Genomic DNA, 60948 nt, shown 5'->3' on the forward strand with positions numbered 1-60948 from the left:
GGGGCACGAACCCGAGTCCCCTGCATCGGCAGGCGGACTCTCAACCACTGCGCCACCAGGGAGGCCCTAGATGAGCTTCTAAAGTCTCTTTCAGCTATAACAAGTGTATCATTCTTAACCTTAGGACCTGGTTTCTGGCTTATGTGTGTGCCTGTCTGATGTGTGGTACACAGGTGGCCCCGTAAATGCCACAGCCTGACTCTGAGAGCCCTTTGCAGGGTCCCCAGGTGTAGCTGAAGCCCTTCCTCACTGGGCTCCCACCGACAGTGGGTGAGGGATCCCGTGGCTCTACATCCTTCCCAACACTTGCTGTTCTGTTCAGTTCAACCGAGAGGCTGAAGTCAGGGCTGGGAACATACCAGGTGCTCAGTTAATACCCACTGAATTGCATTTTTGCCAAATGGATTGGGAGGGATGTATATTTTCCCTGAGCATTGATTTTAAGAACAAGACATGAAAGTATCAGAATCATGTATGAGCTAGCTAACTAGAGCACTGGGGCTGGGGACAGTGATGGGATTTATGTCTGTCTTGGGCTTCTTGATCATTTGAAGGCTCCAGGTGAGGTGAACCAAAGTTAGTAGTCTCCACTGACCAATTGTTCAGAGTCTGGCCTTGAACTTTGACCCTCTGACTTGTCTGGTTGGAGAGCAGGGGGCATCTGGAAGATGGGGTGAAGAGAACAGAAGAGGTGCCAAATAGGCTGGGCAGAAGTAACTTTCTGCCTCTGGCAGAAGTCCGGAAATTCAGAGCCTTTTGGAGCGAAGACTTCTGCCCCGAAGGTGTTTTCCAGCATCATCCTGGCCAGCCTGGAACTGTCCCATTCCCCCTCCACTGGCACCACCTGATGCCACAGGAGAAGGTGAACGCCCACAGAGAATCCCTTCCCCTTCCAAGAGTTGAACACTCTGCCCGGGGGTGGAGGGTACCGGTTTGAAAGGTGTTAGATACACTCAGTGTCCTGGCAGCCAAATAAACAGCCAGCTGCCCACCCACTCAGCCACCCACGGGACAAAAGAATGTGGCTGGTTGGGCAGTAGCATGGTCCACCCCAGCCCACAATCCCGTAATTACCCATCTAGTCTGTGCCTGTCAGCTCCACAGTCAGGCGAGCACCTCTGCCCTGGGCCTTATCTTGGTCACCAGGCCCATGCTGGGCTCAGGGGCAGGGCCTCACCTATCCTTCAGCCACTTCTACCCCCAACTCTGCCCCAGTGTCTCTCTCTCTGTACCAACCTTTGACCCTTTTGAAGCTCGCATATCATATAATAGCTGATAATCATAATAAACCAAAAGGTTACTATAACTTAATGTGCTCCAGGCACTGGGTTAAAAGTTTTTTGTGCATCTTCTCATATATGCCTCTCAATAATCCTATGAGGTAGGTCATATTGTTATCCCCACTTTACAGAAGAGGAAACTGAGTTTGAACAAGTTAAGAGGCTAAATTTCTTGCCCAAAGCCATCGAGCTCCCAAGTCAGAACCAGAACTTAAATTCAGGTCTTTCTAAGACCCGACGTGGGGTCCTTCTTCACCTGCCACTGCCTGCCCTGCCCTGCGTCCCAGTCCTTCAGCTCCCCACCCCTTCCTGTCTGAAGAGGGCTGGAAAAAGAGGCATCAGGTGGTGCCAGTGGAGGGGGAATAGGACAGTTCCAGGCTGGCCAGGATGATGCTGGAAAACACCTTCAGGGCAGAGTTCTTTGTTCCAAAAGTCTCTGAATTTCTGGACTTGTGCCAGAGGCGGGAAGTTACTTCTGCCCAGCCAATTTGGCAAGCTTGCCAACTTCTTGGGTGCCATGATGTTGAGAATTGGGGGATGGGCTGCCTCAGGTAAAATTCCATTATAATGAACTCCATCTAAGATCTGAATGGCTTGGTTAAAATGGAATTATTTTAACCTGGGTGCAGTGGAAGAACACAAATATGCAGCCTGAGAAACTAGAAATGAAATGGAGTTGATTCGCCCTTGGGTGTCTCTTAGGGAGGCTCTGGGAGGGTTTGGAGCCTAGGAGAAGGGTCAGATGCACCCCAGTTTCTCCTTGAATGCCAGGCTCCCCAGTGGCTGGGCAGGACTTGGAGGAAGCAAGGCTGTGACTGTCCAGTTGTCCATTTCCCCCACTGTGCTGTGAGCCCCTGAGAACAGCTCTGAACCCATCTCTGAGGTGTCACCACTCCACACAATACCTAACTCATCATGGGTATGCTCAGTAGATGTTTATTGGGTTGTTTTTTAGGTAGACCGGGTCCCCTAAGCTAGAAAGGAGAGTTGGAGGGCAATCGCTTCGTGTGACTAAAACATCCTTAACAATCTGGACTGCAGCTCAGATGAATTGAACCAACCGTGCATAATAACAAGTGCTGACACTGAGCAAGTGCCACGCATCAGGCCCTGTGCTGAGCACTTTACATACATTATCTCATTTAATCCTCACAGATGAATGAGGTAGGTATTGTTATTTTTCTCATTTGACAGGTGAGGGAACAGAAGCGTAGAGAGCTCAGGTCATTGGTTCTGGTCACACCTCTGGCAGGGAGGGAAGGCAGGGTTGGTACCCTGGCAGGCTGCCTCCAGAGCCTCTTCTCTCAAGTGTCTCCCTCATCACAGAGCTCGGCTGAAGCTGGGGGCTTGTTCCGGGAACTAGGGCCAGGTAGGTAACAGTGAGTGCAAACCCTGGTGGGATGGCACAAGCCTGATTTAGAGGGACAGCCCCGCCTCAGGCCAGCAGGGTGGCCACTGACACTGCAGCACAGTGTGGCCAGATTATACAAGAGTTTTAATAGGAAGCGGGGCATCCAGGTTTTTTCCAAAAGTCAAATCTCTCTATTTTTTGGAAACATTGACAGCCAATTAAAAAAGGTATAATCACTGGTGGTGATGGGTAGCGGGGTGACAAACAGAACTCATTCATGGTCAGGTTTAGCCTGCAGGCCTCCTGTGTGTCCTCTGGTAGTCTCTTTCGTTTAAGAGATGACTGTTGGGCTTCCCTGGTGGCGCAGTGGTTGAGAGTCTGCCTGCCGATGCAGGGGACACGGGTTTGTTCCCCGGTCCGGGAAGATCCCACATGCCGTGGAGCAGCTGGGCCCGTGAGCCATGGCCGCTGAGCCTGCACGTCCGGAGCCTGTGCTCCGCAACCGGAGAGGCCACAGCAGTGAGAGGCCCGTGTACTGCAAAAAAAAGAAAAAAAAAAAAGGGATGAGTGTTACCTGGAGGGGGACCAGGAAAGCCCTAGTGTATATAGAATTCCTTACTAAAGGCATGAGTGATTCCTTTCCATGGGTACCCATTCCATCGTGTGATAATACTTTACAATGCAGAGTGTTTCTTTCTGGAGAGTTATAATGAAATCTTTCAGTCTGCTGATAAAAAATAAATCCTCCCCTTTCCTCCTTATCTTTCTCTCTCCCTCCCTCCTTCCTTCCTTCCTCCTTCCTCCTCTACTGTGTCTTCCTAGTCAGATATTTCCCTATAGATATTAGAAGGAAGGTTCGATGTAGAAAAATCAAAAGGAAACTAACAGTCAAAGAAAGGGTCTCTAGCCCCCGCCCCCCACCAAAAAAAAGTGGCATTTTTGGATTGGGCTCGGTAAGCAATGAATGACGCTTATCAGGCCGGGTCTGAAACCCTCACTACACTGTGGGCTCTCCCGGGCTGTGAGGACCTCATGCTGTCAGAGAGAGGATCACGCTCCACGTTATACTTCAAAATGTTTTCTCACAGCTTTCCCCTTTATGCCTGAGGATAGGCCTCCTCCCCCTCTTAAATACCTGGGAAAATAATTGTAAACTAATAACTAACATTGGTATGCAGTATAACAATTTTATAACACACTTGTTTTTAAATCTCAGCTGATACAACATTCCTGTGAGATAGGCAAATGGGTATAGAATCCCCTTTTGGAGGCTTGGTAAAGTAGCAGTGTTTAATTCTTTTCCTTCCATTCCATAAGAGAGCCATAGCCAGGGAGGATTGAAACCTGGTGTGCGGGGAGCCCCTGGCTCCCCCAGGCCTTCCCATACCTGCCGCCCTCACTCCTCACCTGGCATCCACAGGTGGGAGGGTAGGGGGGACAGCTGGTAGTCCGGAGCCTCTGACTGAGGTCTCCACCTCCCTGAAATTCCCACTCCAGGGTGAGTGTGGTGTGGGGCACGGGGAAGGCCCAAAACCAAAGGGTGGCCCGTGGCCAGCCTCCTCTCCACGCCCAACCGGACTGCCTGTCACCCTGAGCCATTATTCCCCAAGCTGGGCAGAAAATAGCTCACTCAAGAGAATTATTTTTGTCTGTTAAACGTCAATCCTGGATTACTGAAAAGCCTGACTGCAGAAGTGTGTTTCAGGACAGGAGGAGTACTGGGAAAAGTGGTGAGTCGGGGAGCAAAGGGGAAGCGGTGGGTGGAGGGGTACCACCTCTTCCCCCAGGGGCTGCGATGGCCACAAGCACTGGCCTTCTTGCCTAGAAAGCTGCTCATCAGGCTGCCTGACCAGCGGCCACTCCAGCTGACAGTGTGCAGCCTGCCCAGCCAGCTGGAGTGCAGTTCACTCACAGCTCCTTTGATTGAGTGCAGGCCCTGAGCTGGTCCATCAGATTCCTTCCCCAGGGATGTTTGCCTCTGCCCGAAGGAGTATTGAGTGAAGGGGGTGGAAATTCTGTTACCTGGTGTGGAGGTCCAGGTGGGCAGCTGGGGGGCTGCAGACAGCCAAGGAGGGAAAGAAGTTGTTGCTCTGGAGTATAGGCCTCCTCCCCCTCTTAAGTACCTGGGAAAATGATTGTAAACTAATAACTAACATTGGTACAGAGTATAGCAATTTTATAACGTGCTTTTTTTTTTTTTTTTTTTTTTTTTTGTGGTACGCGGGCCTCTCACTGTTGTGGCCTCTCCCATTGCGGAGCACAGGCTCCGGATGTGCAGGCTCAGTGGCCATGGCTCACGGGCCCAGCCGCTCCGCGGCATGTGGGATCTTCCCGGACCAGGGCACGAACCCGCGTCCCCTGCATCGGCAGGCAGAATCTCAATCACTGCGCCACCAGGGAAGCCCTAACACGCTTTTTTTTTTTAATCTCAGGGGATACAACAATCCTGTGAGAGGATTGTTGGAGACCTGGGCTCAGCTTCTCCTGTACCCTGAGGCAGCATTGAATGCCACTCTGTGTAGCGAATCTGTTCCATCTTTGCCCCTGGGTACCAGAGAAAAACAAGGAAAAGGAAGATAGCCAATGGGTAGGCTTGGGGGAGGGGGGTTTAGTTTGGAGAGGGTTCATGGGTTAGGACAAAGGCCACTATTTCCTACCACTTTGTGGCCCCAGGGAAGAATCCTCCAGCGGTTTGGCCTGAAACATTGAAACAAGAGGGTTATCTTCAATGATAGCTCTAAGGGGAAGGCTATGCTTGTGTCATGTCATCGGCCAGCAGTGAACGTGGACATCTGGACCCAGGGTAGGGGCTGGCGTGTGCCCACACATGCAGCGGACTTCCCACACACGTCCATGGCTCAAGTTGTTTGTGACCATAGTGTGTGTGTGGTTGGTGCCCTTAGAGGGATTCCTGGCAACAGGGAAGTGACCTTGTTGACTGGGAGAGAGGAGTAAGCGGAGCGCACTGGTGGATGCAAATGTGGGGACTGGTGTGTTCCGTGGTAAGGCAGCTCTCCCTGCACCCGGCAACTGCATCTGGCCACCCTGGACAGATTGATGCATCAAATAAGGAGTGACTGGTGATGTGCCACTGAATTGTTCACAACTTCCATCTGCCCTTGTTGAATCTTTTGTTCTTTCTTTGGGTTTTCTCTCACAAAAAGTATGTTTTCCTATTTAGCTGGGCAGGATTTTCCAGAATTCTCTCCTCTACCTCTCCCTTCCAGCTCAATTACTGATGGAATAATCCCAGGGTAAAGCATCCTCCCCCGCAAAGGAGAACAAGGGGTGTGCACCAGGACGGTAGAAGAGGCCCACTGCCTTCCTGACCTGGGGGGCCCTTTCTCCTTGAGCAGTTGGGAAGGAGGCCCATTTTTACTTCCTTCACAAAGCTCAAGGTCAATTCCAGTTGGAATGGGAAGCTGAATGGAGTCTGAAAGTTTTTGGTTGCAAAATATCATTGCAGTAATTTAAAATTCCTGGTATTCAAGACTCAGTGTGTTTACGAGAAGAAGTACACTCGGTAGAGGAAAGAATGGAATTTACTTCCGACTGAAATGAGTGTGGTCAGTTGGTTTATTTCTTTCTTGTGTTCCCTCTCTCTCTCCAGCCATATGGAGCTAGTTTCTCCACCTCCAAAATGCTCTTTCCCTTTTGCCTCATAGCATTTGCTCACATGGTATCACCTGCCCGGACCCCTCTTTACCCTTCTCACCACTGCCATGTTAAACTATGGTCCTTTCTGTCTCAGTTGAGGGGCAGAGAAGTGACCTCCTCTAAAGAACCTCTCTCTCTCTCCAAGACCAGGCCAGGTGCTCTCCCACGTGCTCCCATCACACCTGTGCCTACCTGTATTGCAGTGCAGATCTGAGTTGGAGATTCCTGTTTGTCTCCCTCAGTAGAGTGTAAGCTTCATGAGGGCCAGGTCTCTGGGCGGCTCACTGTGGTGCCTCTGAGTCCTAGTATACAGCATGCCACATAGTCAGTGCTTAAAACCAGGCCGGAGTCATCATCATAGATAAGGCATCAGAGGCCAGAACCAATACCCAGCACAGTGTGAGGCCAAGAAGAAATGCTGTGGCCTCCTTGGCCCTCCAATATGGGCCCCAAGAAGAAATCTACACGGCACAGCAGGATGGCTGGAATTCTGACCAAACAGAAGCCCTGGAAAAGCTCTATTGGGGAAATCATTCTACACAGGAACTGAGTAGCAGCTTGGGGGTGTCTGCTGCTACCCTCTAAAGTAAATGGAAGCCTCCCCACTTGGCCTCTTCCTGAGAAGCCTCATGAATATGTGAGAAGTGTTCACCTCTTCACTAATAATGCAGAACAGAGACAGGATGCCTTTGGGTAAATCAGCCCCTTATGGGACTGGAGCTGTCTGATAGAGAGTTACCCAGCCCCACCCATCTCAGAGGACCCTGGGATCCCTCATGGATTCTGACACAGGCCTCAGAATCTATCCTAGGATAAGTGAATGGCTTTCCAGGGCTGCCAAGAGCTGGTGGCAGCCCACTGAGCCAGAGCCAGCCCAGTGCTTAGGTCAGGGGCCACGACAGGGCCACGCTGCTGCCAGGGGGGCTGCAGCCCTTACTGCCCCGCCCCCGGCTCCGGCCCCCTGGCCTCTGCCAGCCTTTCCCATCACTCTGCCTTCCAATGCCTGCTGTGGTGGCCGTGAATGGGGCGAGGAAGTGCCGCTGCCCTGATAACCGACAGGGGGCGCCCCCGGGCTGCTGAGCAAGGTCCCACTAAGGGGAGAACAGATGCCCTATAAGCCCTGGATGCCGGAGGTAGGAAAGAGACTCATGGGGTGAGAGAGGGAAAGGACGCGCTATGAGCAGAAGCGGTGAGCAACCGGTGGCACCTTGGGAGTCACGGCCTCATCTTCCTTGTGGAGGAAAAGTCCAGAAGTGTAGCTCAGCTTCTCTGCTTGTCAGGGAGAGATTAGAACAATCCATTCTCCCTACCCCGAGCAGCCAGATTTTTAGGAGTCACAGCCAATGGGTGGGGTAGTCCGTTTATTCCCAGTTCAGCAGATATGTGGCTCTCTGGGCAATGTTTGTTTGGGGTGGAGCCTCTGGGATGGAGAACAGGCGTCCTGGCCTCAACGGCACCTCTCTGGGCCCTGAACTCTCCGCAACTGTACTAACAACAGGAACCGCTCTAATAATGAGAGCAAACATATAAAGCTCCAGTGTGCCGGGCCCTGTGCTGAGTGCTGCGCAGAGATCTTGGTCCCCGTGACCGCCTGTGACCTGGGCACTATCATGTCCCTATTTGTAGATGAGGGCACAGGGACGGGTTCTGGGGGAAGCTGGACAGTAGTCAGGTAGCCAAGGGTGTCAGGCTGGCCGAGGTGATTGTGGAGGTGAGCAAGGGATCTGATGCCAAGGATCGCGAGTATCTCCCTTGGAGCTGGCAGGACCGGGGACTTGGGTACTACCTTTCCCACAGTGCAGGAAGAGTCTGAGGGATTCAGAGATTGCATTGATCCCAGCAGGCGTAAACTTGGGCCTACATGAACTTGGGCTGGGGACCAGCAGTCAGAAAGATGCTTAAGCTGGGTAGAGGGTCATGGGGCACTAAAAACTGGCCTTGGAAATCGCTTGGGAGAAAGAAGCAGCTCTCTCCTGTTGTCCTGGGGCCATTTTTTTTTTTTTAGAAAATCAAGGAAAATCCCATTTGGCCATCAGTTGCATCAGCAATCCCAGGGGTTCAGGTGTCCCCAGAGGAGGGTTAGATCTGCTCTCCCTGTATTCTTGGTCCTCTCTTTGGGCTGCCTCAGTTTCTACTCCTTGGTCTCCAAGTCACTGGACAAAGAGCCTCCTTGTCCCATCAACTTCCACCTGTGGCAGATGCCCCAGGGAAGTACTCCCACCCTAGTATCCCAGGAAAGCCACCCAGAGGAGTGAGATACACCCAGGCCAGGTGTATCCTGCCTCCCTCTAAAATAGTCCCTCACTGTCTTGAGTCCTCATCCATTTTTTCAGGCCAGAGAAGCCGGATGTGGGAGCAGAGTTGGTCAGGCAGGAGCGAGTGGGTACCCTCACCCACCACTTTGTTTTTCTGTATTGCTTGTAAGGATGGAGTCAGTGCTGGGTGGTCTCACTGCAGTCTGCCTCAGGGCCTCCTCGTGGCCTCTCCACAACTCCCCTCCTCTGAAGAATGAAATTCATGCCCCCTTCCGTGGCCTGTTTCTCTCCCACCTCACTCTGTTCCCCTGGGAAGCTGCTCGGGCTGGTGATGAGAGGTCTTGGGACCTGGCCAGGGTGGGGTTGGAGAAGCATCCTCCCTCCTTGTGTGGCCTTTGACAACTCGCTTTCCCTCTGGTGGCTTCAGTTTCTTCTGCTGTAAAACCAGAGAGATTGGGCTGCAGCTACGAATGGGCCGGTTCCCTCTGCTTCACCGGCCACTGTCGCTGCCCACGCTTTCCGGAAGGGACAGGGCATGGCCTGCCTGTTACCTGGAGAACAGTAATCAACCCAGAAATCTTGTTGACAAAGCTGAGGGCTGAGTTTCCACTGGAAAAAAGCAGCTTGCAGGAATAATTGTTGTTGATAAGAAGTGGAAATATATCTAAGTAAGCTACGTATCTCCTGTCCCACTGCCTAGAGCTTTGTGGGTTCCTGCCTTTGGGTTTTGCTCAGCTCCAAGAAGCTACCAGTGCTCCCAAGAGTGACAGGACCATCTGCTAAGAAAGAGCCTTGGTGAATGCCCAGTAGAGTGGGAGTCTGTAGCATGGCTTCTCTGGGGTGACCTGCTAACCCATGACACCGTATGGGGCGTCAGTTCATGACCTTTACCAGGTTCTCAAAGGTGACGTATGTTCCCCAAGAAGTTAATTAAGAAGCGCCTTCAGGGGTAAAGTTATTCCTGAAACTGCTGGATCATCAGCCACTTAATTTCCCATCCTTCAGTCAGTCATTAAACAGTTTGGTCCACCTCAAGCATGTTCTTAGAGCTGCAGTGCTGGGGGCCAGCCTCCCCTGGAAAATAAGACAGAGGTGGCAGGCTGCCTTGGCAGAATTTATGCAGCTACTCACACTCTTCCACAGGGCCCTTTTCTTGGGCTGGAAACTTCTCTCCAGGTGAAGCCAAGGAGGCAGATGCTGTCTGCACTCACCACCTTATTCACTGCCCTTGTGGGAATCATGATCGTACCTGGGACGTTTATGAGGTCTAAATCAAAATTAAATGTAGCCAGGCTAGCTTCCTGTGCTTCTCCCCGAAACCTCACTTGCATCATAAACTTTGTAATCTTTTTTTTATCTTTTCATGACAATTTCCCAGCAGATGAGGAGTGTGCTTCTTTTTCTAATGTGTGTGGTAGTATCACATGGTGGCCCTACCAACCCCTCCTCCAGAGACACTGTGGGAATGGCCTAGTAGATTCCTCTGAGATGGCTGCGGAGAGCTGGTCTAGGACCAGTGGTTGAAAACTGTAGGGGCTATTTCATCTGTGCATAATGAAGAACTTTCTAAGCATAGAGCCATCCAAAGAGTATGGATTACCGTGGGAGATAGTTCTCCAACAGAAAAGATATTTAAGTCCAGGCTAGAAAACTGGCTAGAATATTATAGAAGCGATGTAAGATGGTTGGAGTAGGTGGTGTTGAGTTTCCTTCCAATCTTGAGATATTCTGAGATGACTGGCATCCACTGGGTTTTACTTTGGAAATTGTAGTCTTCAGAAAATAATTTCTGAATGTTCTCAGCCACGTTTAAGATGTGTGTGTGTGTGTGTGTGTGTGTAGGAACTGGGGAGACAGTGGGGGAAGAAAGAAATGGGCCAAGTTCTAACTCTACAGTACACTTTCCTCTTTCCTTGCCCTCATTTCCACTCTAACCCCCTCAGCTTCTTCTGGGAAGTAATGCTGAGACTTTTCTGGAGAAAGAATGTGGGCTTATGTTGGGGATGGTAAAGAAGGAAGAAAAGGCATCACCTCAACTGGCCATGATACTGCTGTGCCTAAGTTATGCTAGAATAAAGAGACAGCAAGTAAGAAGTTGGGTAGGTCATACAGCGTTCAGCACTCTATGGACAGAGTTGCAAGGATGATGAAATGAAAACAACAAGAAAAGTGCGTGCACGCATAAGCACATGTGCACGTGTGGCTGGTGTGCTCACAGGCCCATCCGCTCCAGAGAGAGCCCAGCATGTGGTTGATTCCGTTTGGGCCGATTTTAGGAAGAAGAGGAATTTTCTCCCCCTCTGCTGGGAAATCACTTAGCTTTGCATTTCTTCCTAGAAGGAGAGGGAACTTTGAGCTAATGTCAACAATTAGAAAGCCTGTTTTGATCAGTCCAGTCCCAACCCTGCTGAGGGAGGCCCCTCTCCTGGGCTCCCAGTCCCCACAGGACCCAAAGGGGCCACATCACTCCCGCCCTTCCTGCCCCTTAGCATCTGAGGGTGAGGGGGCCTCCCCTGTTACTGGGAGGGTTGGGGAGAGCGCTCAGTGTAGGAATTTCACTTCCTCAATGGTCTTAAGGCCTCATCATGATGGGAATTCAGCCTTGGAGTTGCATACTTTCAGAGCTAGAAAAGACCTTAGAAGTCAGACCTCTGTCTGCCGCTTGGTCCTCCTAGAGTCACAGCTTTACTGCCCTCAGGACTCCGAAGAGGGTCTAGTGAATGCAGCACAGTTAAACTGAGCCCTGTAGCACACTTCGATCCTTGTCTTGCCAGGGCTCTCCCCAGGACACCCTGCAGTCCCCACCCTATAAGGCTGTCCTAGGTGAGACTCTGCCTGGGGATGCCCATTCAGCAGAAGTCACTGGAAGATGGGGTGTCTGTTGTGTGAGCTGACGGGCAGATGTGTGGGAGAGGCAGTGGTTGTGGCTTCGATGACTGGAAGGAAACACATTATCTCCTCATTTCTTGCTAAATCAAGGTCAGGCCTGGGGTCAGGCTCAGGCAGGGGTTTTGATGTGGGATGCTGACCCCGGAGGAATGGAAGCCAGGGGCTTTCTGCAGAGCTGAGCTGCTACCCCTCTGCTTCTCCGAGGCTCAATACTAGGGGTTTGGGTATTTCTAAAGCAGGGCAGGAGGGGTTGGCTCTGGGGACAGCCCCAGCAAAGGCAGTGGGATGCTCTTATACTCAGAACATGAATTGGGGGTGGGAGGTGTATGACGTGGCAAAGCGGGTGGTATTAAGCTGGGGGTTTTTCCACTTGTTTTTTTTTTCCGCCCTGTGTCTTTACCCCACTTTCCATGCACTTGGACCTACAGGCTAAATCTAGGACAATCTTTCCTAAAAGGACAGCCCAGTAGTGCAAAGTTGCATGGGGAGGAGAGGCCCATCTTTTGAATGGGGTTTTCCCAGGTAAGAGGGGTTGGCTGGCAGAAGAGAGATCCTGGCTGATTTGGGAGCCTTGGAAGAAAAAGTGCCACGACATTCTTGCGTCGTGACCTGGGGGTTGCCCTGTCTGCTCCTCCCTGACTTAGTGGCAGTGAAGGGAGTCCAGGGCACAGGGTGAGGAAATGACTGAGTTATCTCCCTTAGGAAAAGTAGAGCAGAGACTCGGGGCTCAGCTGCCTCGGTTCAGATCTGGGCTCCAAAGGCAATCATCTCTGTGCCTCAGTTTCCCCATGCCTAAAATAGGGGTAGTAACAGTACCCGCCCGCGAGGTTGTTGTGAGGATTTAATGAGTGAGGGTACAGGAGGAACTTGAAGCAGGGCCCGGCGTGAGTATTAGCGCCTGTGCTGGTGATTATCACTGGGATGTGTTGAGTTGGCAGGAGGCAAGGGCAGCCCTTGGCCATTGCGGGCAGCCAGCCTGTCCTCGTTTGGTCCCTGGCACCACCACTGGCCTGGCCGTGGGACCCTGGGCAAGTCTCTCAAAGTGCCCTACCTGGAGTTTGGTTTTGCCATCTGTAAAATGGGACTGCCCCTCATCTCACAGGACTGTTCGGAGGTTACATGAGATCCCGGGTGGCACATAGTAGATACTCAAACACTTTCTCTTTAAGCTCAGGGCTGGCAGGCTACCTGGATCTCAGGTCTGACTTCTAAATATCTTAGGGGCTGAGAGCAGGAAAGCAGTGGTCCTTTCTGTACCCATTTGGTCCTTACCTCAGCCTTCCCGAGGAGCAAGCAGGGAGTCTGGGAAATTGCTAAGGCCATGGGGTAGAATCCAGAAGAGCCCGGTTGGCTGGGGGGCCTTGGGCAGTACAAGCAGCAAGAGCAGAGGAGAGCCTGGCTTGGAGGAAGTGGCCACATGTCTGTGCCCTGCAGGTACCCCTCCTCCACCCACGGTCCTTGGGAGTGGGCCAGCCATGTTCACGTTATCTCAGTAGGGTCCACTGACACTTTCCTCAGTTGTTCCTTGGGGGTGGGCAGTGCCTGAGGGGGTGGTAGATGGGTCCGTGGGCTGGCAGTCTTAGGACTGGGCCCGGGTCTTGGATGCCCCTTGGGCTCTCCCCTTCTCTGCCTAGTCGGGCCACGAGGAGGCAGTGAAACAAAAGCTGGGGGTCTGAACCTTCCCCACATGGGGTTTGCCTGAAAGGCCTTTGCCAGGGTTCGGGGTCAGGTACCTGCGTATCTATTATCTCCCCAGCCACTTCCTACTGGCGTCAGGGAAGGGAGGAAGTGTGTGTGTATTTGTCTGTCTGGGTGGGCAAGTAGCACTGAGTGTGGGTGGAAGTGGGAAGGGTGAAATTCCACCAGCCCCACCTTGGTGACCCATCACGCCACTGAGACCCAGAGTCTGGACACTAGAGTCAGCCCACCTTCAGCCTTGGCCGAGGCCGGAGGTGTTGAGCATGTCTGGGGAAGAGCTAAAAGTGGCAGAAAACATCCTGTTTGAGAGCGGTGCGTTGCTGTATTTAACCCCTGCAGCACCTGCCCCGCCTACACCCAGTCTCCACAGACAGCAGATCCCAGACACCTGTCTTTGAAGCTATCCCAAGAGGCCAGGGCTAACCTGCACCATTCCCAGTTCCCGAGTGGCCTCTGCCATCGCCCGGGCACCGGTCTCCTTCCCGCCCTCAGCAGCCTGCCAGGCCCCCCTCTGGCTCTGCTTCTCCGAGCATCCCTAAAACCCGGGCGTGGGGCCGTGGGAGCAGTCGCGCTCCCTTGGAAGAAGCCCACCCTCCCCTCCTAGCACTCTCTGGTGCGCTTTCCATTTGCCCCTGTGCTGGATGCCACTCCAACTCCTTCCCGCTGCTCTTGCTGCCCCCGGCCTCAACGGAAGGCTGTTCCTGGCTGCCAGCTGGGCTCCCGCCCCTTCAGTCCTCCCAATGATGACACCGCATGTCTGCCCCCAACAGATCACTTCCGTCAAGTTTTCAGTCCCTGATCTGGGGACTAAAGCCCCTGGAAGGAGCCTCTCATCCTGCTTGATGAGCTCTCCAGCGGTGAGGTCAGCGCTGAGCTGTAAAGTGCTTCCCCCGTTTCATTTCAGGGTCCTTCTGGTTGGAAGCGTCTGCGAGCCCTCACAGAAGGGCGCCTCTGCGCGCGACTTCCCTTCCCTCCTTTGCTCCTTCAGGTGGGTGTTTCCTCCTCAGCCACAGCCTCCTGGCTTTCTGTTATGGGGGGGGGGGGGGCGAGGGGAGGTGGGCATGGGAAGGCGGCGGGCAGGGGGAAGAGGAGATATTCCCTTGCCCTTGGCAAACGTGGGTCGGTCCAGTCCTGTGTTAGCAGAGTCCTCAGCAGCCCGCGGCGGAGACCTGGAGCCAGGCTGATCGGGGTGAGGCCTCAGAGGGAGGGGCTTGCAGATGCCCAGGCCAAGACCCCAGGGGGCCATCCAGCATGGTGAGGTTTCCTATCCAGCTCCCAACTCCTTTCTCTTTCCTGCCCTCCACGGTCTCTGCCTGTCACTCCTGGCACTGCCAGATCTCAGGCCATATGTGCCTGGGACTCTTCTCCACCTCTGGACTCTTGGTCCTGGGCCCTGGCTTCTTGGTAGCAGCGCATAACCCCAAGCAGGGCTGAGCTGTCTCTCAGCTCACCTGAAATTGTCCTGTTCACTCTGGGCCTCTGGCTGCCGGGTCCAGCCTTCTGTCAGGCCTAACCCAGTGCCTGGGGTCCCACCCCCGGGCCAGGAGCCTTCCTGCCATCACTCTCTTGCAGGAAGGCGCAGTTGCCCGGCTGTGGTGTCGTGTTGTTTCAATTCTCTTGCATCAACACATCTCCAGTGAGCCCAGATGATGCTGAATACTTGTTGTACTGATCTGACTGATTTCCTTCCACCCTCACATTTAATTTCTCTTTTTTCCACCAAATCCACCGGATGTTTGGTCGCTGGATGACACAGACTCTGTAGCAACATCACGATGACTGGGAATTGCATCATCTCAGCTGACCTGGGGTCAAGCCACAAGCATCCTAGACAGTTTCTCTTCTTGCCCCACAATGGTATTGGGTCTCTGGGATCCCTGCCCACGTCTGGGATGTGGGTGACACTCCAGGAGCCTGGAGTCAGCCTGGACTTAATATGGGCTATAGGGACAGTGTTGACAAACCCAAAGGCACTCTCTTTTATTTTTAGTTGTTTTACAGTTATGCAATGTTTTATGTAGCATATCAAACAGAAAATAGAGTTTTAGTAGTAGTAATAAGAATAATAAGACACTGTATACCTACCACTCAGAGAGATGGAATATGGCTGCTGCATAATGCCTCTGCATGCCCTCCCCAATCTTACTCCCTCAAAAATTTCTGTGAATCATTCCTTTGTTCTTTTTTTTTTAAAGTGTTTCTCTCTCTGTCTCTGCATGTGTATATATATAAACATTATTGTTTAACAAGTATCAACCTAGCTGTGATAGGGATGGGCAACAGGGTCACTATTATTACTTTAAAGTTCCCAGGAAAAGAAGAGCTGAAAGAGAAAGTTAGGGGATCCAATACATCTGTCTGTGATCAGGGCCCCTCTGCCCCTACAGGACTGACAATACCTGTCCTTATCTGTCCAGCTTCCTTTGTTTGGCTTGAAGCTCTTGGTGAGATTTTTCTTTTTGTAAAATTAAGTATTCGTTTTGTGCACTTTGTAATTATAGGTGCTAGAAAACCTCAATGTTTGGGCTTCTCTGGGCCTCATTTGTAAAAACAAGTGATAATAATAGTACTTGCCTCATTGGGGTGAGATGAAGATGGACTGAAATAAGACCTTACCAGGCATTGTTGTGTCAAACCTCAGCTCAGATTGAGAGCCTAGTCATTGGAAAGAAGCTTGGAGCTTCCCAAGGGCCCCCGGAAGCTACCTCTCTCCCTTCAGTGGGAGCACGTGGCACCAGGGTAGGAGTGGGCAGGGTGCTTGTCCCCTCACCACTGGCTTTCTCTCTTGTTTCTCTTCTGTCCTGAGGGACCCTCCTGCCCTGGAGCCAAGGCACTTAAACCTGTGACAACCCATGTGAGCACTCAGATAAAAGTGGGAGGAAGCAGGGTCTGAAACCATTTCAGGGAGGCAGGAGGGACCCCAGAAGCAGCTCTGAGCTGCCAGCAGTGGGGATCAGGGGCAGCGGGTGAAGCCAAGGCCCCAGTTTGCTCAAGGGAAGACCTGTCAGCAGCTTCCTGAGAAGGATCCCCCAAAGCTATATATTTTGTTCCCTCTATCTCTTTCCCCGCTTTCTTCAAGTGTGAAATCCATCTCTAGATAATGCCTATTTGTAAAAGCCATCTCTGAAAACAAAATTAGTTCACTGTATATGACTCACATTACTGAAAAAAAAAGAGAGAGAAAAAGACTGATGAATTTGGTACCAGGACCGCAGGGGCACAAGTCCTGTCCATCCTGAGCTGCAGGGCGGCGAGGACCTGGCACGACAGGGTCTGATTTGGGCACATAGTCTATCCTCTTCCCCTCGCCCTGAAGGAAAGAGGGGCTGAGGGTTTCCCTCTGCGTTGGAGGCTGTCGGAGGGCCCTCGTCCCTCCTGGAGGGGACACTAGGCGAGAGAGTCCTCTGACCTGCGGCAGGTCCCCCTCTGAGGTGGAGCTGAGACCAGTGGCGTGTGTATGTTCATTCGCATAATCCTTCCTCTCACCCGGTGAAGAAAAACGCATTCTTCAGATGAGGACAGTGGGGTGCAGAGAGGCTGAACATCTCGCCCAAAGTAGCCCAGCCTGTAGGCAGCAGGCACAGCCTCTGCTCCCTGGCACCTTGGTTCCAGGCCACGCTGTGAGCATCACTGCAGTGCCCCTCCACAGTTTTGCTCCGAACTGGGTTAGGAGTCCGCCTTCTGCTCGAGGCCAGCGGAGTGTCAGGAGGGTGAGCTGGGGACCGAGAGCCACGCAGGGAGGGCACCAAAGAATCCTGCTCCGGCCTGGGCGCCGGGGAGCTGCCCAGCTTTGCTGAGCTCCTGGCGGAAGGGCCGCCAGCCGGCCCTGGCACTGTCTCACCCCTGCCTGCTGTCCTTGCAGGGATGGAGGCGATGGCAGCCGGCACTTCCTTACCTGACCCCGGCGACTTCGACCGGCACGTGCCCCGGATCTGCGGTGTGTGCGGAGACCGAGCCACCGGCTTCCATTTCAACGCGATGACCTGCGAAGGCTGCAAAGGCTTCTTCAGGTAAGTCCTCCCCAAGGGCGACGGGAAGGAGAGGAACAGGGTTTCCCAGGGTACCCTGCATTTTCCGTGTCTCCTTCCCTACCAGGCCCGGGAACACGCCAGCTCTCACAGCCCCCAGGGGCGATAGGGTCTCGAGGCTGTCTTCTTCCTCCTCTGCCCTCAGCTCCAGCTCGTCCTCTGACCCCCTCAGAAACTGCTTTCCTGAGGTGCCATGTAGGTCCCCATCCTTCCATTACCCCTTGACCCGCAGCCCTCTGCACCGACCCACGTGTCTGTCCGCCCGGAGCAAACCTCCTATCAGCTGATGATCACAGCTTCCTAATCCAAGAGACCGGCATGGCCTCGGGGAGGCCCAAGAACTTGGCCTCAGAGCTTGCCCTCTCCCCACCCCCCATCCAAATCAAACCATTCCCTGGAACAAGGGAAACTGCATCCCTGATTGGACCTCCATAGTTGATCTGTTGCCCAGATCTGCATCCACGGCTTCCTTGTCCCAGGTTGGAAAACCAACCTCAGAATGCTCAGGAAGCGCAGGCGTTCCTGTTTGGTCAGGGCCAGTTTCTCTATGAGCAGCCTCCTCTCTTCTCATGTGAGCCCAGCATTACCAGTGTAAACAGTATGGGAAAGTACTAGAAAGGCTAGACAAAGGCTGTTCCCATCCAGAACCAGGGAGGGAGGATAGAGAAGTGATGCATTACAGGATGGGATTGTGAACCATGAGAAATTAGCATTTGGCATATTTTGGAGAGAGAGAAAGAGAGAGAGGGAGAGAGAAGCCTGCAAGAAGGTGACCAAAAAAGAGCTTCTGTATAATAGTCTTGTTGGAGGTGAGTAAAACTAAGGGCAAGGCTTTAGCCATCAAAGAGCGGGAAGAGTCAATCAAGTCCAGAACAAGGACTCCCATTTCCCTGAACGGGCATCGAGGGCAGGGTGAATCAGAGGCCTCGGGATGTCTGTGGTGCTCCCCTCCAGGTCGGGGACCCCTGGGCTCGGGGACTCACCTGCCCTCTGTCTCGGGAGCTGGCAGGCCCGGAGTTTCACTGCCTTGAGCAACCACTGGGCCGCGGGCAGGGTTTCTGTCGGTGCTAACTGCCTGTGTGGCCTGTCACTGGTTGCCTACTCAGCTCGGGAACCAGACCGGCAGCGTCGCTGGTTCCAGGTCCTGTTGCCACGTCTCTTGTTCCTCTGGCCTGAAGCCCGTGCTTTCTGGAGGGTGGGCCTTCCCAAGCCCAGGCCTTGTGTCCCAGGTGCCACCTGGACCCTTTGCTGCCAGGGCCTGGGGATGGGGGAGCTGCCTTCAGAGTGAAAATGGAGAAGGAGTCTGCGTGCTCGCATCAGGGCCTGCTTCCCATCTTAAAACCAGGCAGAAATGTGTGAGCTATAGTGCTACCGTGCCGTTAATTAATTGTCTGTCTTTGCTCAAATCTCTCGACTTCTCTATGTTTCAGTTACCCCAACTAACCACATGGGTGTATAAATACCCGACCCCTCTAGTATATAGAATAAAATGAGGATTAATGAAATAACGTATACAAAGGTGTTTTGAGAAACAAAGCACAATAGAAATATCTACATATTTGAGCCTGATGGTTCAATACTGACGTCCTTTGTGGAACCTTGCCCTAATAAACAAAAGTCTCTCCAGCCATCCACCCTCCTTCCGTTTTCTCTTTCACACACTGCCTCCCGGATTTTAATGAGCATCTGTGATCCGAGCATTGGACTAGGAGCTAGGGACGTGGAGACCCAGACAAAGGTCATAGCTCGTCAATCTGTAACCCAAACGTCTCCAACTGCTCTCAGGGCTGTTTGGTTGATTCATGGACCCCACCCCAAACCCCCTCTCTTTCCAGGTCACCACCCACTGGGATTCTGCTCTGAGAGATGGGACTCTTAGGTGGCTGCTTATTGGATTATGACATGTGGGAGTTCCTCACTAGAGAAGCTCCGACCCCTGTGCACCTGGGCTTGCTGCCCTCAGACACACCACTAGGCGGTGAATCCTTGGGACAGACCCATTAGGCATCCGGGTGGAGGCAGGACAGTCTCCCTCATGTCCAGAGCCAGGTGTGGGAGATACCAACAGGACAGGGATGGCAGGTTTGCACATTCAGGGCACCACGGACCAACAGTGTGGCTTGCTGCACATGGGCATATTATGCTACTGTAACCCAGCCTTAGCCCCTATCTCTGAGATGCCTCAGAGTTCTGCTGCTGGCTGATGGCCACAATCCCTGCCTGCAAGGCCTGACATTACCAGCAGCAGGCTGCTTTTATCTTGTTACCCTGACCTCGGTCTACCTTATATCTTTACTATCTCTGCCTTGATGACTGAGCCAGGCTGCACTATCTGAAGAGCCAACATCTCTGTTGTTTGGCTTGAATTTTGTTTTATAAATACACACACAAACGCACACATGCATGCACGCACCGTTGATCTTCACTGTTTGTGGAGTCCGTATCTGCAAATTTGACTACCTGCTAAAATTTACTTGTAATCCCCAAATCAATACTTGAAGCACTTTTGTGCTCATTTGTGGACACGTGCAGAGTGGAGAAAAATTCGAGTCTCCCAATGCACACATTCCCAGCTGAGGCCACGCAAGACATCCTGCCTCTGCTTCAGCTCTCACGCTGTAAACAAGTGTCTTTTTCTTGGTCTATTTAGTGCCACCCTTTTTGCATTTTTGTACGTGATGGTGATTTCACTGTTCAAGATGGCACCCAAGCCTGGTGCTGAAATTCTGTCAGGTGCTCCTAAGCACAGGAAAGCTACAAGTTGCCTTACAGAAAAAAGACGTGTTAGACAAGCTTTGTTCAGACGTGAGCTATAGTGCTGTTGGCTGTGAGTTCAATGTTAATGAATCAACAATATGTGCTAAATGAGGTGCCTTTAAACAGATAACACACATGAAACAAAGTTATGTACTGATGGATTGACGAAAATGTTGTGACCAGAGGCTCTCAGGAACCTAACCCGTATTCTCTTAGGAGCGATGGTTCAATATTTGCTGATGGTTCAATATTTGCTTGATAGAACATAACTACCTCGAATAACAAGAATAGACTGTCTATATGTAATTTCTTCTCTTCTTTCCCCCCCTTCCCCTACTTCTCCTCCTTTGCTTCGTACAAATTCTGTTTGATATTCTTCCACTTTAGTCTATTTCAAATAGTTGTTCGAGAATTCCATTGTCACTTATATCTGTTTGTGAAATCTTGATGCTGGGAAGGAAGGCCTCTGTCAGTGGGAGGTACTTCTCTGTGTCGGGTACCACATCCTTGAGAACACAAGTCCTTGCTGTCAAGGAGCTCACTCAACCCCACAGTAGCAGTTCTCAAGGCAAGAGCATTACTTCGGTGTTGAGTCATTGGCTATTTTCTAAGCCCTGGGGTATAAGCCCACTTGACCATTTAGTGTTTGATTGACTTCTAAGTCAAGCTAAACCACTCTAGAAGCTAGAGCTCTGGTCATCCCAGCAGGTCCAAGACTCATAATCAAACCGAAGTGTGATTATGGGGGTTGGTCAGTTCTATTGATCCATGGTCAGAAATTAGAGACTATTGCCGGCCAATTCCTCCTGCAAGTTATTTCATGTTGTTTCTGCTTCTTGCTCCTCTGGAATACATGTACTTACTCAGAGAAAGATTTCTAGTGTGAATAAAAGATTGGCATGGGCAGGCTTCTAGATGGTTATATGTCTTGGTAATAGGTTAACAACCAGAGCATAAGCAAGAGACATAGGAGGAAAATATGTAAGCCCACTACAAAGCATGTATATATACACACACACACACACATATATATAGTGATGATCTGTGGATGTGGATGAATCTCTGGTCATGAATGGCTTTGTCCAGAGTTTGATATAGGGGAAAGGTGTAAAGGACAGAAAAGAAAAATCAGAAAGACCCTTTTGATGAAGAGAATGAAGAATACTGGTGACGTTTAAGAGGTGGACTTGGAAGGCAAGGTTGAGAAACAGATCACTGCTTGCCTCTGTATGTCGCCTCCCTCCTCTTCATCAGGACACCGTGAAGCTGACGTGCAGCAAGCACCAAGCCAACAAAGACGGTGTGGAGAAATGCCTTCTTGTTCGTGATCCCCAAGGTTCTCAGGGACCTTGTCAATGACGGGCCTTGGGGAGCACAGGCTGGTGAGGATCCAGGAACATGAGGAGTGTTCTGGCTTTCAGGAAGTTCATCCTGACAATCTTTGCGGGAGCTGTGCTGTGAAGGGCGCAGAGCAACGGGGCAGGTGTCCAGCGACTCAAAGTGCTTAAAGGCAGTAGAGTAAATAGAGAGGGGAGGGGTGGTCGCTTAGGTCATTCTGTGGGCACAAGTGAATGAGTCACCAAGAGGCTGGTGTTGCCGGAGAGAACTTTGCCCAGGTCAGCTTGGCATCTGGCCTCTCTCTGTAGCTGCTCAAAGATGTGAACGGAAGAGAATGAGGGGGTCAGCTACGGATCAGCCAAGAGTGATGTTTAGAAGCTTGGGGGGAGGAGGCCAGAATCGTTGGAGAGGGAACGCCACTGCAGGTGTCAAGAAAGGCAGCTACGGGGCTTCCCTGGTGGCGCAGTGGTTGAGAGTCCGCCTGCCAATGCAGGGGACACGGGTTCGTGCCCCGGTCCGGGAAGATCCCACATGCCACAACGGTGAGAGGCCCACGTACCGCCAAAAAAAAAAAAAAAAAGGAAAAGCAGCTACGTGGACATGAGGAAGAGGGTACATTTCTTTCTGGTCAGTGTTTTATTTCCTTAGGAAGCCAGCACTCTCCTCAGGGCTCACTGGTGTGAATTCCCTCTCGACACACGCTGGGAATCCTCTCCGTGCGATGGCAGTAGAGGTGCCAGTGGAGAGGATGGCCATATGTTATCCCCTACTTCCAACCCGCCCATCTCAGATCCTGCCTCTATCCCAGTGGCTTCTCTGTCCTACAGAAGTCCTTCAGACAGCCCCTTCTTCCTGCTCATGGACTTGGAAGGGCATACTTTTTTTTTAATATAAATTTATTTATTTTTGGCCATGTTGGGTCTTCATTTCTGTGTGAGGGCTTTCTCTAGTTGTGGCAAGCGGGGGCCACTCTTCATCGCGGTGCGCGGGCCTCTCACTGTCGTGGCCTCTCTTGTTGCGGAGCACAGGCTCCAGATGCTCAGGCTCAGTAGTTGTGGCTCACGGGCCTAGTTGCCCCATGGCACGTGGGATCTTCCCAGACCAGGGCTCGAACCTGTGTCCCCTTCATTGGCAGGCAGACTCTCAACCACTGCGCCACCAGGGAAGCCCAGAGGGCATACTTTTGACGGCTGCTCTGGCTTGGACTGAGATATGGTGGATTCATGATAAGGAGCACATAATGTAAGAATACCAGAGGCTTTGGAATCAAACAGATCTTGATTCTAATCTCAGCTTTTACACTTTTTAGCTGTATGACATGAAGCAAATTATTTAACTTTCCATTGCCTTTTTGTACCACCTGTAAAATAGGGATAATACCTATCCTAATAGGTTGTTGAGAGCATTGAAGAGAATATGTAAAGTACTGGCAGAGAAGGCTCTCAGTAAGTGGTACCTATTATCACTGTCCCTTTGTAGTGTCTGAATTTCTGAGAACAGACAGTCCTTTCCTCTCCTCTATCATGGAACCTGGAACATGTGTGACTTTATGTGTCAGCAAGGGTCTCTGATTAAAGGTCCCCGAACAGGAGTTAAATATCAGGTATGAGAAAGAAAGGGCTGGTCCGGGGGCTCTAGAGACCTTCACGTCAATCAAGGACTCTGTGAGACCTGGTTGGTGCTCAGAGAAACTGGACATTGCTCGCTGTAACTCACACAAGGACTGTGGGTCTAGACATCAGGAGCAACAATACATGAAGCAACGGTACATTTCGAGTTTCTCTGCCTGCAGAGTCCCACACCAGGCACTCCAGGCGTTGGTGTGAGATGTGCTCTTTGCTTCCAGGGTCTTGGATTCTCACTGCTTTCTTCAGCCACCCTTCAGCACTCCCTCCCACTGCCCCTCCCTGCCAGCTTCTCTCCCTTCCCTTTATTTAGTGCTTACTTTGTACCAGGTCCTGCTTCCTTTATTTAATCCTTACAGCAACCCCCTCTGTAAGGTTGTTTCCATTTTACAGATGTGAAAACTGAGGCATGGGCATGGGGAGATTAAGTAACTTACCCAAGGTTGTGCATTAGAGTTTAAACCCAAACAGATCCATCTAACCAAAGTCTGTGTTTCATTAAAATTTTTTAAATAGCTATAAAGGGTGGGGTTTTTGTTTTTGTTTTTTGTCTTTTGTCTGGTTAAGTAGTGCCTGTGAATGGTTTTTTTAAAAAGACGTAGACAGTTCAAAAGGGAACATAAGTGAAAAATGTCTCCTTCTCAACCCAATTCTCAAGCCCCTACCCAAAGGATGAATTCCTGGAAGTGCTTTACTGTGTGAAAGGCTCTGTGCACTTTATATATTGGTAGATACAGGCATACCTCATTTTATTGTGCTTTGTTTTATTGCACTTTGCAGATACTGTGTTTTTTACAAATTGAAGGTTTGTGGCAACCCCGCATTGTCAGATGATAATTAATGGTTTTTAATGATACAGTATTTTTTAATTAAAGTGTATTCATGGTTTTTGTAGATGTAATGCTACTACACACTTAATAGATCACAATATAGTGTAAACATCACTTTTATATGCACTGGGAAACCAAAAATTTGCGTGACACGCTTTATTGCGATATTGGCTTTATTGCGGTGGTCTGGAACCAAACCTGCGATGTCTCAATGTATGGCTGTATTGCCAAATTGCCCTCCAAAAAAGAGGCCTGCGGTCTTTACCACTGCTAACCTACCTTCCCTTAAAGTTGGTTTTTCTTTTTTAACCCACCTGCTGAGAACCCCTTGATGTCACCACACACAAATGTGCCCAGTGGGTCTCATTATCAGACCACACAGGCAGGCCTTTCATATCAGGAGCTCTGTAAGACATCTGCATCCAGACTGGGCTCTGGGATTTCTGTGACACTAGAGCTGCAGTGGAGACAAAACTCAGAGCTAGTATTAGGCCCCAGTTTTGAGTTTTACAAGATGTGTCTCTGCTGTCAGGGGTTACCTACTGAAAAAGGACCCTCCGGTCCCAGGCCCAAGACCCTGGCCCCAGGCGCTTGATGCTTTTGTGAGCTGCTTGTCTCATGTTTTGATGAATTGGTCTCTGTTGCAAGAATCTGTCAATGTCCTTTCTCACCCTAGCTTTCTAGAAACTGCATCTATATTTAGCCTGGTTGCACCACCCCTACCACCACCACCCCCTTCCTGAGCTGGGGTATAATTGCCAACCATCCAGAAAATGACAGGGTCCAGGCTAAGAGCGCTGCTGAGGAAATGGGCTCCCTTGGAAAGCCAAGGCTCTTGTTTCTCAAAACCAAACCAGCTCCCAGGCAATTAGTGTTAGGAGGAAGGCAGGGCAGGGCGTGGATCTTCAGGACAAAGCACAGAGCCAGGGCTGGCCAGTCTGGCTGCCCTAAGTTCTCGTGGGCAGAGGCTAGCTGACAGCCACATGTGTGCAAGTGCCCTTAGAAGGCGGGAGAACACGGAAGAACTGGGCCTCAGAGACCAGGGAAACTGTGTCCTGCCAAACAGCCATACTGGGCCAGACAAGCCAGAAAGGCTGGCTCCAGAAACCAGGCTCCGGGAAGGGCCTGGGTCTGCCTGCTGGAGTTGGTGAGAGAGATTTCCGGGCCCCAAAGGCTGACCCCACAACCCAGAGCATGATGACGTTGTTTGTGACGTGCAGCCTCCGTCTTCCCAGCCACTATCCAGCGCCTTGCCTCTGATTCTGTCTGTAGAGGAGCCACGAAGAGCTGGTTACTGTATGCTTTCACAATAATAACTTCAGAGCTCCAGTTGTTTATAGGCAGCTTTCTGCTTTGCTCAAATAACGTGCAGACACAGTACAAGGTTGGTGGGCTTCAGGACAAGGTGTGGCAACGGATGAAAATTACAGGCTGCATTCTTACCCCCTGTCTGAGACCTGCTGTGAGCCTGGCCAGTAGAATTTTTAACATCTTTCTTCCTCCCTCCCTCCCTCCCTCCCTTTCTCCTTTCCTTCCTTCCTTCCTTCCCTCTCTGTCTCTGTCCCTTTCTCTATCCCCCTCTCTCTCCCTCCCTCCCTCCTTCCCTCCTTTCTTCTCTCCCCCTTCCACCACCTCCTTTCTCTCCATCTCTCCCTCCTTGTCATGGTCTTGGTCCTCCTCCTCCACCTCTTTCAATCTCAATCCTGTTGGGCTTCATACTCCTAATATAAGGTTGAAAGCAAGGACACGGGTCCCCCTCCCCCAGTATTTTCATTTAACCCAGCTCTGCATCCTCTGGATTCCTACCCCAGCCTCTTGGAGTCCACTGCTGCTGTCAGGCAAAGTTGGGCTGAGCAGCTATCTTCCACTCTCCTGTATGTGAAAGCCAGGGTTAGGCTTCAGATTTACAACATGAGAAAGATAAAAGAAAGAGAGTGAAGTTTCAAAATCTTTTTTCCAAGCAAATTTGCAGTTGGGGGAGGTGCCCACTGGTGAGGGACAGGGGCAGGCCCCGTAGAGCCTGAGGAAGGAGAGACGAGCCTCGAAAGGACGCTGGGGCCCCCTCCCTCCTGGGGCCTCGGGAAGCTCTCAGCCCCCAGCGCAGGGATGTGAGAGGCTTTGGCTCATGGGTCTAGAGGTGCCGTGATGTGTGTTCTTCTTGGAGCCCGCGGCCCTAGAGAATGAACAGGGTGACCTCTGAGCCAGACCAGACAGTGGGTAGGAGGACAGAGCAGCCCCTCAGCTCAGCCCCCAGGCAAAATGTGTGGTTGTTAAAAAAAAAAAAAAAAAAAAAAAAGAAGGAAATGAGAGTTTGCTCTAATTAGAAACTTCTGGTCCTTGAGTAGGGTTAGAGAATTATGGGCATTCTGGGGCCCGAGCATTTGTGGTAACAGGTGGCGCCTCAAGTGGGAAGGAGACAAGGGAGTAAAAGGGGAGCCAATCTCATGTCCGGGAACATATCGATGTGCCCTGTGGTGATGACAGTATCTCATTTCAGATTAACCAAGGTGCTTCCATGTTCTTCTGTTCCCCTGGGAAGCTGTGGTAAACGTATGGAAGCACAAGGAAAAAGGCTTTCTGTTTCCATAGGCAAGAGCCTGGGATACAGTCTCTCCCTGGGGAGTCACTGCAGGGGCAGGACATGGCCTTCAGTGGGCTGGACTGGGGGCTAAACCACCCGAATAGCTAGCACTCCTCCACCTCCCCGTATTGCCCAGTCTGCTGGTGACCCCTTGGGTATGAGGGTTGTGATGGGGGGTTACCAGGGCCGAGGTCCAAAGCCAACAGCACCTGCTTCCCAGACCACTGGGTGGCCTTTGCCTTGAGCTGTGCTCAAGGGCCAGCTGCCTGAAGCCATTCGCCTGTGGGCTCAGCTTCATCGAGCTCCTTGAGTTTCTGGGTATGAAACAGTATGTCCAATCCAGGAAGCTAAAAGCTGAGCCCCACATTCCTAAGGTGCCAACTTGGGAGGCTCAACTCTTTGCTAAATCGCCTCAAGTAAGTCTCTCCACCTCAGGGGTCCTATCCATAAAATGAGGACTGCCCTAAGGGTCGTAAGACTACCTATGACTACCTGTTCCTCTAGTCTCTTCTCCCTTCTCCCAGGGGTCAAGTTGGTTTGGTCCCCATATGTCCATGTCGACTGATGAACGTGTTTGTCCTAAATCCGTATGTGTTCTAGTGAATGTGAACAATAAGTCATTTTTCATCAAAAACATAACTAGTATATGACAACAGGAGAAGACGATATCGGTAGCTCATCTCCAGGAGAGGGAAAGGGTTGAGCCTGGACCTTGGCTTCTAAGGCTTGGGTATCTCCACAGCTCCTTGGAAGATGCTGTTGCTCACAGAGAAAGTGATTCTGCCACCATCTTTCCCCAGCTAAATCTTGGCACCTGTCCTGGGGCAGAAAAAGTGGGGCCTCCCCTTGCTGGGGCTGGGGAGAGTAAGAGGAACCTCTAGGGTACAGATGCTGAGAAGCCTCTGGGGAGCTGTTCTTTATGCAGTCTCATAAACGTCCCATGTGCTGTGGCTGGGAGCAGGGGAGAAAGCCAGAATTAGGAAAATGAGCTTTTGGGCTTGCACGCATGCCTGTGCGTGCACACACATGCACACGTGTGCACACACACACACGTGTGCACACACACACAAATTTACATAGGCTGCGAGGTGGAGCGGGGGGTGCCAGCTAAGAGCTAAGAGCTCTTCGGTAGTTTTCTGTTCTTACAGAACTCTTAACTTCCTCTACCTTTTGGAAAGGCAAGGCCAAACCTCAAGGCACCCACCTGCTCATGTGGCTGCTTCTCTTTCTGGGCAGGTTGTCTGGATGTCTGAAGCTATGGTTTGGGCCCTTTCTCCCTTCTCTTTGCACCTGTGCACATGTCTGTCCCTGAACCGGGGATGCTCTAGTCACAGATCTCTGACTCTAGAAGACTTAAAGCTGAGATCAGCTTCATCGCCTCTCATGATGGCACTAAAGGCAATGAGGGCAACTCTGCAGATTTCAGTATTAAAATTTTTTTTGCTAGCTAATTCACTCATATTTCCTGTGTAATAAAAAGAAAGGGAGGAGGAGAGTACTGTAAAGGTAAGTAAAACCAATGATGGGGGCAGAATAGGAAATGACTGGGCTGGGCCGCCATCCTCCTTGGGAGACACAGAGCCCCGGGGGTGGGGGTGGGGGGCATTGGCAGGTCTCCTGATCACAGCCCTCTCAGGCCACTCTCCCACAGGCAGGGCCGAGGGGCTGGGAAGTAGGTGACCCAGCTGAGGGTCTGTGCTCTCTCCGCAGACGGAGCATGAAGCGGAAGGCACTGTTCACCTGTCCCTTCAGTGGAGACTGCCGCATCACCAAGGACAACCGCCGCCACTGCCAGGCCTGCCGGCTCAAGCGCTGTGTGGACATCGGCATGATGAAGGAGTGTGAGTTTCAGGGGCGGGGCCTGGGCAGGGCGAGGGCGGGGTCAGGGGGCAGATGGCTGCTGTTTACCCAGGTTTGGCCAGCAATGTCCTTTTGCCCTTCCCCTGTAGCTGCCGGCATTTGGGGCCTGAGTCGGGAGTCCTGGCATGAGTGGGACCAGCAGCATCAGGCAGGGAGGCTGGAACTCCAAGGTCAAAGGCCCAAGGAGTCCTGCCAGCCTTTTTAGGATCCGTGTGTGTGTGTGTGTCCCGAGGCCCAGGAAGGGCCCGTCCTGTGCGAGGCCTGTGAGGAGGGACAGGCAGGGCACTGCCTTCATGAGCCCCCCCAGGTTTGTCTTCCTCTAAGACGTCATCGCCATTCTTACAGCAGCCTCTTTCCAGGACCTTCGGGGAAAGGATGAGGCTCAAGGACCCTGGGGTTCTTTGGACTTTGGGAGAGAGGGCTGCTGTGAGTGGGGAGGGGCAGGAGTGATGGAGAGGAGAAATATTCAGAGCCTGGCTGTCATGGGGGTTCTGCCGCACCCTAGCCTTCCAGCCACTCTGGCCCAGTGAGCAGATCAGAGGGCTGGTGTCCAGGACTAGGTGGAAAGATCCTGTAAGGGGAAGCCCTAGACTCTAGGAGGACCCTCTAGATCCAGATTGAAAAAGAGGAGCGATCCTCTAGGACTTCCTGTCCAGCACTGGCATTGCAGAAGAGGACCAACGTGGCAGGTTAACATGTTCTGACCCACTGTTAAAAACAGCCCTTGGGGGGGCTTCCCTGGTGGCGCAGTGGTTGAGAGTCCGCCTGCCGATGCAGGGGACACAGGTTCGTGCCCCGGTCCGGGAAGATCCCACATGCCGCGGAGCGGCTGGGCCCGTGAGCCATGGCCGCTGAGCCTGCGCGTCCGGAGCCTGTGCTCCGCAACGGGAGAGGCCACAACAGTGAGAGGCCCGCATACTGCAAAACAAACAAACAAGCAAGCAAAAAACCCCTTGGGTACTTCTCTGGCGGTCCAGTGGTTAAGACTCCGTGCTTCCAACTCAGGGGGCGCGGTTTGGATCCTTGGTGGGGAGCTAAGATCCCACATGATGTGTGGCGTGGCCAAAACAAAACAAAACTAAGCTAAACTAAAAATAACCCCTGGACTTTGCATCTGAGCTCTAGTGCCAGTTACTTGGTAAGCAGAGTAACCATTGAATTCAGTAGACCCTGGGCAGGGCTGGCCAGGCCCTCCCTGGGCTGGAAGCAAGGGCACTGGGCTGGCCTGGTCATGGGTGCCCTCTGCACACTATTCCCTGCTCTGTGCCTTTTGCTCACCCCCGTCTGTGAACTGTACCCTGATCCCTTCCAGGGCCTAGGATGGGGGCCATGCCCTGCTAAGCTATGTGCCTGAGGAGACTCAGGAGGGACATTCAGATACAGCCACCCCTGGAGGCCCTCCTGGCCATGGAGCCAATTCTGGCGTCAGGGGGTGGGCGTTGGAGAGGTTAGGTACAGGGGAGACGTGTCTGGAACAAGGAAAAAGCCACAGGACAGGACTGAGGGGACGGGAAGTTTCTTCCTTGATGGGAAAAAATGCTGGGTTTTTGGGAAACAGAGGCGAAGTGGCGGCCCCTCGGGCCCTGACAGGCTCCCTTCTGGTGGGCCACGGCCCCTCACTCCCGATACCAGCTCCCCAGCCAACACCAGCAGCCCTAGAAGAAGCTTCCAGGCCATTGTTCCTCCTTGCCCCCATGGGAGCATGCAGGCCTGGGCACGCTGATCACTCCTAGCCCAGGTCCCCTGCCCCGCCCAACTCCTGTTTATCCTGGAGTCATGGAGGCTCAAGGCCTGGGTGCCTCATGGAGCTTCTCACACGCTGGCTTAGTGCAGCCTGCTCTGTTCAAGGTGCTAGGCTGGACGTAAACAGGAGGCAGCGTGCACCGCCCCCTGCCCCTGCCCGCTCCGAGCACACAGCCTCCACAGGGCAGGGGACCATGGTTCTAAGGCTCTAGCCAACCAAGAATGGCCCAGAGTTACACCTGGAACTCAGTAAGGCTCTGCCACAGGAGTTCTGGTCAGGGCCAGCCTCACTGATGTCCCAGAAGTGCCTCTCCTATGTCTCAGGAGAAAAGAGATGTTCCATCCGCTTAGAACAGGAAGCACACTTAGAAATCATCTGAGACCCAGAAAGGCAAAAATATTAATACCAGGATTGGAATCGGAAAGCGTGTTGGGTCTAGAATCCAACTCTTTGTCCCTCCTAGATCACTCCTGGTCCCCGGGGAGAGCACTGAATCCACCGTGCTGAGCAGGCCTTGAGTGTTTCGGGGTGCTCCCACCCCAGGAACACCACGTGGTGGGGGGCCAGCAATCCAGAAGCGGATGCCCACCCCCAGCCCCTGGTCAGCTTTGTGCCTCAGCCACGCTAATCTCAGCCTCAGTCCCTCGGACGGAGCCCCGTGCCCCCCTCCTGCTCTATGCCCAGGGCAACCCTGTGCCCACCACTCTCACCATGCTAGTGCAGGGAGCTGTGCTGAGTTAGGGATGGGCTGGCAGAGCTGTGCTTTTGGGGTCTGGGCCCCAGAGCTCCGTTTGTAATAGAAATGTTGGGCCAACGCGAGGCTTATTCCTTCCACTGCCCCAAAGGGAAGGTCCTCCAGGAAGAGCTCTATTTCCTGCCTCAGGTTAGCCAAGCTTTGGGGGGCCTGGAACTCCCCAGCTCAGGACCCTAGGAGAGCTGCTTATGTATCACCCAGGCTAGCTGTCATCCCCAAGGCCTAGCCTCCTAGAGACAACTGAGTGTCAACATTAGTAAAACCCCAGGGCACCCCAGGGCTCCCTTTGAAGGGAGCTGCAAACCCAGGCTCCTTTCTGGTGGGGACAGGGAGGTGGCCGTTTCCTAGAGGAGGCATAAGAAGCAGAGGAGATGCCTGTGGGAACTAATGTTTATTGACCACTTACTGTACCAGTGTCAGGCACTAGTACTTTATTGTTAAAGTCTGACAACAATCCCTAAATATGTAAATACTTCTGTTTTTATTTTTTGTGATAGATGAGCAAATTCAGAGAAATTAAAACAGCATGCCTCCGGGGCTTCCCTGGTGGCGCAGTGGTTGAGAGTCCGCCTGCCGATGCAGGGGATGTGGGTTTGTGCCCTGGTCCGGGAGGATCCCACATGCCGCGGAGCAGCTGGGCCCATGAGCCATGGCCGCTGGGCCTGTGCGTCCGGGGCCTGTGCTACGCGGCGGGAGAGGCCACGACAGTGAGAGGCCCGTGTACCGAAAAAAAAAAAATATATATATATATATATATATATATATATATATCATGCCTCCAAAGCTAATCATCTAGGCCTGTTTCCAAAGGTCAAGCCTGTGGGCTCCACCCCAGCACAGCCTCTCGACCCCCCTCCCCTTTTCCCCCCACTCCCCTCAGTGGGCCAGAGCTCCTCCACTGTGCATTTCCAGGCACTGTCTGGGGCCCTAAGAGACGGGCGGGCGGAAGAGAGTTTGTTCCCGCTAAAGACTCTCTCTCTCTTCAAGTCAAGGTTGACTTGATGTCCTTGGAGCCCAAGACATTTCACAGTTGGGTTCTGGCCTCTTGTAGACCCGGCCTGCACATGTGAACTTGTTTAATGTTTTCACACATGTACATCTTTTCTGCCCAGCATGAGCACAGCCCCTGGCACATAGTAGGTACTCAGTAAATATGTGTTGAATGATTGAATATTAGCTCCCCATTATGCTTCTTTGTTTCTCTGCATCTCCCACTGATTTATATATCAGGAAGATCTCCCAAATCTGATGCTGTCAATGTCATTCATTTGGGAAAATTTTATGTCTGTTCCCCTAATGTTGTCCTTAGGCCACCTGTGGCAAACTGAAATGTTTTTAAGTTGTTCGTGTTTTCAGATCTTGACCCCCTAACTCTATTCTAGACTTTATGGAACAGGGAATATCTTGCACGGGATTAACTTGAGCAAAGCCATTTGCACACTCAGCAAGGACCTGGGAAGCGACTAAGCAGCCATATGGATTTCACAAAACCCCTGTACACAGCTCATGTCCTTTATTCACTGGAGAGCCCATCAATGGGCTTTTAACTTGAGTGGCTTTTAACTTCAAAATGTGCCTCCTAGGGAGAAATAAATTTCTATTGTTTAGCCAAAAAAACACAAAAAATAAAACAAACCAGCAAAAAAAGTGCCCTCCTACATAATAATAATGGTATTTTAGTAGCAATTCATTGAGAAAATGATTCTTTAAATCCTATGAAATTAACAGCCCCTTTAAACAAATGACTTATTTCATAAGTCACAACAACATCTGCATATGTGAGAGAATTATGACTTATTAGTCCCCAGAAAATGTTGCCTGGAGGGAGGCCCATGGATTGGCAGCCTTCATGTGAAACCAGCGGATCTTAGCATTTCTTCCTCTAGTACCGCACGTGGGCTGGTGGTCACTATTCGCTAGGAGTGAGGGAGAAGATGAGTGTCATATGGTTAACCTCAAATCTCTTAACGTTTTCCTTTTAAGGTAAATCACTTACAAGCTTTGCGACTTTATTTACTTTTTCATACTCTTCAGATGGATTGGAACACCTTGTGTGTCAGAGCTCCATGGCTGAGGACCAGGGTCCTGCTGAGCATTCATAGCCGATTATAGTCACAGGCAGTATGGGGTAGTGGTTAGGACCTTGGACTGTACAGCCAGACTGCCCAGGCCCAAATACCAGCTCCACCACTTGTTTGCTGTGTGACTCTGAACAAGTTTTATAGCCTCTCTGGGCCTCACTTCCCTCATCTGCAAAGTGAGGATAATAGTACCTGCCTTAGGGGTTATTATAAGGACTAAGTAATGTGAGTTAATATATAGAAGCACTTAGAATAGTGGCTGGTACATTCAAATAAACCTCTATTTTTATTAACAGTATTTTTTATTACATACAGCTTGATCACCAGGATTTCCAGCTCCCAACAGATTAGAAGTAACTCTTAAGGGGGATAAAGGCACGCTTCTAGAGACACACAAATAAGAAGAGACAACACATAGCTGAAGAGAGCGGGCTAGACTGGTATGAAAAGTAGTACAGGAACTCAGAATCACAGCTGGCTGAGTCATATAGTGCAGGAAAACAACTCCATGCAATTCTGAGGTCATAACCTTGTCCCTGTGAAGCCTAAGAATTATTCAGAATGATGCCTCTGAATCATCAAACAAAGGTTACGTGATGTTACGGGTGTTCTGTTACAAGGTATTCTGTCTTGAAAATACTTCAGTCACAATTATTTAAATTAACCATGTAAGCGTTGCTCAGTGAACTGGTGGACTAGCATACGGCGTGTGCCATTCCGACATGGTAGGGAACGTGCAGCATTGCTATACTTCTCACCATTCTTTCCTGAGCCAGGATGACGACCAGCACATAGTAGGTACAGCCAGTGTTGATGTGTTGGGTGTCCAGTGCATCAGACTATTTAGGAAGCCCCACTGGGCTAGCCTTGGTGGGGAAGACTCAGGCATTGTAGGATGTGGCCCCCACCCTTAGGTAGCTTGCAGTTCCAGTGAAGGAGACCTTGAACTTCTTTTTTTTTTTTTTTTAATCTCTGCAGTCCTATCTATTTGCCAAACAATTTCTTTTTTTTCAATATTATTTTATTTTTTATTTTTTATTTTTTTTGCTTTATAACAAATTTAATCAGTTATACATATACATATGTTCCCATATCCCCTCCCTTTTGCGTCTCCCTCCCACCCTCCCTATCCCACCCCTCCAGGCGGTCACAAAGCACCGAGCTGATCTCCCTGTGCTATGCGGCTGCTTCCCACTAGCTATCTACCTTATGTTTGGTAGTGTATATATGTCCATGCCGCTCTTTCACTTTGTCACAGCTTACCCTTCCCCCTCCCCATATCCTCAAGTCCATTCTCTAAGAGACCTTGAACTTCTTAGGTTCTCTCTATAAAGACATTTACTGGGACCTGTACTAACTGTAAATGTAACAGAGTGAAAAACGATCGGGTGCCAGTGTGTGTGGGAAAAACGGCTCACTGCAGATCAAGGCAATAAGAAAGCCTCTCGTCGTATGAGAGGGCTGTGTACTGGTTGCTGGAGAACCAAAAGAGCTTGCATGGCTACTGGGGAGAGAAGACCCAGCTGGACAGGCATCCAGCACAAGGAGAAATGCAGTGGCAAGAGTGAGCAGATCATGTTCACAGGTCAGCAATCCCAACGTGACTAGAACAGAAGCTGTGTCCAGTGGCACTGGGAAATGAGGTTGGAAAGTTAGGAAGAAGGGAAATCACGGAGAATCTTGACTTTAGTTGGGGCATGGTAAGCAGGAAGGATCCAGAAAAAGTTTCTGAGCAGGAGAGTGACATCATAGAATCACAGGAGGTTATCAGAGCCCTGTCGGGGCTGAGAAGCATGCCTGTGGGCACACAGAGCCAGCCCCCCGGCTCCAGCCTCATCACCTCCTCTGCCTGCCCCTCAGGTGAGCAGGAAAGACCCGACACCTAATCTTGGCTTCCCCAGGCTAGGGCCTCGCACCCTGCCTTGAATGGGATGCTCCCTCCCCCACCCTGCTCGATCTCTTGGGGTCTGAGCGGACACCCTCTGTGGGAGGAGGGCTGGCAGCTCTTTGGGCAGGTGAGTCAGTAACCTGGGCATTGTGTCCACCCCAGTCTTCCTCTAGGTATAGTTTGTTTCAGCTCTGGAAGAAACAGGCCGTCTTTCGCAGCAGGCTTCCCTTTCCTGCTGTGCCCACTCCCACCCCCGACAGGCTCTCCCTCCCCGCCCCCGCCAACTTCTCTCGTCCTTCCCCCACCCAACGGGCCTAGGTCAATAGGCCTTTCTCGAAGCCGGGCACCCACCCACTCTGGGGGTCTGGTTCCTTTCCCTGCTCTTGTGAAACTCTCAGTTCTGCGGGCAGATGCCCTGGTAAGACCAGCACAGAGCAAGCAGCTGCAGGCGGAGGGCCCCAGCGCCCACTCCTGCTGTCAGCACTCTGCAAGCCCCAGCCTGGAGGTCTGTGTGCCCGGCTGCTGTGCTAAGCACCCCTGTTCCCAGCCCCGCCCTCCCGGCAGCTGCCCCAGCACGGGGAGGCCCGGAGCCCCTGCACAGCCTGCAGGGGTCAGGGGATCCCTGAGGTGAGATACACTGGCCAGTTGCTGGAGAGAGCTTCCCAGATTAGAGCTGTGAGCTGCTATGCTTGGGGACTTGCAGAGGACTCGAAAACTTCCTTGGGCATCATTTCAAGACTGGATTGGCTGAGGCAGGGGTTGTTTTGGCCCAACCAAAGAGGCAAAGTCTTTCTGCGTTGGTCATAGTAGATCACAAGCCTGGAAACTTGGATGTGGGGAAGGCCGTGTGAGGTCTTCTCAGCACCTCCTAGCCTCTATCGCCATGACTGTGCACCCTCCCTCCCCCCAGTGTCTCCCTCAGGATCAGGGAGTACAGGGAGGGGGTAGAAGTGACAAGAACAAACGTTTCGTGAGCATCTGCTCTGTGGTCTCAGAGCAGTCGGTCCTTTGAGGTAGGATCCCCACATACGCATGCTTTACAGAGGAAGGAACAAAACAGGGACTTAGAAGTGATCATCTGGTCCAAACTTCTCATTTTAGAAACAAGAAAACAAAAGCCTGGAGAGCTCAGTCTGTGCAGAGTCAGACACCTTGTTACTGAGATCCCAGGCTCCCTAACAATGCCCAAGCATCCCATCTCCCACATCCTCTATCTCCTCCTCTCTCATGCCCCTGCCTTTTCAACATAGACTGCGCGATCCTCCATTTGTATTGTGGGCCTGGGGTCCCCGCGGCCGGACGGCCCGGTGAGCTCCAAGTGTGAGGCACAGCCCCTTCCATCTCGTGCCTTTACCTGGAGGAAGGTTCCTTGGAGGGGCTGCAGGGGAGCCCCCCTGACTCCCCCTTCCCGCCCCACAGTCATCCTGACTGATGAAGAGGTGCAGCGGAAGCGAGAGATGATCCTCAAGAGGAAGGAAGAGGAGGCCTTGAAGGACAGCCTGCGGCCGAAGCTGTCCGAGGAGCAGCAACACATCATCGCCATCCTGCTGGACGCCCACCACAAGACCTATGACCCCACCTACGCCGACTTCAGCCAGTTCCGGGTACTGCATGAACCACCAGCAGAGCCCGGGCTCGGAGGGGGACGGAGGGCAAAGGGGGATCTGGGCACACAACCTGGGAAGGGACGGAGGCTGCTCTGGGCTTCCGACACTGGGGAGGACTCCCCCTCCTGTCAGAGGTCAGGGCTGGGGTAGGAAGGTGACCTCCAAGTGTGGGCCTCTGACCCTCCCCCTTTCCCTCCAGCCTCCGGTTCGAGAGGGTGAGAATGAAGGGAACCATCCCTCAGGGCCTTGGTTGATACACACGCCCAGCTTCTCTGGAAACTCATCCTCTGCCTGCTCAGATCGCTACACCTCCTCTCCAGGTAAGTGGGACTGCACGCCCCCTCCCCGAGAGCCCAGAGCTTCCCCAGCCCACCTGTCCTTGGCTGCAGCTGGAAGGACAGCACTTACATACTGTGAGCCAGGCAACGTCCTCAGAGAAAAACCTTTTTTAGAGAAGGGGCGGGGCTTTCCTGAGGGCCCACGTGGAGGACGCTGAGGAAGGGGCCAGACAGGGGTCCGGTGGGCAGGGTCTGCCTGCAGAGCCTCTGTTCTTTCCTCTAAGCCAGGCTTCGGCCCCTGGCTCCCTCCCTGGGAGTGACCGGATTCCTTTAAATGGTACTTTGAGCCCGGGCCCTTGGGGTTTTTTTGTTTGTTTCATTTGGGGTTTTGTTTTTTCCGGTTTTATTGAGATATAATTGACATATAGCATTGTATTAGTTTAAGGTGTATAACATAATGATGTGATATATGTATATATTGCAAAATGATTACCACAGTAAGTTTAGTTAACCTCACATAGTTACAAAGATGTTTTCCCCCGTGATAACTTTTAAGACGTACTCTCTTAGCAACTTTCAAATATAACAAACAGTGTTGTTAAGTACAGTCACCAGAGCCTGAGTCTTTGGAAGGTGAATTCAGCATGGAAGGAGAAGATGTGGGTCCCACTACAGCCCGCCTTCCCCTCAAGCCCTGGGGGGCCCCTAAGGCCCTGGAGGACCTGTCCCTTCCAGCTCATCCTTGCTTTCCTCTTAGAGTCCTTTCCTACCTTCCTCTTCATCTTCCCGCCTCATCTTCCCCCTGCCCTTGCCTTCATCCTTCTACCTCTCACCCAACCCAGCTGCCCTCTGGTTGGCGCCTGTAGAAAGGCAGGGATGGAAAAGGCCCCTCCCCTCTGGGCAACTAGAATCCTCAGATATGGTACTTCCAGACTCATTGATGGATCTGTGCCCAGATCCAGAGTAGGTGGGAGGGCTCCCTGTGTCAACTAGACAGAGATAACAGTGGAGTTGGCCGTGTGTCTACTCACCTGCATGGACCACTGCACAGATAACTGATCCTCTGAGCCCCTCACCTTGTAGTTAAGCTTGTAGTAACCCCTCCCCTGTGGTAATTTTCTCTACCCACTTTCCTGCTCTTTTTACTTTATGGTATATTCATTTTTATCAATGAGGGTCAATCTGGGGACTTCCCTGGTGGTCCAGTGGTTAGGACTCCGCACTTTCACTCCCGAGGGCACGGGTTCAATCCCCGGTCGGAAAGCAAAGATCCCACAAGCCTTGCGGCACAGCCGGGAGAAAAAAAAAGAAGAGGGCCAATCTGCATGCTATACATTGGTCTGTACTTCAACTTTTCATAATAATTTTATATTATTTAGAAGTTTTGATTTCTTCTCATAGGTTAATTTGAGGTGTTTACCACCCACCCCCCATGGTATGTTCAGTATAGCATATATTTATTGAAAAATTCAAACTAGTTAACATTTTTAACTTTTAAAAAATTATTATATAAAAGTAATATGTGTTCATTGTAGACATTCAGAAAATATAAACTAAATTATGTATATTATATATATTATATATAATCTTTAATCCTACTGCCCAAAGATAATCATGGTTAACACTGTGATGTATCTTTTCCCAATTTTTTTTTAACACATATATATGTTCAGAAATGGAATTGTGCTATACGCAGTCTGGTAACTTGCTGGGATAGTATATTGTCATATCTTCATACCATTCAGTACACATCTAGAATATAATTTTTAAAGGCTGCATAGTATTCTGGGGTGTAATGTACAATAACATATCTAAACCCCTATCACTGGATATCTAGATTTTTTTCCCCAGCTCTTCATTAAGATAACAGTATGCTTATAGCTAAATATTTGCACTTATTCTGAGTTTTTCCTTATGTTGAATTCATGGAAGTAGGATTACTGGTCATAGAGTGTACATAATTGTAGGCTTTTGGCCCTCACGGTCAAATAGCTTTCTAGATTAGTTGCACAAATGTATGCCTCCTTTATACCCCAGAGCTGCACAAGGATTGCCTAATTCCCTGCATCTTTACAAACACTGGTGTCAACATATAAACGTACTTGCTTCTAGTTTAGAGGTGAAAAGTAAATGTTCTTCTTGGCCATTCTTTGATCACTAGTGAGGTTGAACATTGTTTTCCACAAGTTTATTGGTTCCAAATGCATCTTTGATTTGAGATCATTAGGAACAACATGTAACATCACATCTTAAAGAAGTCTCTTATCTCAGAGTGTCTCTGATATTTGATTTTTCTGCCCCACTCTGCTGAAGGAAGACACAGGGAACCCTAGGGGGAAGCCTGGGCTGAAGTGACCTTGGAGAGAGGTGGTGACTGTGGGATTCCCAGCTGGCCCTGCTGCCAGGGTGTAGGAGGGCCTCGTGGGGCCTTGCAGAAGGAAGCCTGGTTCAAGTAGTTCCTTCTCTTCCCTCATCCTTCCCCAGATACGATGGAGCCAACCAGCTTCTCCAACCTGGATCTGAGTGAAGAAGACTCTGATGACCCTTCTGTGACCCTGGACCTGTCCCAGCTCTCCATGCTGCCCCACCTGGCTGACCTGGTCAGTTACAGTATCCAAAAGGTCATTGGCTTTGCCAAGATGATCCCAGGTTTCAGGTAAGGAGCTTCTGGGACATCCAGGGAACAGAGTCAGAATCCTAGACTGAGCCCGAAGAAGGCTCAGAAATTACCAATCTAATGCTTCCCAAAATACAGCCTCAGGCCCTACCCCAGACCTCCTAAATCAGAATCTCTGTGCAAGGCCCAGGAATCTGTATTTAAGAAGTGCAGCCCATCCAGCGTTACTCGGCAAGTCAGCACTGGAGAGCCATCCATCCCTTACACTTTCTATGTGATGGAACAGGAGCCCAGTGTGGTTCAATGGCCAGCACCAGGATTTCTAGTGTTGGAGCCCACGTGTCAGAGCTGGGTTAAGAACTCTTAGTTCACTGCTGTGTCCACTCCAGCTGTCTTGGATCTATTCCTCATATTATCCTTTTCAATTAAACCTACATTAATCCTGCACACCCAATTCTGAAACCAGGATGAAGTGATAGAGAGGAAAAAGTGTTGGGCTTGTGATGTAATTTAGGAATCCTAGAGGGAGACGCACTTGTACATATAACCTGGGCATCTTTCACCCAATTTACCCTTCACTCAAGGCTGTTTCCTAATCCTACTGAGATCTTTTTTGCCAAAGTAGGTACGTATAAGGAGTTCTACTGGAGTAAAGACCATCCCTTATGGATTCATTCATACAAGTTTCATTCATTCATTCAAATGTTCTATTGTTTTGGTAATAATGCTATCTATAATACTCATATTTAAATGGTCATACAGTGTTAAATATTCTTAAAAGTGGGCTTCTCTGGTGGCGCGGTGGTTGAGAGTCTGCCTGCCGATGCAGGGGACACGGGTTCGTGCCCCGGTCCAGGAAGATCCCACATGCCGCGGAGCGGCTGGGCCCATGAGCCATGGCCGCTGGGCCCGCACATCCGGAGCCTGTGCTCTGCAATGGGAGAGACCACAACAGTGAGAGGCCCACGTACCGCAAAAAAAAAAAAAAAAATCTTAAAAGTACATAAAAGTTGACGCTTTTAGTAGATATGTTGGGAGGCAGTTATATCTATATTTATATATATCAATAGCTTCATTCTTTCTAAAAGTTCATTTGGAACATTGTCATCAAATAGATATACATTGTGGTCAAGAAATAAATGAATAAACTTCCCTGGAGGTCCAGTGGTTAAGGATCCACCTTCCACTGCAGGGGGAATCCCTGGAGGAGGAACTAAGATCCCGCATGCCACGTGGCGTGGCCAAAAAAAAAAAAAAAGAAAGAAATTAATTGCTATCAAGCAATACTCTCATCATTTCAAGTAGTAGCAATAGTTGCAGCTCTAGCAGAAGGGGTAGAATGCTTCCTCAATACTGATGCTTGGATTCAGCGCTAGAATACTGGGAGCTGGAAAATGACTGGACGTTGGCCAGCTCTGTATGGAAGCTAACACGAGGTGCCATTTACTGTTTGGTGAACCTCTGGTGTTTGGGAAGCCATCAGCTCCTGTCTAAATTGCTGCATTGCCAGCTAAATGATGGTAATTCACACAGCTAAACCCAGCGCATCCCAGGTTGTTTCTGTCCTGAGACAACCTGCTCTGTGTTATTTTATGCCTCGCACCAATTCAAATACCAGGGATTCACCAATGTTCTTTCCTGGAATTAATGTGAAAATTATAAAGGAGAGAAACCATCAAATGGTGTTGAAACACTCTCACTGTATCGCACATTTTGGTTACATCAAAAAGAGTAAAGGCCACTCTGCAGGCAGAACGGGTGTCACCTGTGAGGTCAGCATCGCACTGGGCCTGGGGTTTACCCTCCAGAGTCTTTCCTTGGAACTGATGTTCCGCTTAGTACAAGTTCCAGCTCTCTCCCCCATGCTTCTCGTTACTGTTGGCAAACTGCACGTGTTCCCAAAGTCTTGTTTTGTGTAAACAGCTAGAGAAAAAACACTTCAAGGTGTTGATGGATACACTGTAGCAGGCGGCTCTCATCCTAATTCCAAGGAGGAGCAGCCCTCATCTACACAGTCCCCAAACCTTGCCTAGTGGGGAGCTGGACCAGAGGGCACCTAAAGCCCTGTCCAGATGCTAAGGTTTGGTGGCTGGGATTGCCCACATGGGAAAACTGTCCTAAAAAGAAAGTGACCCATTTAACCAGATCACCTCCACTAAGTAACCTGAGCCCCAGTTTTTCTCTTGGCCCCCATCCCTTCTCTTCGCCACATATACCTTCGCACAAAATAGCACCACCTGCCCCTCAATTCCTCTCCCCAAGGATGAGCTGAAGTCTACCCCCTTCGTTCCCTTTCAAGCCTCATCCTCCAGAGTTCCCTGGTCTAGCCCTGCAGTCCTGGCTGAAGTGAGGTATATATGAGCAGGTATTGGAGCCACCCAGCTATGGAGGCAAAATCAATTAAGTCGATCCTAAACACACTTGGGTTAACTTTTCTGACTTCAGCATGTCTTGAGAAGACCCAAAGTGGAATGTTTTCCAACAAAAAGGGAGCAGGCTTCAGCAAGAGCTCTGTGGGGACATTTACGTGGATGCTTTCTGGGAATGGGTGGAGCTGATGCTGCACCAGGACAGGGGCCAGAGCCCAGGCTTCCATAGGACCCAGGCGGGGGCAGCCCAACCGTTCTCTGGTTCTGCCAGTTCCTGCACTTAGAGGTTCTGCTTTTCCAAGAAGTGAAAGAGCAGTGGCTGCGTCCCTGATGGCTTTGATCTTGCTGCCTGGAGGCGGGGGTGGAGGGTGTGGGGAGGGCAGGATGAGACGTCTGTGTGGGTGGGTGGAGGGGAGAGTACAGGACAAGATTCCAGTGTGGGCGGGGCTGGATGGGCTGTGCTGGGTGTGGACTGCCCTGTGGTGGCCTTGGCCCTGCCCCTGGCTCCCACCTCTTCTCCCTCAGCCTCTTGGTCTGCACCCCACAAATCCCCCTCCTTCAGCCCTGCAAAAGAAATGCATGGAGGAAGTGGTGTCAGGAGCAGAGACTCCGTGGCCAGGAGCCGTCTTGGATCCGAGAACCAAGGACCACAGGTTTCACTGCCCAGAGGGGCGCATGAGGGACCGGGCCCCAACAACCCCAGAGGGCTAAACGCCTTCAACCTCACTGCCATTTCCATCCCCAGGGGCTCCTTCCTGGGTCAGAGGCCTGCGGTCATAGTGCTTCCCTCCTCCTATGCCCTTTCCTCTATATTCACTTATTCATCTGTCCAACAATCAGCTTGCTTATTACATAAACTGTGAGGGATAAAAGATGACTAGGACACAGTCCCTGGCCTGTGGAAGACCCTCAGCTTCTGATGGAAGAGATAGACATATGAATAGCCGTGGTGAAGAGATAAGGGCTCCAAGAGGTACCGAGGGAAGGCAGATGGGGACAGGCTGGACCCTGCCTAGGGGGGTGGGGAAGACGAGACATCCCCAGAGCACCTCACAGGTGCCCAGAAACTGATGTGGCCACAGGTGTGGAAACTGATCAGGGTGTAAATATTACTCAGGTCCAGGGAGGAGGCCCAGAGCCGGAGCTGGTGCCCATCACAGCAGGAACGAGGTCTCTTACTGAGTCCCCCTTTATCTCCACCGCTACCGCCACCCACTACCATTTCCAGTTCTGGCTGTGAGCTGCACTGAGAAAGTCCCTGTATTTCCAGGCTGTGGGTGGTAATTTGAGGTCATTCTAGGCTTGCTTCCATAGAAGTAGTATGTCTGGATCACAGCAGGCAGTGATCCCGCGGAAATCTCTCTAGCCAGGCACCCATGGGATGTTTGTTCACTTCTGGCCATCCATTTTGTGTGGGCCATTGAACAAAAGGTTATGTACAAAGATGTTCCTCACGGAATTCCTTATAACAGCAAAACTTAGAAGCAACCAAAATGCCCAAAAATAGGTGGGCGGGAGAGTGTATTTTCCAAAGATTTGATAATGAACATGTTTTACTCGTATAATGAATTAAAACCCAATTGAGGGTGGTGTTAGTTTTTATTTTTTCAATGTGGATTGAGCACCCAGAAAAAGGTGACAAGGATGGTGAGACACCTAGATGCCATGGCATCAGGGCTATTTATTCCAGAGAAAAGGCAAGGAGGGACATGGTGGCTTTCCTTAAATGGTTAAAGGGATGTCCCACGGCTAATGGAGAAGTCTGGTTCTGTGTTCCTTGAGAGGGCAGAACTACAAGCAATGGATGAGTGTGTGATCACGTGGCTTAGAGCCCAACAGAGGAGGGTATTAACCCCAAAACCAAGCACCCCATGGCTGTATCCAGAGACCAGGAGCTCCCTGGCACTTGGGGAGTCCTGCAGAGGCTGTGTGAGAGCCGTCTGTCAGGAATGCTGAGGAAGGAATTGGACCACATAGCCTCTAAGTGGGGCCTTCCAACCCTAGCACTTTATGATTTTCCTTCAGTGCAGGCCCTTTGGTGGTCATCTAATCATGCAAGCCCTTTCACGCCTCCTCATACATCACCTGTTGATACAGGACTCTCATCAGTTAATATCCGTTTCCCACCTTTTTACTTTCCAAAGTGCAGCCACAGGGGATGACAGCCCATCGACAGGATATCCAGGAGGAAATACACAGAAAGAGAAAGGGAGAAAGAAAAAAGAGGAAGCAGTTTGATCTGTGGGTCCTGCCTTTTCCTTGTCATTGTTCAGACAAGCCCAGCTCGTGACTCAGAATAGTGGAACTAGTCATGAGCCTCTTGACTCATCAACACGTAGCTGTTGACCCTCTCCTCATGCTCAGGGCTCAATGAACAGTGTGAGGGCAACACTAAAGTCATTAAGAGGTGGTGCTGGCCCTCAAGTAGCTTACGATGAAGAGCCAGAGACAAGTATCTGAAGGACAGAGGCAAAAAGAAGGGGAAAGGGCAAAATAGGATTACAGGCAATGTGCAGCAGGTTGGAAAGGAATGGCTCTAATTCTACGAAGAGAATCGAAGAGTGGAGGGATCCAAGGGAGACCTCACTGGATTCAGGACCAGAAAGGTGGGGTGGAGCAGAAGATAGGCGCTCTAAGCTGGAGCTGCCCCATGTTCAAAAGCATGGTGGTATGAGAACGCCTAGCATCTGAAAGTGGAGTAATCCGATGTTGTTAGAATGGAGGGTTGGTGGAGTCTGTGACGGGAATGGGGGCTGGAAAGACAGGTTGGAGCCAAGTTATGGTGTATGGGCTTGATCCTGGGGCATTTGATAGTCAGTGGGGATTTCTGAGCGCAGGAGTGACATGTCCCTGTAGCAGTAGTAAGAAAGGTGAACGAGAGACTTGACTCCAGGATTCCAGTAAGAGGCAACTGAAAAAGATGACGGAGCTCTGAATCAGAGCAGCCCAGTGGGAGTGGGAGTCCAGAGATGTCCTGGAGACAGAGTTGACTTCACTACTGGAAGGACCAAAGGGCAGGAAGAGGGAGAGGGGAAGAAAGCATGGGAGCCATTGAGGATGGCTCTGGCCATGCTTTTGCAGACGACCATATTCATGCCATAGCCCTGGGAGCTTCTTCAGGCTCTATCTTCCTAACCCTAGAAGAGCCATGGCTGCTCCGACCTTGGAGACCCTGGAAAGTCACTGGGTTTTCCCTGTCTTAGTAGCTGAGATACGTCAGTTGGCATTTGGTCCCAGCTCTGAGTTGTTCTCAAGTCGTTCTCCCCCAAGAAGCAGTCTCGTTCTTTCCAACCAGGCTGCAAGCTCCTCGATGGGGGACCCAGGGCACATGCTGGTCACCTGGCAGATGTATACCTGTCAAAGCACTGCACGGATTTGCATGACTTGAGGGTCTTGACCAGTAACCTGACCTCCCCCCCACCGCCCCCGCCCCCTCCCTGGCAGAGACCTCACCCCTGAGGACCAGATCGTGCTGCTGAAGTCGAGTGCCATTGAGGTCATCATGCTGCGCTCCAACCAGTCCTTCACCATGGACGACATGTCCTGGACCTGCGGCAGCCCGGACTACAAGTACCAAGTCAGTGACGTAACCAAAGGTGCGGCTGGGCTCTGCCTCCTCCTGCCCCGGCTCCGCCCCTCCTGGGGGCATGGGCCCCACCAGGCGCATCAGAGGGAGTGAGGTAGCACCAGGGAGAGAAGGGTGAGGGTCAGGCTGGACGTGGGGTGGGGTGGGTGCCCTCAGCAGCTGGCCGTTCTCTCTCATAGCTGGACACAGCCTGGAACTGGTCGAGCCCCTCATCAAGTTCCAGGTGGGGCTGAAGAAGCTGAACTTGCATGAGGAGGAGCACGTGCTGCTCATGGCCATCTGCATTGTCTCCCCAGGTACCTAGCAGTGTGGGGAGCGGGAAGGAGGAAGTCCCGCTGGGGGCCAGTAGGGAAGGTTGGAGGGAGAAGTGAGCACAAGGAGAGACCAACAAGGAATCACCCACTTTGCTGGGTCTGCCCAGCCCGTGCGGTGTGTGTATGTTGAGGGTTCCCTCACTGCCCTTGGCCTTGCCCTTGCCCTAGCAAGACCATTGGTGATTCATGGGTGGGATTCTGAGGAACCAAATAGATGGGGCTGCTCAGGCCACAGACAGTACTCAAGCTCTGCTCTTGTGTGAACTGGACTGACCTCTGCTGACACTTGAGGTCCCCTGGGGATAGGGCACAAAAGCCTGGGGCCTGATAGGAGGTTCTGCTGGCCTGACAGACAGTTTAGCTGACTGATTTTGGAGGCAGGGTGCTGTGATCCTTGAGCTCTTCTGCCTCTTTGGGGTGGGATGAGGGAGAGAAGCCGAGGAGGGAGGTCTTGTGGCTCTGGGGTTGCTGGATTGCTGATGAGGCCTCCACCGGGACTGTGTTCAGAGAACAAGCCAGTGGCCTTTCTCCAGGGATGCTTTCCTGGGCTGGGGGCCCAAGGAAAGGACATGGGTGCCCCTCCTCCTGGCCAGTGAGCATTCACTCATTCATTCGTTCATTCACTCAGCAATGATTTACTGGGCTTCTGGCAGGAACCAAGCACTATGCTGGGCATAGGGACTCAGCAGCACCCAGGACACAGACTTCTCTCCCAGGAAGTGTAGAAAGAGACATTAAACAAATACTTTATTTAAAAAAAAAAAAGAGGGCTTCCCTGGTGGCGCAGTGGTTGAGAGTCCGCCTGCCGATGCAGGGGACACGGGTTCGTGCCCCGGTCCGGGAAGATCCCACATGCCGCGGAGCGGCTAGGCCCGTGAGCCATGGCCACTGAGCCTGCGCGTCCGGAGCCTGTGTTCCACAATGGGAGAGGCCACAACAGTGAGAGGCCCGCGAACTGCAAAAAAAATAATAAAAAATAAAATAAAAAAATAAAAATAAAATTTAAAAAAAAAGAAGAACATGATACATGATGCTACAGAGGGTAGAGCAGAAAGTGGGAACCTGATGTCGTCTGGGGCATGGAGGTATGGGGTCACCAGGAATCGCCTTCTTGAGGAAGGTCCTTTAAGCTGTTACCTGAAGGATCAGCAAGAGTCAGGCAAAGGTAAAAGAGCTGAGTTCTGAGCAGAAGGAAGACAAATGTGAAGCCTGGAGTGCAGAGAGCACGGCTCATCGGGGTCCTGATGAAAGATGGAGCACAGAGACAGAAGGAGAGAGAATAGGTGGGGACAGGCCCAGATGGCCCACAGACGGACCTGAGACTTGATCCTAAATGCAATGGGAAGTGGCCGAGGGGCTGGGGAGGACTGTGGTGCCACAGGTCATCAGCCATCCGGGAGTGACCGGGGAGGATGCTGAGGCTGGGGGTCTGTCTGTGTGGGCGGGGGGAGGCTGAACAGTGAGGGAGCTGTGGCTCAGAGCTCCTCGCCCACCCCTCTGCCCACAGACCGTCCCGGGGTGCAGGACGCCGCGCTGGTCGAGGCCATCCAGGACCGCCTGTCCAACACGCTGCAGACCTACATCCGCTGCCGCCACCCACCCCCAGGCAGCCACCTGCTCTACGCCAAGATGATCCAGAAGCTAGCGGACCTGCGTAGCCTGAACGAGGAGCACTCCAAGCAGTACCGCTGCCTCTCCTTCCAGCCCGAGTGCAGCATGAAGCTCACGCCCCTCGTGCTCGAAGTGTTTGGCAGCGAGATCTCCTGAGTAGGGCAGCCTGCCCTGGCGCCTGGGCGGGGCTGCCTCTCTGGGGCTGGAGGCTGCCCAGCAGCTCTCCCCACTCCTTCTGGAGTTCAGCCCCTCCTCTCCCACTTCCCCTCCCCGCCCAGCCCATCCTCCCTCCTGCCCAACCTAACACCAGGTCCCCCTTACCTGCAGGCCACGGGCTGCCCCCAGTGCCTTGAGACCTCGGTCATGAGGAATTGCTCTTTATTTGACAAAGAATCTCAAGTGCGGGCAGAGGGCAGAGGCTGAAGGTGGGCCCGTGCCCGGGGATCCCCCCTCCCACACTCCAGAGGTGGCAGCTGGCTGGTGCCGAGGGAACAGGCAGGCGGGAGAGACGCAGCCATTCCTCAGGGACAGAGATACCCTCACCTCTACCCAGCTCCAGGCCCACACGTCCAGAGCCTGGTGGGATCACCCTTCCTTCGCCCCACCCACGATAAACACTGACCCATGGCCCACACCTCATCCTGCTGCCGCTGTGTCCAGGGCAGTGTGCCACGATGGGGCCTCTCCCTCTGCCTTCCTACCCTGGCCTGCCTAGGACACTCACTGCCAAGGAAGACCAAAACCAAGGTGACTAAGGTCACAGCTTCCCCTCATCCACCTCTGCTGGCCAAAGGGCATTTGCCTAACCCCACGGTGCCCACCTTCATCCCATCGCCATGGTAACATTCTCCCCGGAAGTAGCTGTGGTAAGATGGGCTTTCTCCCCAGGGCGCGGGCCACTGGCCCAGAGCCCGTGTGCTGAGAGGCCAAGGAGGGAAGAGAGCATGGCCCAGGCAGTGAGGGGACAGGCAAACCCAGCCTGAACATAAGAGTGGTCGATGGAGGCCACACCCGTCCTGCCGCCAAGCCCATGGCTCCTCAGCCTGGAGCTAAGGGGTTGGCCGAGGCGGGGGCTCTCCCTGTGACAATCTACATGGCAGGACTGAATGGCCCCCAGGCTTCAGAGAATCGTGGGCACCATCCTCATCCTCACCCTGCCAGTGCCTTACCTCCCACCCCAGAGAGAGAACCAGCCGCAGGCTCCAGGGCCCTTGCGCAGTGGCCGAGGGCGCTGAAGGGGCCTGAGCCTGGAATGGCCAAGGGTGGTGACCCAGAGGTCAGCCCACTGTCTGAGCCCCCCAACAGTCTGGAGAAGCAGGTGCTGCTCTGCTTACCAGCGGGGCCTCATCTTTCCCACCTGGCAGGGTGGGATGGGGGAGAGGAATTTCCAGACCTCCAAAAGCCCAAGCCCTCCCTGCCCATCTAGTTCTGCTTCTAACACTGCTGTCCCCCGGAGAAGCAGAAGGCAGTGCTCCAGCACCCCGGGTGGGGGGACAGCGGGTTGGCCTGGTGGCTGGTCAGTGAGCGCACTTTGGGGGGAGTCGGGCGGGGTAGTTCCTTATTCCCACCCCACACCCTGACGTCAAAAGGGACCTGTGAGGCAGGGCGGGGTAGGGGCACCGAACCTCAAACTCCCCATGTGCAGAGCAGCTCAGCAGGTGGGCACTCGCGGCCTGTGTACCCGGCTGGGCTTCTCTGGGGCGTGGGTGACAGGCATGCGGGAGCAGAGCGGACAGGGCTCCTCCAGGAGCCACAGAGGGTCCTTCAGATCATACCCAAGTTTGGGGAGTGCAGCCACGCTTGCCGTCCCAGCCAGGAGGAGGTGGTGTCAGCAGGATGCCCCTCTGCCTGCGTCCGCTGTTCCCTGAAGACCCCGGCAGCAAACCAGCTTACCTCCACGACCCGCCAGTGTCTGCTGGCCAGTGTTTCTTCATCTGACAGCCACCGTCCCTATTGCAGAGCAGAGCCGTCCTTAGACTCACTGTGATGTCTGTTAGATGGGGGTTGTCTTCAGACTCCATTTGGTACCACATTCTAATAGAGCGGGTAGTAGGCACCACTGATGAAGTGATATTTATGGGTGATGAGGATGTACATTGTGAAAATTCTACACGTTAATTACTGTTGTTGTTATTTTACAAATTAGGGAGAGACCCCTGGGATTTGATTTTAGCTGCAGAACACATTGGTCCAGTTGTCAAGTCAGTGGTGGAAAGGGCTTGAAAATCTCTGACCCAGTTCTATCCTCTTGTTAAAGAAAACTGACACTGAGAAGGTGTAACTCACCCAAGCTCGTGTAACTAGTTCAAAGCAGCCCCAGGACTGGACCCGGACTTTGGACTTAGGGTCCAGTGCTGTTTTCACTACATCATGCTTGAGCTCAGACTCCCATGTCCCATTCCCCTCGGGGCTGACCTCATCCCTGGGGGAAGCCCTGGGTTTTAGACAGAACATGTCCGGGTCCCAGATCCCTGCCTTGCTCCCCTGGGTTGTCACCCCACTGACCCATCAGGAGGAGGAGAAGGGACACCTCAGCCTGTGTCTCAATGTGAATCACACCCCCGCCCCAGTGTGGCCTTGGCCGGATGGGGTCTCTGCCGCAGCTCGGTGTAATGCTGTTGCCTTATCAATAAAGTGTATCTGTCCTTGTACTGTCTTCACCCTCCTGGCGCTCCCCTGGAACTGCCTTCCCCAGGGAACATGACAGGACCCACTGAGAACGCCAGTTCCTCGACCCTGGGGCCCGTGACAGCACAGTCCAGTCCCAGAGGGAAGTCCAGCTGCTGGGAGGATGAGAAAAAGTGAGGCTCCCTGGGGCTGAATTGGGAGACAATGTTATCATCTTTTCTGTTTTAGAATGAGAGAATGTGAAGGTAGACATTCATAAATCTCAACCTTTTTAAACTATGTTATTGGAAAGCTAGGAAAGTCTGCACCAAAAATGCCAAATAAACAAGATTCTGGGAGATAGGAAAACCCTTCTCTGGCCGACTGGAAGAAGTAGGAGAATCTGAATGAGGCCAACAGGGAAGCTTGGAATGTACAATAGATCTGGTTAAATCTGGGAATAAAACAGCAAAGAAAGCTTTGAAGAGTGCCTCCTGAGTGATTTCCAAAGAGAAAAAAAGTTTGCCAGAAATTTGTCAAATAAACCAATGAAGAAAGCTCTGCTTATGATAATAAAGATGGCACATACTTACATAGCACTTACTTTGTGGCAAGTACTGCTGTAAATAAATGCTTTATGCAAACCAGCTTGCTTTATCCTTATAAGGACCCTAGGGGAGATGGACGACTATTACCCTCATTTCGCAGAGGGGATAATTTGCGCAAAGCCACAGGGGTGGTAAGTGAGAGATAGGGTTTGAACCCTTGGCAGCTGGCTCCAGAAGCCATTAATTACCTACTACACTGTACTGCTTCCTATTGAGCTGAGTGGGCTGACAAATGACAGCTAGTCATGCCAGCTCTCTATTAAAGTGGATGTAAGGGAGATTCCCATTCCTAAAGTAGGCCTTGGGATAGAGAAATTGGAGGTGCTGGATCCAACAGGGATCTACTCTCAGGAAGCATTCAGTCACATGTGTTGGGTCCATTTCTGTGTGGCCCTTACCTGAGAACCAACCTCAAGAATAGGAAATCAGGCAGCTGTTGACAAAAATGTGTCTTGTATTTGAAATGCTGTGCCAGTGACTTGGCAAACTTCAAGTGACTCCTATGAATATACAGGACTCCCAAAGGGCCCTGAGGAACCAATGTACCCCCTCCATTTCCAAAAAAAGTAGGGTTTATGATAAAGGGCAGCTTTCATTAAACACACAAGCAAAAATAACTAACCAAAGACACACATGGTCATCTGCAGGGAAAATCATGCAAGGAAAACATAACCAATGTATTTATTTACAATAAGTTGGCCTAGGAACCTGTGGATGTGATTTAATTTTTCAGAAGCATCTGAAAAGATTTCAAACCAGATGTGTCAGTGGGGGATGGGATGGGAATAGAAGAATTGGGGGTGGGGCTTGAGGGCCCTTTTGTCAAGAAAAGTGAATGGACTTAGAGAAAGGAAACCAGCAGCTGCATAAACGGACACAGGCTCTGGCAGGAGAAGTGTGAAGACGTGTCCTTAGAAACTGTTAGGAGACTCTTATTTAGTATTTTTATAGATGATCCAGAGGAACACAAAATCTCCATGGCCGTGCGTTACAATCAACTTTTCCAGGTAAACAGAGAGGAATGCACCCACTTAGGAGAAAGTGATTTTAAGTTTTCACATTCCAAGTCTTGGGTCTACATCTGTGCTGTTCAGTAAGGTAGCTGCATGTGACTACTTACATTAGAATTCATTACAATTAAATAAAAGTAAACATTAAGCTCTTCAACTGCACTTGTCACACTTTCAGCACTCAGTAGCCCCAGGGCTATGGGAATGGACGGTGCAGGTACTGAATATTTCCCTCATTGCAGAAAGTTCTATTGGACGGTTTTGGTCTACACAATGCATTCTATTTTTTTTTTTTTTTTTTTTTTGCGGTACATGGGCCTCTCACCACTGTGGCCTCTCCCGTTGCAGAGCACAGGCTCCGGACGCACAGGCTCAGCAGCCATGGCTCATGGGCCCAGCCGCTCCGTGGCATGTGGGATCTTCCCAGACTGGGGCACGAACCCGTGTCCCCTGCATCAGCAGGCGGACTCTCAACCACTGCGTCACCAGGGAAGCCCTACACAATGCATTCTTATCTGGTCCTATGTTTGGATGGTATGTTGCTGTTGATCTGTTGGGCAGATGGCCACCAAGTGATCGACACCATATAGAGGGCATTCAGGGGACATCCTCCCTTTACATCAAGCAATGCTGCAGCGGGACTGCTGTGAACACATCTGCTCCTCAAAAGAGACATAAAGAAGAAACATCTCACAGGTCATGAGGTTGATGGGCTCAGAGCTTCAGGTGGCATAAATACGTCAGCGCTGTTACAGGAAATACTGATTCCTTCAGTCCTGGGGACAAGCAGACAGGGCCTGCCTGGAGCGACCAGCTCCCTCAGGTCAGGGTCTCTAGCTTCTACCGAGGCTCCCTGGAAGCTGTCTATGCACCTTGGGTCTGTCTGCCTGCCCCATGGCCCTACAGGGGACAAGGGTGATGAGTGACATCTGGCACTCCTAGTACGGCCAAAGGGCTGCCTCTTCATGTCAACGAGCATCACTGTGGGCAAGAAGCCTGTGAGGCTCCTGAAGGGGTCTGTGCTCCAACTGACCAAGAAGCACAGCAGGATGCGGGACAGAGGCTGGCAGTGGTGATGGGGTGTTGTCACTGCTCCAGACAGCTGCTTGGAATCTCCCCACTCAGACATGCCGTATATGGTATATGAGATAGTGTTGCAGGTCGGGTTCTGGGGAAGCCAACTCTGAAATGTAGATGGGAGTGCAGGAAGTTTACTGGGGAGAGGTCTCAAGCTTGGGCAGCAGGGAAGAAAGTGGGATTGGGTAGAGGGAGAAGGGCTGCCAAGCAATCTCAGCAGAGATCTCAACCAACCCTTATGGGGAGCTCTGAAACTGAGATGGCCCTTTGGATTGCCCCAAGTTGAGGTGAGGGGGCCGGCTTTTACATTCTTACATCACCCCGTCCTTGGATGCAGGCTGTCCCCAGGAAAAGAGTTACCTCTTTTCAGCCAAGGGCAGGTAGGACTGGGGGTTGTTTCTTCACATTTTGTACAACCTGACGCCTTGGGGAGGGACCAGAATGCTGCCAGGTCCTTCTTTTTGGCTCTAGGGAGGGGGTAGCCATAGTTCTTGGAGCTCCCTCCGGAGGGGGGCGTTCCCAGCCGCTCCCCAGCTCTGGACTGTCTGGTGTTTTTTGTTTGTTTGTTTGTTTTTTGTGGGGGTTTTTTTGCGGTACGCGGGCCTCTCACTGTTGTGGCCTCTCCCGTTGCGGAGCACAGGCTCCGGACGCGCAGGCTCAGCGGCCATGGCTCACGGGCCCAGCCGCTCCGCGGCATGTGGGATCTTCCCGGACCGGGGCACGAACCCGCGGTCCCCGCATCGGCAGGCGGACTCTCAACCACTGCGCCACCAGGGAAGCCTTGTCTAGTGTTTTTTTTTCCTCCCGAAGTCATGTTGAGCTTTACCACTAGGTGGTGCTACTGCCCTATAGGGACAGGTTTGGGCTGCTCGCCGGGCTGCTCTCCCCCACTCCCTCCTCCCTCTACATCCTGCTCCTGCTTTTTTTTTTTTTTTACATCTTTATTGGAGTATCATTGCTTTACAATGGTGTGTTAGTTTCTGCTTTATAACAAAGTGAACCAGTTATACATATACACATGTTCCCATATCTCTTCCCTCTTGCGTCTCCCTCCCTTCTGCTCCTCCTTTTATCTCTGTGAAGGTGCCTGGCCTGCTGTGCCTGGGGCCTCTAAGCATCTTCCCTGCTGGTCCCACGTTCCCTCTGAGATCCAGCTTGGTTGTGCAGTGCTTTCAGTGTCTCCAAGCACAAGTGTCTCCACGTGTCACACTGAGCCCAGTGCTGGGGATACAGCGATGAATAGGACAGTCGCTGCCCCCCAAAAAGGTACAGTCCAGGGGGAGAAGACAGACCTGCAAACAGGCCATCACCAAGCAGCACAAGCAGAAGCCGAACACGTAACAGCATATACTGCCGGGTCCCTGTCCTGGCTCTCCCACTTGCTACCTTGTGTGACCTTGGGCAAGTGACTGAATATTTTTGAGCCTCAGAATCTTCATCTATACAATGGCAACAATAATAGGACCTCCTCCTAGGTTCGTTGTTGTGATATGATCTGTGTAAATCACTTTTCACAGTACCTGTGGTTGCAGAGTGAAAGGGTGGTCAAGTAAGTTTTCATTGCAAGTTGACATTGCTCCAGTCCTCTGACCACTGATCCTTGCTAGGCTCTCTGGACTGGTTCCAGGGGGACCTCTTTGACCCCCCCATGCAGATCTCAGCCGCTGGAGCTATGAGCCCCTGCTCCGTGAATATCTACAGGGGCTGGGGGAAGGCATCATTGCTCCATTTGGCCACCAGGAGGCAGGTGTGCGACTTCATAAGCCAAATAGGCCCGAATAGAAACAGTCCGGCTGGAGAGAAAAGTGTGGGAAAGAGATGGGAAGGTAGGCACAGAAACACGGGGAACTCTAGTTAATACTCTCCCCGGCTTCTTTCAATTATGATCTTTCTTTGCCAGCTTCACTGCCTCAATGACAACCACCACCGACTTCACTGCACACACATTACCGACCCACAACTAACGTCAGTATTCTCTGGACGGAAGTGGTTCCTGTCCAGAGAGGGGGAAATCAAGATGAGCCTCAAGAATCAGGTTTGCTCCATGTATTTTTTGTGTCACAGTTTCTATTCGTTTACCCTGGCATTCACTGGACCCATGTTCCCTTGGCGAGGTGCACGGCCAACATGATGCCGCCTGTCTGCCGCTCCAGGAAAACGTGTCATTGTCCAGACTGTGGGACTCGAGCCACGGCCACGTCCAACCACTTGCAGCTCTGACCGTGCACTCGGCAGGCTGCTTCCACACCAACGCTTCTCAAACGTTTTGTTCTTTGGACCCCTATTTGGACTATTAAAAATAAAGAGCCCCCCAACCAAAGAGCTTTTGTTTATGTGGGTTATATCCATCAATATTAGCCAGATTAGGAACTTAAATTGAGAAGAATTTTAAATACTCATTAAATTAAAAAAAAACAATAATGAATCTAAGTTAACATAAATAATACAATTTTTATTAAAGGTAACAAAACAAATTTAGTGACAAGAAGGTATTGTTTGACAGCTTTGCAAATCTCTTTGATGTCTGGCTTCATAGAAGGCAGCTAGAGTCTCATAACTGGTTCTGCATTCCATCTGTTAGGGTATCACACAAGATGGAAACCTTGGGAGACTCCTCTGTACACAAGTGAGAGAATGAGAGTTAAAAAGGCAAATGATGATGGGGCTTCCCTGGTGGCACAGTGGTTGGGAGTCTGCCTGCCAATGCAGGGGACGCAGGTTCACGCCCTGGTCCAGGAAGATCCCACATGCCGCGGAGCAACTGGGCCCATGAGCCACAATTACTGAGCCTGCGCGTCTGGAGCCTGTGCTCCGCAACAAGAGAGGCCGCGATAGTGAGAGGCCCGCGCAGCGCGATGAAGAGTGGCCCCCGCTTGCCGCAACTAGAGAAAGCCATCGCACAGAAATGAAGACCCAACACAGCCAAAAATAAATTAATTTAAAAAGGCAAATGATGTCTTAGTATTATTATGAAAGTAGCTTTGACCTTGCAAAGCCCCTGAATGGGGCTCAGGGATCCACAGGGGTCCCTAGCCTATACTCTGAGACCCGCACTGCACACTTTTCTAGGCCTTGTTTCCTTGGCCAGACATGCCCCACCCTGTTCTCCATCCCCCATTTTTCTCAACTCAGCAAACCCCTCCTGATCCTTCAGTTTCCAGCTCAGGCTTCATCTCTTGCACAAATTCTTCCCTGCACTTCACAATGCTGTACCCTCCCTTGCCCCGTCTGGGTAGAATGGTGCGCCCACTCTATGGTAGAATGAAGTGTACATTGTTGTGTGTTTTAAATTTCTGGTTTGCCTTCGGGGCTCCCTACCAGACTGGAACAAAGGAGGGATTCCGTAAATGTAGCTGAATAAATACATGAATGAACGAATGAGTATGAGGCAATGTGCCGCCCACTTCTGTCAGCATCTAAAAGATCTGAGCTTCACAATAGATGTCAAATTAAAAAAAAAAAAAATCTGCTTGGGTCCCTGCTGAAAGATGAAATGCAAACAGACTTATGCAAATTTCAGCACCTTCCCCTGAACTTTGGAAACTGAGAAGTTAAGTCCCTGTGGCTTCAGAACCCACATGCTAACTACCTCTCCCTACAGCACCTGCCATATCTCCCTCATTCTGCATGTGGAGGGTAGGGTTTTTGGTCCAAAATGCAGAATTTATCATTTAGCCCTATTCATATCTATCTGATTTGATTTCTCCCACATTTTAGCCTGCTCAAATCTTTTGCATCTTCATTTTGTCATCCAACATTCTGACCATCCCTCCTGGCCTTGCACCTTCCAAAACTTTGCCCCACAGACCACGTACAGAGCTGGCTAAGACAGAGCCAAAACGATGCCTTCTTGCAGGTTGACACTAGCACACTGACCAGACTTGGGACAGGGTCCCTACCAAAGGGACTTGACTTTGGTTCAGTTGTTCAAGACCTCACTGGGAGAAAGGGAAGGGGTGGGTAATGAGATTGAGTCTTGGGGAGGCGAGTGGATGCCTTGCAAAAACCCAGGCATCCACAGGAATTTGGGAAACTTGGCAGTGCTCCCACAACCCTTTCCTCTCCAGGACCCAACAGTCTTACCCCAAGTCTGAACAGATTCTTATAGAATTAGACCAGATCTGAGCCAAGGCTCAGGGATCCAGGGATACCTGATATAGGGGATGCAGGAAGGGGTGGATCAAGTATCAAATTCCAAGCTGGATTGTTCTGCAAATACTGTCTGAACTGGACTCAGGGAAGAAAGGCATAGTCTCCTCCATAGATTCTGGTTGCTGAGCAGGGAAGGTAGCGGGCAGTGGGCAGAACTCTCCTGAGGCATCCGTACCTCACCGCGGTGAGAAATGGAGAAGTCACGTGCAGCCCAGCCTGGCAGCCCTTATTTAGCTCAGCGGGGTCTCCCCATTGTCCTCTTCACTTGCACTCAGACTCCCACAGGGCATCTGGAAAGGCCCTTGTCACCCTGACCCAACCCCATCTAATTACAAATCCTGTGAACATCTGTGGCAGCCAGCATGGGGCAAGGGCAAGGTGAGGTGAAGTGAGTGCAGGGGCCCCAACTGTGTCTGCACCTGGCTCCTGTTTCGTTATTTGTCTCCCAGGAGGGCCAGGTAGAGCAAGCAGCCCATCAGAAAAGGCTCAGCCACAGAGGTCAGCCCAGCCTGGGTGCGGGAGGGCCATAAGCAACCGGGTTCAAAGTGTCAGGGAAACCCCTTCCCGCTGTCCCCTTTGTTGCCCCCAGCCCCACAGATTTAAATTTCTTCCCCTCTCCCACCCTGGAGCCCTAGGAGAGCAGGAGGGAGGAGACGGTGAAACAGCCCTGGGTGATAAAGTGGGGATGGTGAGAAGTGATAAAGGGGATGGGAAAGAAGCCAGCCCCACTTCCTCTCTGATAGGGACCCCGCCCCGAGGGGCTCCTGCCTTCTGCTGTGTTCACAGGAAGGCCTTGAGGTGGCAGAGGAGTGGATGGGAGGGGAGCAAAGGGAGCACTGTCGGTCGGCAGGATGTTGGTAGACTTGGGAGAGGACCGTTCAGTTGGTTGTTGGTTCTTTCAGATGCTCCCCACCGCGGGCCTGCAGGGGCTGGGCTGTGGGCACAGAGGCAGAGGGAGCCCAGGTGCTCCTTCACACCGCCCCCTGCCCACGCCACACCACTCCCAGCCTCGAGGGAAGCAGCCACGGTGCTGAAGGATGAATCCCGATACCACCTGTCACTAGCTGTGTAACTTGGCGGTAATGATGTGAGCCCTCTGGGTCTCGGTTTCCCCACCTATGAACAGGGTCTTTGTGCAGCGAATGGGAGGAAGCTTGCAGGGCCTCCTCTAGGGGAGCAGGTGAGAAAAGCAGAAGCTGCAACGAGGGGGAGCAGGATTTGAGCTACCTGCCGGACGGCTGGCGGCTGGACTTGTTCTGTCTCTCTTCTACAGAGCAAAGATACTAGTTGCGCTCACTTGGGAGGTGTTGCGAAAAGTAAATAAGTGAACACACAGCATTTAGACTTGGGTCTGGTGCGCAGTAAGCGCTTGGTGACTATCAGCCTTGGTTATTAAAACTTTCGTCACTCTCTCAGGGATCCTCTCCTCTCCTCAGTCATCCTCCTCCCAACATACACACATCCCGAGTCAGGACTAGAGGAGGTGGAAGTTGGGACTCACAGGTGGACTCCTCTTGTGAAAGACCCAGCCCTGTTCAAGCCACCCAAGGAGGGGGAGGGCCGGGCCCCCGGCACCCTGTTCCAGGCCAGGGCTCTGCTCACTCCCATTATCTCCTCCTGCAAAGCCGCCTCCACCCATCAACCCCCAAGAGAGATTACAGACCCTCAACTGTCTCCAACTGCCCTGATTCAGGATGAGGCTGGACCCTTGCCACGCCACACACACCCCATCCCCGCCGGCTACCCCACCTCTGTCCCGAGGTGGAGGGGAGGCCGCCTGCTTCTCAGGGAGCTGGGGGAGCAAGGAGTGGGAGATGGCCAGGAGGACACGGCCCCCACCCCGTGGCTGCCTCCGGAGCTCGAGAGGAAAGGGGGAGAGATCTCAAAGGCCCCCAGGCTTCCTCTGTCAGTCTTATTTCGGCCTCTCTGCGTCTCCAGGCCGCGTCTGCAGTTTCTGCCTCCCTCCCTCTCTCTCTCTCTCTCTCAGGCTGCTCTTCCCCCTACGCCCAGAGCACACCTGGTTCCTCACATCAGATAACCCAACCACAGCAGCCCCGGCTGCTTCCAGCAGCCCCTCCTCGCCCCCTGCCCTCTTCCTCCCCCCCCTCCTCCACCTTGTGGCTCCCTGACTTACCTAGATTTCCCTGGGGAGGGCTGGGGAGGGGGGGTCCCCAAAGCCCTAAAGCCTTACTGTTTAATGAGGGTGTGAGAAGACTACTCTTCCTTTTCCTGCCCCCAACACACACACGCGCGCACACGCACACATAGGCGCGCACGCACACATACACACGCACGTGCACACACGCACACACATATGCACACACGCACACACGCACGCACATGCACGCACACTGGAAACTCTATACCCCCGTGCCCTGTTGGAAACAGAATGAAGGGGAGGGAAGGACCTAGGGGCCAACCCTGAGGTACGAGGAAAATCCAGCCTGAGGAAGTAGGGGGCGGGGGTCGCAGAAAGGGGTTCCATAGCTCCCCGCTTCTAGGCCAAGAGAAGCTTCTTCCCTTTTCCTGCTTGTGTGAGTTCATCCGGAGTCTCTGCAGGGCCTGCCTCAGGCCAGGGTCCGAGCTGGGGAAGTGGGTGGACACAGTCTGGGCCGTTCACAGTCCCAGCCCCTGCCTCCTACTCCCCAGAAAAGGCCAGGTAGGGAGGGGTTAGGGGTGGGGACCCCCGTGGAGGAAGAGGTGCTGAGAGTGCGGAGTGCCGGGCTTGGGGGAGAGCTGGTCAAGATATTGTGGGAGGGGGCGGAGTGGGACACAGGAGGGAGTGGGACAGGGACTGCCGGGTGCCTGGGAGCTGAGGCTGGACGTTTTAATGCCTCTTGACAACAGATGAATCATAGGCAAATTATGTGGAAATAATGGCATAAATAAAGATGTGTTATTTCAAGGCCCCAGTGTGTGTTGCTGGAAGAGAGCTGAGGGGGGCGGGACAGGAGGCTGCCCAGGCCGGATGGTGCCTGTAGTTGGGGGCCCAGGTAGAGTTCCCGTGGCGGGTAGTGGAGATGATGGCCCACTCACGTCTCTCGTCACCTTCGGGGTGATATGAAACAGCAGGTGGCCAACCACAGCCTGCCAAACCCTCCCCCAGGGCAGAGTGGCCCTCACATACCCTAAGCTCCCTGGTGATCCCCTCAACCTTCCCCTAACCTCCCTGGGGCCACTGCTACCCACACACATTTTTCCCTGCCCCAGTGCCTGCTCTTGACTCCTGTCCTCTTGGGACTGCCCCTCCAGGCCCAGCACAGGGTCTTGCCCCGAGCAGGGACACAGGAGCCAACCAAGCTCCAGGGGCCTTCAGTGAACAGAGCACCCCCAGAACCCAGACAGGGAATCTGGGCCTTTTCCATCTGGAGGGTGCTGAGCTAATACCCGCAGTGGCCTAACAGCTGGCACATGGACAGAGCCCAGTAAATACACCTGCTAGAGGAATGAATTTAAGACCTCCATCAGGTCATCAGGGCACTCCCTGTAGCCCAGTCTAGGCTTCTGGTCAACCCTCATCCCCATTCTCCATAGCTCTTCACAATGTTGACAGTTATTAAACGGCTAGAAAAACGTGTGCCTTCACACCACCCAACACAGTCACTACCTGTTACTCGTATTTCCTCTCAATCTTTTCCTCTGTGCTTATGTCGGGTTTCTTTGCCATCACCGGGCATGCAGAAGTCTGTATTCTCTTGCCATGCTATGTCACATTCAAAACATCTTTTTAACTGTTTCATAATTTTCTATTGAGTGGAAATATAATTTGCTTCGCAATTTTCCAGTTGTAGGTGTTAAAATTGTTTCTCATTTTCCATATGGTAAAGAATGTGGTGATGAGCATTATTATGCACATATTCCACTCGCCCCACCCTGAATTTTGGTTATAGAAATATAGTTTAGGGTACTTTGGGTGGGGTTATTGAGCCAAAGGGTAAAAACATCTTCTAGCTCTTACTATATATTGCCAAATGGATATCAAAAGAAGTTACGCCACCAATAATGACATGTACATTTCACCACCTTCTCACTAATGTTTGAAAACGGTGCCTGCCTTCATCTTGTTTTAATTGGCATTACTTAGATGGTGATCAGGTTGAATGTTCCCCTACCTTTGCTTACTGGCTGTGTTTCCTCTTTCCCTGAAGAGCCGTTTCTGTGCTTTGAGCTTGAGCCCACCCGTTTCAGTGTTTATTACCAATTTGTGTGAGGTGAGCTCTCTCTATAAGGATTTTAAAGCATCGTCCATTGCCATCGAGTGCAGATCTCTCCTTCGTGATGTTCTCCCCACTTTGGATTCTGACATGGCGCTTCCTCTTGCTTCATTTAAATCTCTGACTGCTCCCTCTCCGCTCTCACTGATGATCTCTGGTCTTTATTTGTCCTCCCCTCCTCTTCTGAGCTCCGGAGAGCAACTGTCCACTCAACTTCCCCCTGACCATCCCACCAGCACCTCAGTCCATGTGTCCACAGCTTGACTGTTTTTTTCCTCCAAG

The 60948-nt window shown here is 51.8% G+C and overlaps 1 protein-coding gene across 1 annotated transcript; it reads left to right on the forward strand.

Moving 5' to 3' along the window:
- Window positions 1-14014: 14014 nt before the first annotated feature.
- Window positions 14015-50090, forward strand: VDR (vitamin D receptor). Its single transcript, XM_060112088.1, has 9 exons — window positions 14015-14118; window positions 16993-17140; window positions 28000-28130; window positions 36036-36220; window positions 36423-36543; window positions 38986-39157; window positions 44932-45083; window positions 45253-45369; window positions 46895-50090. Exons 2-9 carry the CDS (start codon window positions 16995-16997, stop codon window positions 47152-47154), a joined length of 1284 nt encoding a protein of 427 aa, XP_059968071.1. The 5' UTR covers window positions 14015-14118; window positions 16993-16994; the 3' UTR covers window positions 47155-50090.
- The last annotated feature ends 10858 nt before the right edge of the window (window positions 50091-60948 follow it).

The sequence above is a fragment of the Mesoplodon densirostris genome, chromosome 11 (assembly GCF_025265405.1).
Source record: "Mesoplodon densirostris isolate mMesDen1 chromosome 11, mMesDen1 primary haplotype, whole genome shotgun sequence".
Taxonomy (NCBI): Eukaryota; Metazoa; Chordata; class Mammalia; order Artiodactyla; family Ziphiidae; genus Mesoplodon; species Mesoplodon densirostris.

What these genes read in the sequence shown, in the direction of transcription:
- VDR (XM_060112088.1), top strand. Translation starts at nt 16,995, where the DNA reads ATGGAGGCGATGGCAGCCGGCACTTCCTTACCTGACCCCGGCGACTTC. An exon ending in CATCGGCATGATGAAGGAGT is followed by an intron (nt 28,131 to 36,035) that starts GTGAGTTTCAGG and finishes CCCGCCCCACAG; the next exon opens with TCATCCTGACTGATGAAGAG. An exon ending in AGTCAGTGACGTAACCAAAG is followed by an intron (nt 45,084 to 45,252) that starts GTGCGGCTGGGC and finishes TCTCTCTCATAG; the next exon opens with CTGGACACAGCCTGGAACTG.